This window comes from Alosa alosa, chromosome 9 (genome assembly GCF_017589495.1).
Source record: "Alosa alosa isolate M-15738 ecotype Scorff River chromosome 9, AALO_Geno_1.1, whole genome shotgun sequence".
In the NCBI taxonomy this organism is placed as follows: domain Eukaryota; kingdom Metazoa; phylum Chordata; class Actinopteri; order Clupeiformes; family Clupeidae; genus Alosa; species Alosa alosa.
Window position 1 is genome coordinate 6,424,897 of NC_063197.1, and position 72,089 is coordinate 6,496,985.

General features: G+C 41.2%; 3 protein-coding genes and 1 pseudogene across 6 annotated transcripts; all 4 read right to left on the reverse strand.

The window, feature by feature from the left end:
* Positions 1-22,989: 22,989 nt before the first annotated feature.
* Positions 22,990-32,401, reverse strand: LOC125300990 (flavin-containing monooxygenase 5-like). Of its 3 annotated transcripts, none has more exons than XM_048253218.1 (9): positions 32,318-32,401; positions 31,431-31,574; positions 31,141-31,329; positions 30,866-31,031; positions 29,682-29,824; positions 27,985-28,181; positions 27,060-27,415; positions 26,768-26,840; positions 22,990-25,380 (listed from the first exon to the last, which is right to left on the reverse strand). In XM_048253218.1, the coding sequence occupies exons 2-9, from the start codon at positions 31,560-31,562 to the stop codon at positions 24,963-24,965; spliced, it is 1,674 nt and encodes a 557-aa protein (XP_048109175.1). In that variant the 5' UTR covers positions 31,563-31,574; positions 32,318-32,401; the 3' UTR covers positions 22,990-24,962. The 3 variants fall into 3 exon arrangements, with proteins under 3 accessions (XP_048109175.1, XP_048109174.1, XP_048109176.1); XM_048253217.1 differs by lacking the exon at positions 32,318-32,401 and adding an exon at positions 31,779-32,219; XM_048253219.1 differs by lacking the exon at positions 32,318-32,401 and adding an exon at positions 31,664-31,749.
* Positions 32,402-35,911: 3,510 nt separating this feature from the next.
* On the reverse strand, positions 35,912-43,522 carry LOC125300468 (annotated as a pseudogene).
* Positions 43,523-47,444: 3,922 nt separating this feature from the next.
* On the reverse strand, positions 47,445-59,692 carry LOC125300467 (dimethylaniline monooxygenase [N-oxide-forming] 2-like). The gene is made up of 10 exons (XM_048252435.1): positions 59,482-59,692; positions 58,963-59,086; positions 58,327-58,467; positions 57,790-57,978; positions 57,460-57,625; positions 56,998-57,140; positions 51,973-52,172; positions 51,385-51,740; positions 49,002-49,074; positions 47,445-48,726 (listed from the first exon to the last, which is right to left on the reverse strand). Exons 3-10 carry the CDS (start codon positions 58,456-58,458, stop codon positions 48,297-48,299), a joined length of 1,689 nt encoding a protein of 562 aa, XP_048108392.1. The 5' UTR covers positions 58,459-58,467; positions 58,963-59,086; positions 59,482-59,692; the 3' UTR covers positions 47,445-48,296.
* A 3,709-nt stretch (positions 59,693-63,401) lies between these two features.
* On the reverse strand, positions 63,402-70,216 carry LOC125300561 (flavin-containing monooxygenase 5-like). 2 transcript variants are annotated; one of them, XM_048252573.1, is made up of 10 exons: positions 70,142-70,216; positions 68,968-69,104; positions 67,118-67,306; positions 66,741-66,906; positions 66,275-66,417; positions 65,754-65,953; positions 65,223-65,358; positions 64,705-64,924; positions 64,093-64,165; positions 63,402-63,980 (listed from the first exon to the last, which is right to left on the reverse strand). In XM_048252573.1, the coding sequence occupies exons 2-10, from the start codon at positions 69,097-69,099 to the stop codon at positions 63,575-63,577; spliced, it is 1,665 nt and encodes a 554-aa protein (XP_048108530.1). In that variant the 5' UTR covers positions 69,100-69,104; positions 70,142-70,216; the 3' UTR covers positions 63,402-63,574. The 2 variants fall into 2 exon arrangements, with proteins under 2 accessions (XP_048108530.1, XP_048108531.1); XM_048252574.1 differs by lacking the exon at positions 70,142-70,216 and adding an exon at positions 69,573-69,659.
* Between the last annotated feature and the right edge of the window lie 1,873 nt (positions 70,217-72,089).

Here is a 72,089-nt window from a genome sequence, read left to right on the forward strand (position 1 = left end):
TCTCCTGAGTCTCTCAGTTCTGGCTTTGTGACTACATAGGCGTCTTCTTGATTTCAGCGGTAGGAATAATCCATTGTTAGGATGAGAAGAGTCCTTCAGAATCTTTTGGGCTCTTAGGAGTACTCTTCTGGAATAGATATCTTGTAGAGCAGGGAGTTGAGTTCTTATAGTACGTTCAGCTGAGCGCACTACTCTCTGCAGAGTACTACAATCACTGTGGAGTTCCCATACCAGGTGATGATGCTACCAGTTAGAACACTCTCAACTGCTGAAGTGTAGAAGGCCTTCATGATGGATGTAGAAACTTTGAATTTTCTTAGCTGACGAAGGGAGTAGAGTCGTTGTCTGGACTTCTTTAGAACATTGAGTGTTAACAGTCCATGTTAAGTCTTCAGTAATGTGGAAACCAAGGTATTTAAAACTTGTGACTCTCTCTACAGGTTGCCCGCTGATCATTAGTGGGGTGTAACTGTAGTTCTGCTGCTGCCTTGTGTAATCCACTACCATTTCCTTGGTTTTATTGACATTCAGTGTGCCACCATCAACCTGATCCAAGTAGAGCTGTTCATTGTTGTTACTAATCAGGCCCAAGATTAGTCATCTGCAGACAAGACAAGTCATCTGCAAACTTGATGATGGAGGTATGACTACTGTTGGCTTTGCAGTCATGTGTGTAGATGTTGTACAGCAGCGGACTCAAAACACAGCCTTGGGGAGCACCAGTGCTGATGGTTAATGTGTCATTTAATACATTTCTCAGGCTTATTTCAGACTGGTTTGTTGCTAATTGGTGTCTATTTTTACATTTTGGCCCTTTGAATCAATGGAAATGGTTGTTGAGTCTTTAAATAGAGCCAGTGTGTTTTTGGATGTAAGTGTTCCACAATGTTAAAGTTGTACAAACACATAGTTAAGCATTATTTAGCCTAGGAAAGTGTTTTTGGTGGTCTGATTTAGAGGTCACTGAATCATATACAGTATAGACAGTATAGTATAGTAATACAACTGAATACAACAGGAAAGCCCTGCAGCACATAGTGAACACAGCTGGAAGGATTAATGGTGCTTCACTCCCCTCCCTGAAAGACATTTACACCACCCATCTCACCCGCAAGGCGACCACAATTGTGAGTGATGCAAGTCACCCCGCTCACAATTTATTTGATCTACTGCCCTCTGGGAAGAGGTACAGAAGCCTGCGCTCCCGCATCACCAGACTTCGTACACCAGGCTGTTAGGATGCTGAACTCTCTCCCCCATCTCCCCCCTTCACCCTCAGCTACATAACATCCTGGACTTTGGACCTACAATGGCTGTCTTGCACTACTCCACTTTTACACTGCACACTTTGCAATTTGTTGTTGTTGTCCTGTTGTCCTGAAAACACAACACACTTCTGCTGCACTTACATAACTTGTTACTTACATAACACTATGCCACTTGCTTACTTAGGTCAAACAGAACTACCTCAGCCATTTATTGGCCTGACTTTTGCACTATTATATTGACTGTCTATGCACAATTGCACAATTTCAACCTAATTTTGCTGCTCTTATTTCTTCATTGTATGTGCCTTCTTATTTACTTTTTATTGTTTACTGAATGTTATGTTTGTCTGTGGACCTAATTGATAAAATATGTCTTGTCCCCACCATGGGATAGTGGGAAACGTAATTTCGATCTCTTTGTATGTCTTGGCATGTGAAGAAATTGACAATAACTTTGACTTTGACTTTGATGGCCTATATCACACGAAAGTATCAGTCCATCATTTTCCAAGACTTATAGACTTTTAGTAATTGACCTCTTGCCCGGGGGTTGACTGAGAGACTGTCTGTCCAATCAGAGGGGCCTGTATGATGCCTCTTTACTTTGCACAATTTTGGCTAAAACAGTAATCAGACAGCATTCAGGACCAACAATCTGATGAATCCATTATGAGCAACCAGCCCTTGATGTTTCTCCACAGTATAACTTGCTCTGAACCAGGTGTATTGCAGTTTGTTCTGAAGTAGGCTAATGTTCTAAACTGAGGGAAAGCATTGATCTCTCAGGGGCACAGTAAGTATTATAGTATTCCATAATAGTGCAATCTGAATGGAATAATCTAATAATCTGAGAGTAGCTTTAAAGCTCGTTCAGTAAAATTAAAATATGGGTACTAAACCGTGGTGAAGTTAGTGTGATGTTGGAAATTCAACAGATATTTATTATTAATTTCGGTTCATCAGCAGTGTCGGCTGTGCTTTCACTCAGTCTTGGCAGACAATGGGACATCCCCCTGCTCCTAACTTTTTCCATACCTCCCAAGCCATGTGACCTAGTGACTCCAAACCAATGCAGAATAGTTCTCCTAGGGCTAATCAGGTACACCTAATTTTCTACCAATTGCATGCACACTCTATTTTATATTAATATTTTAAGGAAAATACATTATTTCCTATTAGGAATGGTCTCCTTTTTTCAATACAGACCTAGTAACTCCAAAACAATGCAGAATATTTCTCCTATATGGGACTAATCAGGCACATTTTTTTATACCAATTGTTTTATTGGTATCCATTCGTCTTCAGGAGACGGTGGCATAGCATCCGGCCCCTTGCAAGGTTGCCGGAGTGTCCTCTCCAGTGGAACTACGAGGCCTGGGCAGGGTGATATGGAGGATCAGCTATTCCCCAGGCAGACCCCCCCTCTCCACCTAGTTGGTGGACCCAATGGAACGACGAGAGCCGATACAGCTTGGCACCAGGGTGTGGCAGGATTTGCCAGAATGACGTTATGGTGTCAAGCTGCCTTAGGGACTCCATCTCCGGATTTTCTGTCAGGGTTTACACCCTTAAGGCCCATTTACACTCAACATTCCCGACCTGTTGAAAGGGAGTTTCATTTAGAGACGAGTGATTTAGAGACAAGTGACCGTCGCAGGAAGTGCATCATAACACGGGACACCAGACCCTCTTGCAACAGCTGTACATGTACATCAGGCTTGGAAAAAGTTAGAAAATAAGACAGAAAAACAAAAAGTTTCCCATGCTACTTCCTTATATGTGCAAAAATGTACAAAAAATCAAAAGGATACCTTCTTATTTGAGTGACTGATTAAAAAACCTAGGAACACTTTGTTGCGCCATGCGCTCGACGATTGATAACGAAAACCCTCCCAATGTGGACTGGACATCCTACTAAATTTGAATAAACTTTTGACGAGTGACGATGCGCTTTTGACTGTCATGATAGGGCCCTTAATTTGTGTGATATAATGATGACTTGTATGTATGTCTACAGTGGTTTATTAAACATCATAGTAATTTATTTCGTCACTCATCATGTTCATTTTAATGAATAGGAAGGAAATGTAAACCATAGCCAATGCAGACAAAATTCCGCTATATCTGCCGTGAGTCACTTCAGCTGTCCAGGGTCGTCTTTTCGAGATCCTCCCAGCTGGCAGATCATGTGGACAGTCAGGCACAATCAATTATTTAAAGGTGCCCTGCCACACAAAACTGTTTTTACTTGTATTTTTTAAAATATGTTAGGTCCATATGTGTTTGTGCTCTGTTGTGAATGTAAAAAATCCTCTGTCAGCTCTAGCCACTGAAAAGAAATACGCAAAGAAATCAGGCAATTGAAAAAGCTCTTCAGTTTGACGTGGAATTGATTGAGCTCATTACTATTCATGAGCTCGCCCAGTTGAGACTGTGCCCACAAAATTCGTTTAGCTCTGTGACACTTTTCGTATGCAAGGATGGATGAATGTCAACATTGTGCGCTATGCACAAATAGAACTTCAACAATGCATTTTGCTCAAGAACCCAGACTTGAGGATCAAATGGCTTCAGTTTATTTTTTGGAACAATGCCACAGGCTTTGCAAAAACATTGCTGTTGAAGCCTGGAGCAGTAGGCTACCATTGAGGCAGTCTGCGACCAGTGCCCGGTCTGTAAGTACAACGTTATTGTCAACTCAAGGAAGTGATATGTTATACAGGTTTAATGCACTCGCTAGCCTAGCAGGTTTTATTTATGCCCATTTGGACAATGCTAGCACTCGCAAGCCAAGCTATGTTCATGCCATGAAGCTAAAATTAGTTGATAAAACGGCTGTCATGTTATAAACAACTTTTTCCCGCTGTATTCTCCATAAAGTGAAGTACAGTTGTAAATTATGTACATACTTCCGGCATTTTGACGCGTTTGACGTCACTTCCTGGACTCGTCTGAGGCTGGTCTGAGGTCTCTAAATGACTTAACCCCTACTGGACCTGTCGCGTGACATTGTGACGTCAAAATGACGTAGATCTCGCTGGCGCGCCAGGATTTAAAGTGTGCGACCAGCTGTTGTGCACCACACTTTTTTTTCCAGCAGCGTGCGACAAAGCGGAAACAGGAAGCATGGACGAGTTCGAGGGCCAGCTTTCTGAGCAAGTGCACCTCTACAGGCATCTGTATGATCCTTCCATGAAGGAGCACAGAGATGTCAAAGTCCTTGCAGACTTGATGGAGAGTGTTACCTGTTACAGACGATGTTAGAGCAAACCCAGCAGCACCCGCCACCCGCCATGAACTTTGAATGCACATTTTAATGCACCTTATAACTATATATAAATCATATATTTTCTGAAAGCTTAGACCCTCAGGATGTGCTCTAACATGACATGAGACATGTCCCACCCTCCTCATTAGTATGTAGCCCATGTATAACACATTACATTACATTTACATTACATTACATTTGGCTGACGCTTTTTAACCAAAGCGACTAACAACATGGTAAACAGTAAGTTTTAGAACAATTCTCACAATTTTAGGACAGTTTAAAAAAAACATTAGAGTACAGTAAGAATAAGTGCGTCGGTGAGTGCTGTTTTTAGCAGTTTAAAACGGCTGGTGAGTGCTAGGATCAGTAAGACTTGTTGTAAGTGTTGCTATGAGAGTAGATGTTCTCTAAAGAGCTGGGTCTTCAGGAGTTTTTTGAAAGTGGAAAAGGATGTCCCTGCCCTTGTAGGAACTGGCAGTGTGTTCCACCAACGAGGAACAACAGATGAGAAAAGTTTGGATTGGCTTGAGCGCACCCGGTGGTAGAGCTAGACGTGGCTCGGCCAGAGGAGCCGCAGCGTCTGGAGGTAGTGTAAGTCTGTATGAGGGCATTCAAGTAGGTGGGAGCAGAACCGGAGACTACTTTGTAGGCAAGCGTTAGAGACTTGAATTTGATGCGGGCCGCCATAGGTAGCCAGTGTAGCTGGATGAGCAGCGGGTAACATGTGCCCTTTTGGGTTGGTTGTAGACCAGGCGCCGCTCGCGTTCTGGATCATCTGAAGTGGTTTCACTGCGCAGGCTGGGAGACCTGTCAGGAGGGCATTGCAGTAGTCGAGTCGTGAGATGACTATTGCCTGAACCAGAAGTTGGGTAGCATCTTGAGTCAAGTAAGTCCTGATTTTCCGTGATGTTGTAGAGTGCTAAACGGCATGACCGGGCGACTGAGGCAACATGATCTGAGAAGTTTAGTTGGTTGTCGAGAACAACTCCTAGATTTCTTGCAGTCCTGGTCGGTGAAACAGACAGGGAGTCAAATTTGATGTTGATGTCGTGGTGTATGGTAGGTTTAGCTGGGATGACCAGCAGTTCAGTCTTTGAGAGGTTCAGCTGGAGGTGGTGTGCCTTCATCCATGTAGCTATGTCTGAAAGGCAATCTGAGATCCGTGCTGAAACCAGGGGGTCGCCAGGTGGAAAGGACAGATAGAGCTGTGTGTCGTCTGCATAGCAGTGGTATGAGAAGCCGTCTTTAACGGATAATCTGTCCCAAGGAGGTGGTGTAGATAGCAAAGAGGAGGGGGCCCAGCACTGAGCCCTGGGGACCCCTGTGGTGAGATGGTGAGGTGCGGATAGCTGACCAAGCCATGATAATGTTAAACGAAGGCCCTGTGAGGTAGGATTCAAACCAGGAGAGAGCAGAACCGGAGATTCCCATGTCAGCGAGTATAGAGAGAAGGATACGGTGAATAACACATTGGGTATTGGTAAATCGGTATATGGCTGATACCTTTGGGTCTGTGCCATTTAGGACATGAGACATGTTCCACCCTCCTCATTAGTATGCTGCCATTCCATTACACATTGGGTATTGGTAAATCGGGTATATGGCTGATACCTTTAGGTCTGTGCCATTTAGGAAAAACTGGTTCAACCATATAAACAATACATTTTCTGAAAGCTTACACTCTCAGGATGTGATCTAACATGACATGAAACATGTCCCACCCTCCTCATTAGTATGCTGCCCATGCATAACACATTGGGTATTGGTAAATTAAGCGTATGGCTGATACATTTTGGGCTGTATCATGGAGGAAAAACTAATTAAACCACCTAAACCATACATTGTCTGAAAGCATATACCCTCAAGATGTGAAGTGACATGGGTTTTGACATTTGTCACCCTCCTCATGACATGATAGCCCAAAACGGTATTAGCCATATACACTATTTACCAATATCCAATGTATAATGCATTGGCTGCATACTAATGAGGAGGGTGGGACATGTCTCATGTCATGTATCAGTTTCCCCTTCATGGTACGGACTAAAATGTATTGAATTGCATTGAATTAGCATAGATTAGCATAGCTAATAAGCCTATTTGAAATATTTCATGCGTATGCATGCTTTTTAAACATATATATGCTGTGTTTACAGTGGTAGTATACATTTACAAAACAGTATATAATGGTTAATATGATTATAATTCATAAACTTTGTCATGTTTTCTAGTATTATCTATACGGACCTGACTTTTACCATAGACTTATCAACCGTTTGGTTGAGCATGTTTTCAAACAATTATTTGACCATGAAAATATGTATATATATTTTAATGTAAGTTAATACATGTGTTATTCCACTTCATTTTAACATAATAATGAAGAAAAAAAGTCTTACTTTTGAAAACTTGGTAGATGACTCCACAAAATATGGCCGAAATCGCAGAAATTAATTTCTTAAATCAAGTATGATAAGAAGGTGTGGCCTTCGATATTACAGGTACTGAGCAAATATTTTGTGCTTAACATGTAGTACTCAAGTGGTAGATATGGCTCCATATGTTCAAACTCAAAACAGTTGGATTTTGTTGGTAAGTCTTAAAGTGTGCTCTACCAAACGGTTGAGCAGGCAGTTAAAGGGTTTATAAATCGTGGTTTTACGTAAGTGCTGTCTGCTGTTTTTGTGGTCAAAGACGAGTGAAATTACGTGGCTGAAAAACTAGCGTGACAATGCATAAATGGCATAAACGGCATTAAAGTTATAAAAACATATAATAGAACATATAACATATTAAGCTAGATACTTACAGACATACACTCTGGGATGCTAGCTGACCCACGCAAAATGTAGGCATAGTCTCTATTAACGTTTGTCATGTGATGTATTCTAGGTTCTATCGCTTTGTTTACATCCACCTGGTAGGCAAGGGACAAGTTGAACCCAGAGCCATAGGTACCTTTATATGGCTCTGGTTGAACCTATTGAACGTTGTTGTCTGCAGCTGCCTCTCGGTAGGCTACATCTCTGTATTTCAGCAATGTCAACATTTCAGGCATCAATAAAGGTGATGATGAAACGTTATCCTATTGTTCAATATTTTATAGTCTGTCACAGGAACGTTATTTCACTAAAATTGCTCTGATTTGGTGCATTGATCTGTAACGTTATAGGAGAACCAGCATGTAGCCTAACTTTTTTCTCTGTTCAAAACTCGGTTTACACAAAGACGATAGACTTTCTTAGAAACTGTGAAATTTGCCAGATACAGATACTATTCATATGATAACTGTTGCCGTACACTCTGGAATGTTGATGGCTGACCCAGGAACAGGTGCTAATGTGTGCCAGTGGTGTAGAATAATAGACAGCCAAGTGCACATGAGGACACTATTCATATGATAACTGCTGCCATACACTCTGGAATGTTGATGGCAGGAACAGGTACTAACGTGTATAATGTGAGACATCCTGGTGCACTGGAGGATACTATTCATATGATAACTGAAAAATGTAGGCCAAAGTATTGAAACAGATTACCTCAGTATTATAAATGAGTTGAGTCTACTACGATTATGTAGGGTCAAGAACTAAATCTTAACGATTGTCTAATGATGTGTAAGAAATTAAAGACACAAGGATACCAGTATTAGTAGAAATCAATTTTATTGCAGCTGTATTACAGTATTACACACAACACAAGATCGGATCAGTTCAGGCAACCTCTGCGAATGTCTGTTTCCTGCCAGGGAACAGTCCTTGCTGTGTCTGAAAGAATGTCTTGAGGTCCTCCCTCCCTCCCGCACGGGATGCACATGCTGTAGACATTCTGGCTACCACATTCTGGTTAGTGTCATCTGCAACAACCCTCGTCCATTCACGTGGCTGAAGTTCACCTGATGGTGTTTGTGTATCTATGAAGTTTGGCGGGATGTATCTGCAAGTTGGAGTCTGCGCAGCATCTGTATGTATAAGCATGTTGTGAAGAGCAACACATGAGCAACAACTTTGTTGGGGGGGGGGCTCCATGGGTTTCTGGAAAATCCTCCAGCGTTCCAGTGTGCAGGCAAGATGTCAAAGCTGTTTCCAAAGACCCTGCGGGCCCTTGAGTGGCGGTAGTTGTATATTTTCCTTGCATCATCCAGATTGACACCTGTGTGCGATGACACAGTGGCCACCTCACTTGCTCAAAAGAGGAGATAGACTCCTATCTGCATGACATCTATAGCGATGCAGCCTGGGAAGAGGATCTTGGCGAATGCAGACACCTCATTAATCCACCTACACTAACCACTGACTTCAACACCAAAGTACCCAGTTGGATAGGAATCCAAACTATTGCCAAGGCTGCCAGAAACAGCTCAGCACCTGAACCCAATGGTGTGCCATATCTGGTGTACAAGAGGTGCCCCAAGCTCTTGTGCCGTCCGTGGAAGATCCTAAGGGTCATCCAGAGGAGGGGGAAAGTTGCCCAACAATGGAGATCTGCAGAAGGGTTGTGGGTTCCGAAGGAAGAAAAGTTAACCACCATCGAATAGTTTAGGACCATCTCACTGCTAAACGTCAATATCCTATCCCATTAGCTGTCAGACTACCTCCTAAAGAACCAGGTGTTCCCAGGTGCCTTGAACACAGTGGAGTGGTGACACAACTGGTCAGAGAGGCTTGTAAAGGGAAAGGAAACCTGGCTGTACTATGGCTGGACTTATGGCTCCATATCCCGCACGCTAGTGGAGGTGGCATTGGGGAGACATCATGTCCCAGGCAGCATCAAGATCCTCATCATGGATTATTATTACAACTTTAATCTGAGGTTCACTTCCGGCAAAGTTACATCTGAGCGGCATCGTCTGGAAAATGGGATCATCACTAGATGCACCATTTCTGTGATTCTCTTTTCCCTGGTCATGAACATGCTGGTCAAATCCGCTGAGCTGGAATGCAGAGGCCCCAAAACCAAGTCCGGAATCTGTCAGTCCCCCATTAGGGCATTCATGGACAATGTAACAATATTGGACAATTCATGGACGACAGTAACAACATTGTCAGTCCTAGGATGCAGATGGATCCTCCAGGGCTTAGAGAGGTTAATCACCTGGGCTAGGATGCGTTTCAAGTGAGGGCTGGGGTCGACAACCATCAAGGCACAACATTTCATTATTAAGAGTAGGGGAACACCCGCCTTCCCGACCAAAAGTTCAGACAGGCCTGCTGGGAACAGCGAATGACAGCTAAGGGTGGACCTGGGGAAGCAACTCAGATTCCCCTGAGACATCGTGGAGACCAGCCTTAGACCCGACATGGTTCTGTTCTCAGTAACATCCAAGCAGGTTATCTTGTTGGAGCTAACAGTGCCCTGGGAGGAGAGGATGGAGGAAACCAGTAAAAAGAAAGAGGGAGAAATATGGGGAGCTGGTGGAGGTGTGCTGGAGACGGGGGTGGCGTGCACAGTGCTTGCCCATTGAGGTTGGGGTAAGGGGTTTGCAGGAAAGTCACTCTGCAAGGCCGACAGCCTCCTGGGAATCACAGGGGCACGCAAGAGAAGAGCGATCAGTACAGCTTCAGAGGCTGCAGAGAAAGCCTCTCGATGGCTCTGGATCAGGACAGGCAAGCAATGGGCTAACGCTTCTTGGACACAAGCAGGTAACTTATCACTCCCGGTCGGGTCGACTGGGTAAGGGAATCTGAAGTTGAAAGACCCGAAACCCCCTATGACCCCAGGTACTATCACTGATGATGTGTCCAAAAGTGCATCACAAGATGTAAGTAACAACCATGCTTTGGTTTCGAGTCAATAGGTCACATGGCTTAGGCGTTTTTGAAAAAAGGAGACTGTTCCTTATAATATATTTTCCTTCACATATTAATATAAAATAGAGTGCATACAATTGGTATAAAAAAGGTGTACCTGATATATGTCCCATATAGGATAACTATTCTGCAAGGTTTGTGGCTTGGGACTGTTGTGTTTGATGTGTTTTCCTTAATATATTAATAGAAGGCCCGGCTGTGGCGCGACTACCTGGGGTACTTGCACCGTACGCCGGCGACCCAGGTTCGATTCCCGCCCAGTGGTCCCTTCCGGATCCCACCTGACTCTCTCTCCCACTCGCTTTTGGGGCTTTTTATGCCTTTTAATGAGATAGGATAGTGGAGAATGACAGGAAGCGAGTACACCTTTTTTATTAATATAAAATAGAGTGTATACAATGACTATTGATTATAATTATTGATATTGATTGACTGATTAGTCCCATATATTTTGCATTGGTTTGGAGTCACTAGATCACATGGCTAGAGAGGTATTGAAAAAAAAAATGAAATTCAGAAAGTAATTTATTGATGGTCCCTTGCTGAAAACTAAGCAGTTAGGAGCAAGGGGGTGTGCCGTGGTTGTCTGAATGAAAGCACAGCAGAAACTGCTGATGAACCAAACTTATTATTCGAATATCTGTTGAATATCAAACTAATATCACTAACTTCACCACGGCTGGAAAAACCGGGAAAAAATAGAGGGCTTTCTGTTGTACCACAATGCAATGGATATTGGACCAAAATGATATGTTAGGGCATCATGATATTAGGTAATATCTCCCAACCTCTTTATCTTTATCCTTATCAAACGTGGTGTACTTACTAGTTATAAGGGCTTGATGAACTAATGAGGTATTCAAGGTCCTGAGGTCAAAGTTCAAAATACATTTTGGTACAAGATATATACTAGCCTGACGAGCCAGACCCACATTAAAATGTAGGGTCTGGGGACTCACCATTCACAGTGCTCAGTCCAAGGGGCAGGATAATCGGTTGTCTTTCAAATCCCTCTGCACGCAATAGGATAGCGCTACAACTCATAAGTCCCATGCGTTTTCCCACCAGCGGAGCTAGTTGGCTAGTTCAAACTTTTGCCAACTTATAGAAATTATCTGGAGTAAAATGCACTTTAGATCAATTTACGGATGATTGGGAGTACATACGTTGAGTTGACATCAAAATCATGTCATTCGGATGTGTTTTGAGAAAGTTCGATTTTACCGTTTTTAGTCAAAACTTCGTTAAGCGTGGAAGTGAGAAGGGCATATTATTTACACGCTAAAAACGCTATTTTTATACCTCTTCTACAGTTCCAAACAACATTACACTTACGTGGTAGTGAATAGAGGGTCCCTAAAGCCAAACCGGAGTATCCCGAGGTCTTTATGTGGTCGGATAGAGAGTCCAGAATGAATTTCATCAAGCCAGTACCTTTCCGGAAACATGTTGCCATCTTTGCTGCCATCTTTAGGGGAAAGTCCGTAGGAGTCGATTGCCAAGTGTGCTCTGGAAATTCACAATTTCGTCGCCGTTTAAAAAAAAAAAAAAAACATAGTCCAGTCCATACAACTTCATTTCAATTTCAAAAGAAATACTGGACTATGTTTTTTTTTTTTTTTTTTTTAAACCTTCATATTACATCACAATTTATAAAGGAACAAAGTTTAAAAAGGAAACACAATATATCAGATGGATTACATGAATAATAAGTAAAGAAAAACAACATTTATACCGTAATTTCCTGTTAAATTAAATATTTCATGGCGCTATTGCACTGAATGGTCACCAGATAACGCCATTTCGCTACTTGCTTTACATCCAGATAAGGCCTGAAGTGCAGTGCCATGCCGCCATCTGGTGACCATGAAATATTTATTGTAGCCCATTATGTTTATTAGGAAAGAATAATCTTGTACTTCCTTACCAATTATTCTTCTAGTCCATCTGATATATTGTGTTTTTCTTTTTAAACTTTAAACAATTTATAAATTGGGGTGTATCACTAAGGTACGTTTTTGATATACTCTGACATTCGACAATGGGCACAGTCTTAGGAGCTAACACTTTGCATAAGATTTCTTCACATTGTATCAGCCAAATTATGTTATTCTTGCTGTATAGGCATATTATCTTGTACCAAAATGTAGTTTATTATCAAAGTGAAATGGTTTCTGGCATAAGTCAGCAGCGTTAGTTTGAGCTGAATTGAGCTCATTATTGAAGTATTGTTATGACGTGTTGAATGGAAGTCAATGGGAGCCTTAAATCGGTAATTAGCGGAGAATATTTCTCCGGATAGCCTGACAGAGGTCAATCCTTGCCGGGGGAAAAATATAGAGGGCTTTCTTTCGTGCCACAATACAATGGATATTGGGCCAAACCCAGCCCAGATAGCAATTTCCTTTGGGCCGGATCCGCATAAAAGCCATTAGATCCGCCTGTAGCGGACATACGGTATCTGACTGTGGGCCAGGTCTGCTCCTGATACAGGTTTCAGCTCTGCTAGCAATGCTGTTTTATCACCGGTTTACAGATTTGTCCCAGGTCCAATTTCCGCAACTTAACTGGAAGTCAGGAGATGCGTTTAAAATACAAAACACCGATTTGGCCCAAACCTGTGATACGGATATGAGCCGAAGGACCATTTTTTCACAGTAGACCCAGGTGGTAATGATATTAATTAAGGTGCTGATTCTGCTAAATTGACCTTTCCCTACTTAATTGTCAACTGGCTGCCAAAGAAAAAAAAAGGTATTTTGGAATGGCACAAATTTAGAAACCATGGGGGTGCACTATGTTCCCATGGCCACTTCATTTCTACAGTAAGGCTGGAAAAGAAGATATAGTTGGCTCAATATTGATCACATGCTCGTTTAATTATTTTTATTATTACCTAGCAGTGGTCAAAGTAGTCATCTGTTGTTTGTGTCAGACCAAACAGTGCTATGAGACAACCCCATAATCTTGCCACGCATGCAGAAGTCCAAGCAGTAACGTTAATCAAGGATCTTTGGTTTGCTCACTGTCAATCTTTTGACATGATTTGCCAGCCTGGACTAGGATAGCCCAACTTTTCTGCTTTTTATCTCTGTTGGTTTATTCAGAGACAACAATAAGCAAACGAGCGATTGATAACTTTACTGTAAGGTTATACTATTATTTTCCAGCAATATAGGCTAGGCTACTAGCTTAGCTTGAGCAAAACAGCCATCACAATAACTAGCCTATTTTGGTAACAGCTAACGCCAACAGGATCACTGATGATAAAAAAAACGAGTGTAATTGTGACTTAACCTATTTTCAAAAAGGAATAAATGGCTCATGTTTATTTTTTGTTGTTTCAGATTGACCATGGAGATGACTGAGGAAGACAGCTTGAATATCGATGGGAACAGTGGAATTAACACGACTTAAACTTTGTCTGGGATTGCACTTCTACAGCCAGGTTGTTGAATAAAAAAATAATAGAACACTTATGTGTAAAGTTTTTTTTACCCCCCCTTGTGTTTGTAGCCTAGCTTATGTTTATCAGTTGAGCTGTTGGGAAAACGTTACGAACTTTAGCCTGGGTGAACCTATAACGAACCTGTTAGCAAATGTGTAGCAAACAGATTTTTCAGGATAATTAGCCCTAATTACCAATCACATTTCACATGTCAAATAAAGCCGGCTGATGTCTGATAAACGGGTCCGTATTGCATATGATAAACAGATCTGGAACACAGTCAGTAACACAGACTACCATACGGAACTGGGCCAGTCTTAGCCCTTATTGGTACCAGATCCGTCAAATGGATCCAGACCAATTTTGGACCGATGTGCGTTTGGACGCCGGATCAGGTCCATTAAGCAGATCCGTACCGGACGTTGTGGTAGGTGTGGCCCAGTTCCGTCCCAGTGTATGTTTGCTATCTGGGAGAGGAAAGAAAATGTCAAAATGAGAGCTCTTCTCTTTCTCAATTGTTTCTCCTAGACAATAATGAGACCACAGTGATATAAAAATTAGATTATTGCTTTTGTCTCCCGCTTCTCAGGTTTGTCTCTGGAGCAAAAGAGTTAAGTTATCTCAGTGTAGACTCCCTTTAATATACAAATGAGATCTCATCAATATTTTAAATAATGCTCAGTGTTGTCTAATTTATACATCTCATATTTTACTCAGGCTGATCCACCAGAGATCTCTCTCTGTAAACTTATGCAATTCTCATTTCAGATCTTTTTGGTAAATCTCAGATTAGGCTCCATCAGTTCTGTAAAAGAGATCTCTTCACAAGCTTGAACCGTTCTCATTCTAGTCATCTCAGTTTAGTCCTTTTTTGATTTACAAAAGAGATCTCAGCAAAGGCTTATACAATACTCAGACTTGTTCAATTTATATATCTCATATTTTACTCAGGCTTATCCATCAGAGAGCTCTCTAAGTGAACTAATGTAATGCTCATCCAGACCTATTTGTTTTATAAATTACTCTGATCTGTAAGAGCTCTAGCTGTTGTACAACAATTCTCAAATGATTTTCATTGGCTTATTTGTTTTAATTGCACATATTTTCAAGTTCACATTTGCAAACAGTAGGCCTAACCATGTGATGTGACCACCACACATGACGATGCTCTGACAGACCTCTGAAGTTCGCCTACAAAAAAGCTACCATCTATGCCCATATAAGGAGATCACCTGTTAAATTCTCGCGCAGGGAGACGACGAAATCGGAGACGCAGACGTTTTCCTGAACGCACTTTTGTCTTCAACCTTCGAGTAGATATTATAATCAATGGTACGTGAAGGCGGCACAATTTGATTTTTGCTACCCCAGAGCAACTTGCGACTTGTTAGCAAAAAGCTTAACGTGGCTTAATGTCCTAAAACAACAATCAGTGATAACCAAATTTCTCTCATATTGTTCCTCATAATCACTAGAATCTTTAGGTTACCTGCACCTGCATGTTTCTTCAATTTCCTTCACTGACACAAATGGAAGGCTTAACGTCCCAAAAGAACGATCAATGATCATCAAATTTCTTTCTCACATTGCTCCTCATAACCATCTATAAAAATCTATCCCGAAGTTTTCTTTCTTTCTTTTTGAGCACGTCCGAATCCCAGGACATAACGCACTGTAGGCTACCTCATAATAGGCTCGCGATATAATTTAAAAGTGGACAGATAGGCCTAGGGTCATGCGTTTTTTCAAAATGATTCTAAACCTGCCCAGATCACGTCAGATTTTCTTGCGCTGCTGTTAATGCACACAATGGACACAAAACACAAAAGTCTCTTCTACGGGGCTATTTATTTCATTCACGATTAGAGTTTTTGTTGTTGTTGTTGACGGCCCATAGATCCGGGGCTATCCCCAGAGAATCCGGAGAATTTAGTGTTGCACGGTGCAGCGATACTACAAAAGTGTCGCAATAGCTATTAGCAGTTGTCACAATACCTAATTTTATTAGTATCAATACTTTTAAGAATGACCGTGTTCTTGTTTGTGTGCACAAGGCATGCTTCTAGTGCCTCCTCCCCAAGCCTGTGGCTGTGCGTCATTTCTCCTCACACACATATGCGCAGCTGTCGTGCCATAAACAGCGAGACATGGCTGCTAGTTTAGCTTAAGTGATTCTGTGGTAACACATAATAATAGGCTAATATCAAGTTGATTTGCTCACTTGCACCTCTCAACTTTGTGTTGCTAACCTACCTAGGCCTTGAGATGTACGTAGGTCTACTATTGGGTTTAATGTCATTTAGAACTAGGCAGCGCAACCTTTGCAAACTTTTACATCTGGAGAGAGCTCCTTGCTAACTAATTCTGCTAGCTCAGGTCATGTATGTCATTCGTAATTAGTGCTAAAATCATTATTGAACATGATCCCTTCTATGAACTTGATAGTTTTTTATTTACATTTATTTTATCTAATGACAGACAACAATGAATTGCATCCACATATCCTTATGCATTATGTGCAACTATTATTCACTAGCCTAAAACCTTGAGACTGAAGGCTACAGTAATTACTCACATATTTCTTAAAGTGACAAACACTCAATTACACCTAGGCCTACACACCACATAAAAATTTGCCTAGGTGTAATAGTTTAAAAATAAATATTAAGTATTCAAATGACTAAATATGTTTAGCAATTAAGCAGGTTAATAGTAATTATGCAGATTAAAAAATACTATACATTAACTGTACACTTTATATGAATTCGAAGGGATATGAAATAGAAACATATGAAATAAGCCATAATTTTCTGTGTGTGTGGAAAGAGTCAAGCAGAATCTAGGATGCCCACTGGTGTGAATGATAACACTATATTCAATATTACTGATGATGTCAAGGTGGTCTGGGCCCCCAAATGAAATACATTTTTTAAGAATTATCGAAGAAGTATCGAAATCTCAATTCTTGATGTGGTATCGGTATCGAAACAATAATTTTGGTATCGTGGCAACTACACTAGTCTAATTTCTTAGGATATGCGCAAACAATACTTTGGATTTTTGCACCGGCAGCAATGAATCAACATAATCAGTCGAAAGGAGAGGACAGCACATCATGGGGAAGTGTTGTTTTAATTGTCATTATGGATTTGATCTGGTGTTTTACAACCGCATAATGGGTGTGATGTAGGTCTTAATTTTCATGTAAGTGGTCTTAAAAAAAGTCTTATTTGGGGTGGTCAAACCTGGGGAAACCCTGTAATGGAAAGAAGATACCGAAGGCTTTTTTGCCATATTGAGTCAGCTTTACTTTCTTGTCCATAACTTGTCTAGGTTATGACACATTTTATTCTTCTTTGTCCTTTGGACAGTGCCTGGTGAGCTCGAACAACAAGGCTTTGAATCAGTTTACACCAGATTTGCCCTTCAATGAGACTGTGTGACATGTTCCAGCAATACTCATCACTTAAACCTCACTGATCACAGGAGAAATGTTCCTGTTGAAACCCACTATCAGAACTAAACAAGGCAACGCTGCATTTAGTTGTTCTGTCTATGGAGCCAGCTCCCAGATGACAAAAAAAATTGCCCAAATTACTTTTTTGACATCAGGACTCTAAACTATTTTCAGATGCCCATTTTTTACACTGAATAGGCTTAGTCCAACCAAAACAAGGTTTTGCCTAGTGGTAAGCTGGATAGGGGTTAATCCTAGCCTGACAATACAGTTTACTCACTAGATGAGGTGAGGGAATTCAACAAACTTGTTTAAGCTTGACAAATATATCAATACAATCTGTTTTTCAATTGGGCAACATATAGCAAATGTGAGTGGTAGCTATCATATCCCCCATTCAGTCTTTAAGTGATTAATAAGGTGTGTCTGATCTTTGTGCTGTATCAAAATTCCCACAGTTATGAAAGCAGACGGTCAAACAAATGTCTTACTTTGTATTTTTGAGTGGCTCACAAACTAACAATGTTCTATTTTCTGCTCTTCTCTCCCTCCTCCCTTTGGTTGGTTCCACCACCAGGATAAAAGACGCAGATTGACCAGCCCACGCTTTCATCCACCATTGTACACAGTATGGCACGCTTTGGCACAAGTTTAGTTTGTTTATGTTATTGTTTATTAGTTCATTTCTCCATGTTGTATGATTTATAGATAGACTTAAATTGTCATTGTGCAGTTGGTCCGTACAATGCAATTTGCTTGTGCAGCTTTTAAAAATAATACTCACATACACACTCACACACACACAAAAAAAAAATAAGAATACACAATTTTTAAAAAGAACATATCAAGGCATTAACATGCTTCCATTGCTTGAAGTCCATTTTAAAGTGCAACTGTGCAAGCTCCCATTGCTTAAAGTCCATTTTTAAAGTACAACTGTTTTGCTTTGTTTTATAAAATAAAAGTTTGAAATGCTATGGAGTGCCCTATTTTTTGACCCTCAAACTGATATCTCAATTGTAACTCCTACTTCTCAACAGTTTCTCATTGCAATGTCTCCTCATTTGCTCTATTATTCTCCTAAGGAGAAACAAGTTGTCAATGAGACTACACTCAAACATATAAGAGATCTCCCGTATTTTTCCTGCTTCTCAAACTAATATCTCTTATGTGACTCCATCTGCTCTATTATTTCTCCTAAGGAGAAACAAGTTGTAAGTGAGACTACACTCAAACATATAAGAGATCTCCTGTACTTCTCCTGCTTCTCAAACTAATATCTCTTATGTGACTCCTACTTGTCTTATTGCTATGTGTCTCATATTTTGCTTGTTTTATTTCTCCTAAGGCAAAATTAGGAGAAATAATTGTGACAAAAGTAATACTTAAATTATCCTTAAAAGAGAATCACCATTTTGCCTCCTTAGCAACAGAAGGGATACAAATGAGAAGCAAAAGTTTCCTCTGGGAAATTATATGTTAGGACATCATGATTTTAGGTTATATCTTCCAAGCTCTTTATCTTTATCCTTATCAAACTTGGTATAGACTACTTACTCAATATAAGGGCTTGATGAACTGGTCTTGAGGTCAAAGTTCAAGGTCACAGTCACATGAGGTCATACTCAAAATATTGGCGTGATATCTTCCAACTAGACTGAAGGATCTTCATGAATACAGTTGATAAAGTTGATACACCAATACAGTTGATAAAGCCTACATGCACTGGTTAAGTACTAAAGGTTATGGGATCAAAGGTAAAGTTCAAATTCTTTCGAAGTTATATGAGGCTATAGCAGGCAGTCAAACAAATGACAATTTACATATTACGTTGTGTCATTAGTGATTACACAACGTTTGCATTACAAAGTTTTCTCAAGTCAAGAAAATTGTTAAAGCAAATTTTATTTTCTGTATAACAAGATTATTATCAGTCTCAAAAGGTGTAGTCTTTTTCTCCAAGGGGAGTAAACAGGGGAAATGAGCCAGAGGCCCATTTTGAGCCGATTGGTGCCAACTGAATTGTTATTTTCTGATAGCTATACTGTATGTGTCTAAAACACAAACATGCATCATGAACATCTGGGACTCACAGCTGAAGCTTAGTTGAGCACTACTACAGGTAGCCATACACCTGATTGACCTATACCCAATGATGCATGGGCAGCAAAATCATGAGGAAGGTGGGAAATGTCAAAGCCCATGTTAGTTTACATCATATAGTTTAGGTGGCTTAATAAGTTTTCTCTTCAAGGTACAGCCCAACATATATCACTTGATTTATTAATACCCACTGTGTTATGCATGGGCTGCAAAGTAAAGAGGAGGGTGGGACATGTCCAAACCCATGTTAGATCTCATCTTGAGGGTATATGCTTTCTGAAAATATATCGTTTAGGTGGGTGAATCAGTTTTCCCGAAACGGCACAACCCAAAAGGTATTAGCCATACACCCGATTTACCTATACCCAATATATTATGCAGGCAAGGAAGCATTCTCGGACCGTCCTTATTTTTTACATACATTAATAATATGGCAGACTCCTGTTCATGTGAATTATTTCTGTATGCTGATGACTTGCCACTTTTAATGTCGCATAAAACACCAATCTACTCTAGAGAGCACCCTGAGTTCTGAGCTATCCTCTGTAAACAACTGGCTGACTGACAATATGCTGTTCTTACATCTTTGTAAGACAGAGGCCATCTTGTTCAGCTCAAAATACAGACTAAGTAGATGCTCTAAATTTAGGGTCATTCTGAATAATGTCTGTTTTTAGATAGGTTAACAATGATCATTTTAGCTAACTCCTTAATTTTAAATTATTTTGAATTTGCATGTACTTCCTGGTTTGAAGGCCTAACAAACCGACTAAAAGGGAGGCTGCAAACAGCACAGAATAAACAAATAAGGGTCATTCTGAATTTGGGCCGTAAGTCTGATCACAATTTGCTGAGCTCAACTGGCTCCCTGTTGAGTCTCGTGTTGTTATGTCAAGGCTGACCTTGATCCATAAAATATTGATTGGTAGTGTCCCAATATTTTTGCACTGGTGTACGGTGTTCATTTTAGGACATCCTCAGACTCAGGTGTCAGACTCAGAAAAACATCGGTCATCTTCAGACAAAACTGCCTCAGCGTCAGAAAAACCAGACTCAGGTGTCAGACTCAGAAAAACATCTGTCATTTTCAGACAAAACTCCCTCAGCTTCAGAAAAACCTCTGTCATCCTCAGATAAAACTGCTTCAAACCAAACTGCCTCAGAAAAAGTGGAGTCAGGTCTCAGAAAAAAAAAATGCTGTCAGAAAAAGTGGAGTCAGGTCTCAGAAAAAAACGCTGTCAGAAAAAAACAGTCAGAGTCGAAAAAAAGTCTCAAATGAAAAGTTATTGTGGGGACAGAAGAAGACGACGGATACAGAACGGTGAGTTTAATATTATGCTTAATACGTTATTCTGTCACTGGCAGGGTAGGAATTTCACGGCGGCCACGACGGCCGTGGTAGCCTTGCGTTGGCGTGTGAAGCCCCTTTGAAAATCATAGGTTTACAGGCCACGGTGGCCTTGGTGCCACCTTCTTTCAATATTCTGCTTTGTGTCCTACTAATAGCTATTTTTATTTAGCCTGCGGCCTGTCAAAATAATCTTAGCATTCACAGCGCAAATTAATTTAGTCTTTTACGCAGTGGAGAAAGTGACATCGCAAGAAAGTGCGCCCAAATTCACCCATTCTTCTCAGTTGAGCTACTCATGAAGTAGCCTATTCATCACACAGACATCACAAGTGATGTCACACGAAAGAGCTTTTTCTCAGCTTTTAAACGATGTTAGCCGATAATTGCTGTGTTGAACGGTTCGCGAGAAAAGTAAATAATATAATTCAATTTAATCATACATTCTACTGAAGGTTTTGCGTCCATGATCTCCCTACCCATTCATCTCGGTGGAATACTTTACGAACCCTTCTTTTAACACATGACAAACCACATCAGAATAAACAGCAGACCTTACCGAACATAAAGGTGTAAAGCAGTCCCCTGTACAGTTAGCCGTTCCAGAGTAATCCAGTTTTGAATTTGCAGTAAATTTCGACATGCATTGATGTCTCCAAAATTGGGCTTTAAGTTTTACAATGTGTTTAAATTGTTCCACACGATTTCATAACGGGCCAAATACAAAATAAATGTTACAAATATCGCCTAGATATTGGTAAATCAGAGGACAGCTGACTAAGAGTTTATGAAAGTAGCCTGATCACAAAATGCTAAGCATGCATCTAGGCTATTTGAGTTTCTTAAAGATGAGCTGTGCTTAAATTTAAATTGTTCAATACATGATTTCATAGCAGGCCAAATATAAAATAAATGTTATATATAGCCTAGATATCTGTTTTTATTAGATGATCAGATGATTTACAGTTATATGTAATATGTCATGTTTCATGTTTTTGTTATGTTTCATAGAATGATGCAGGTCTACTGCAGTGAATAGGCTAAATACAACTTTGATCATTTTTATAGCCTACTACTGTATAGTTAACTTTGGCCTTGGTGGCCTTTGTGCCCCCCACCAAATATGCCCAACTGAAGGCCAAGTGGCCTTGCCCCCAGAATGGTGAAATTCCAAGCCTGGTCACTGGCATGTTATATTTGGTGCTTGGTTAGATGTAGAAATTATAAGTAAAGGTAGAAAGTGATCCAATGGTATACACATTGTAGGAAATCCATGGATGTAACTTAGCTAACCTCACTTCGCTAGTAACATTAGCAGCTGCTGTAAGGCACATTCGAGTAAGCTACGCACTACATACAGCAAAATAATTTGTTTTTCAGAGGATTACGGTACATACAATGAGCTAGGGAAAAGTGGGTTAAACATTTTTCCACCACTTGAAAAAGTCCAGAACGACACCTGGACCATTATTTCTTACTTTTGCTAACCGTTTCCCAGTTGTACACTACCTACCAGTAAGAAACCTGCATCATTATAATCACATCATTATTCCCAAACCCCCATAAAGACAAATGTGCTATGTCATGATGTAATACCATATAATACCATTATGATAATACATGAAATAGCAGGTACCAACAACAAGGCACATTTCTCTAAATAAGTTAAGATAACATCTCATATCAAATGAATTCAACAACGCTGCAGTTATTGTCCCCTGGGGATTACATTTCAAGTACCTGTCTATCTTTTTATGTCTGTCTATTATTGTTGTGCAATGACAATGACAACTGCTAACGTTTTATAATGGTATTATATGGTATTACATCATGGCATAGCACATTTGTCTTTATTTAATACTAAATACTTTTCTGAGACCTTACTCCACTTTTTCTGACAGCGTTTTTTCTGAGACCTGACTCCACTTTTTCTGACAGCGTTTTTTCTGAGACCTGACTCCTTAGAGATGTTTTTCTGAGGCAGTTTGGTTTGAAGCAGTTTTATCTGAGGATGACGGAGGTTTTTCTTACGCTGAGGCAGTTTTGTCTGAAGATGACCGATGTTTTTCTGAGTCTGACACCTGAGTCTGAGGATGTCCTAAAATGAACACCGTACTGGTGGCAGAATATCAGATCTGTGTCCTTATAAATTTAAGACATTGTTAGGGAAAGGAACCTTTGCCTATATAGGTGCAGTTCAGTGGAACAAGTTAGACAGGCAAATTAAAGTCATTTCCAGCATTTCCAACTCTTTTAAAAAGAGAATCAAGGCCTGGTTACTAGCGAGGGTAGCATTTTTATTTATTTAAGAAAAATGTGTTTATGTTATGTCATTGATTATCACACACTCTATGAGTGTCTTGTCCTGGTGTTATGCATTTAGGACCACAACGTAAATAAGTCCTGGACTTTATTGTGTTTTTATCCTCAATTGTATCTGATGTCATTGCATATGTAAGGCATTCTTTAAACACCATGTTCTTTTCTCTACACCTAACTAACTTATTCATTTATCATGTAAACAGATCTTAGTGTTTTGTACTGACCCTAGGCAGATGGGTCAGGCTATTGAGTCGTGGATCTGCTGGAGGTTTCTTCCTACATGTATCTGGAGTTTTTTCTCGCCCCTGTTACTCATGGGCCTTCTCTGATTGTTTAACACTCTGTAAAGCGCCATGAGACATGTGCAATGTTTTGGCACTCTATAAGTGATATTAAATTGAAATTGAAAAATTCCAAGTCATAGCCGAAGCCCTGTCTGAACATACTCCCACACAAAAAGATCAGTCAAGTCCATTTGCCTCAATGTACTTGTCCAAAAATTGAAAAACTATCTTTCCCTTCGGCTCTACTTTCAAAAAGGTGTCCATTTAACCAGAACTAACCAGCTAGCTAAATAGCAGAAGCACTCGTGGATGTCATGGACCAGTTCTCAAACTTTTTCTGTCAATCCCCACTTTGGATGTGAGGAATATTTAAGCCCCACCTGACCCAATCACCCTGGCAAAATGGGAATGTTAAAATATTATCGCATTTGGTTCCACATTACATGTCCTGTTTTGGTCCGCTGGATCTGATGTTGTTTTAATTCACTAGTACGGTGCCCATTCAAACATGCTACTCCTCTAGAAAACCTGTATAGTAGCCTAATTAATTACATTACATGCCCGCAGGTGCCTGCTGTAAAAATAGGATGATAGGGAAAACATAATTTCAGCTAAGCATTCAACAATGAATACTGAATATTATATTATAATAAATTTAGCCTATAATACATTGCAATGAGCAGAATTTAGGCATGGCTGCATGTGACATTTTTTACAGATCAAAATGACATAAGCCGAACAGTTTTTTTATGTTAAGGCTATATGCTTATTGTTAAGCCTCTTGAATAACTTAATGATATAGAAGACAACATTTTGTAGAAAGATGCATCATGAGATTTGCAACAATGTGACTCAAAAACAGTCTTTGGTAGCATAAGTGACATGTCCCTCTGTCTGCCACTAGTTGTCTGTAGCTGTATGGCATTCTAAAACATCCTTAAATTCGGGACCATCAGACTATCTCTCGTTTCAATTTGGGACCTTGCAGTCGGAATTGTTGTGTGAGAGGGGGAGTGGCTACAGTAGTGCGGAGAAAGCCAATTTGTGCTTCTTGTAATGATATATTTAACAATATCTTTTGAATTTCTTATCCAAACACTGGCACTGCACTTACTCGTGCCCGTAGGAAGACACCTGTCAAGTTTGAAATCAATCGGATGAACGGTTCGACAGATATGAGGTTAACACACACACACAAACACACACAGACAGACAGACGTTCCTGCAATTTATAGATAGATATGTAGATATGATAGATATGTTTGTTTTGAATCTATGATCTTCCTTGTTAAAAAGAAAGGCATTATTAAAGACAAAAAAATCCTCATGCTCATCGTGCCCCATCTGTCATGTCTCTATTCTCCACTAGTGGGGCACCACACACTTTGAGAACCACTGGCATAGGAAAATATTTTCCTTAATAACAGAATAACATAACCAATTAAAACAATAATTTACCACATTATAAAAACGATATATTCTGAAATATGTTTGGACCTTTTATAAGCTTTATGCATCTTATTAGTATAATCCAGACATAAAAAAAGACTTAAGTACACTTACACTTATCACAAGCATTAAGACAAATGCAAGAAAAACATCACAGACCAATCAATTAGTCATACTGCATGATACATCCAACACTGACATCTTACCAAGCAGGTAGATATGTCTTCAGCTTGTCCAGTATCATCATGGGATACTGAAGATACTCCTGGTAGTTGTCTCTCTTATAGATTACCGCCACCACCAATGTGGCAGCTGACAGAAAGAACAGGTGGGTGCTAAAGGTACGCTTGGTCTCCCTGGCAGGAATGGGTCGCGTCTTCATGGGCTGAGCCACTCGCTCCCACTGAGTGTAGATTGCCTGGCGGGCTCCCTCCCATTGACCTGGTCCAAACAGCCGGTACTGATATGGTGTGCAGGGTCCAAACACAGTTCTAAGCCACAAGCCAGGGTCTCGTAGAAGCAAAGACAGGAACCTGGGCTGCACTCCCACCTTTTCAGCCAGCTCGTCCATGTAGGGGACGTAGTCCACCTGGATGGTGTGCCTACTGGACGTTACGTACCTGGAGGAGAAATGAGATCATTAAAAGAACATACACCTATATGAAAGGAAAGAGTTAATCCCAAATGAACACAGCAGTTTGCTTATTCGGTAACACTTTACTTGACAGTATCGACATAAGAGTGACATGACACTGTCATGAACACATGACACTGTCATGACACATAAAACCTAACCCTAACCTCTACCCCTAATCCTAACCATAACTCTAAACCTAACCCTAACTTGTTATGACAAAAACCGAATGTCACTTAATAACAGAAGCGTTATGTCATAAACGTTTATGACTTGCTTATGACACGTTCATGACAGTGTCATGTCATTCTTATGTCGACACTGTCAAGTAAAGTGTAACCGCTTATTCTTATTATTTTTTTAAAGGAGCGATTTGTAGGATTGTTACCGAATGTTCTGTAGGCCAAAATCAAAACACTGGTGAATGTTCTTAAGACTACCAGACGCGAGCCTCTTCTGGGTTGCCAGATGTAATGCAGACTTAGTTGACTTGCAGCTGCTTTAACGTTTCTCCAACCATGACCCAGCTACACATTACGGAAACAGTGAAAACAAAAAATACCTCTCTAACCAACGTAACATATTTAGCTGAAGTTAGCAAGGCAGATGAAGTTTAGCCTAGGCTAAAGGCTACCTGTCGTGGAGAAATATGGCCAGTTCTGCGTCAGACTTGATATTCTTCGTTTGACAAAGACGTCGCCATCTCAGGAAGCTTCTCCGATGTCCACTTAATTTGTTTCTTGTTTTAATTTTGGAAATTTGACTGCCTCTCGTAGGCTACTCGTTTATGACTACAACTGACAGCTTTTGACAGTTGGCCTTTGCTAATTTGGCAACCCAAATAGGACGCGCCAGCCCATTATTAATACGCTATTCTAGAACTAATCGTTCAAAACATAAACGAAAATTCCAAGAGATTCCGCCCCGTAACTCTTTTTTTTCCCACGGGTTTTACGGGGTTTTATGGGTTATAGTAATGTTGTCAAATAAGCCATTACTTCAATTCATCATGTTTCCTTACTCTCTGACGACATATGGTGATGATTTTTGGAATGGTTACAATTTATTTTCCATTATTTCCTACATACTGGTCCTTTAAGTTTAGAACTGTACCCTTCTGTAAGCTTTTTTTTTTTTTTTTATGAATCGTCACAATATGTTCTGATCAATTGTCAGCTGAATTTGATACTGTTGGTTCTGTAAGTTGCCATACTCATTTTTAACTTCAGTATTCAATTATGGTCATTTTACCTCTTTCATTTCCTTTTGACTTTCATTGACTTCTGCTCATGTCTCCTAATTTCAAAAGAGCTTTCAAGCCTATAATAAGTACATTTGAGGAAAGACTTTGAGGATATTTGAGGAAAGGATACCTGTTGGCCATTGCCTCTTCTTTGCACTTGATATCCTTCATCATGACACTCATCGAAGGAAGCTTATTCAACCCTTTGATACAGAAAACATGATCAACCCCAGACTCAGATTCATTATGATTTACAAAGGTAGGGGTCAAGAACTTGTAGTAACATTTGTTTTCGCAATCGTTGGACTGTTTCTAGCATACGGTGTGCAGCACGGAGAACTAACTATTGACTTGCCAGTTCTGTTACTGAATTGGAAAACAACACATTCTCATTCTCATGAAGGAAATGTTGTCATCAGTACCTTTAAAGACCCTTGTGGCCCATCGAGCCTGCATCTCTGAGATGGGCATGATGGCACCGAGAGGCTGAATCAATCCAATTACGGCCAGAGTTGGGTGCTCTAATCCTGGTGGGTAGATGTGCTTGTACAGGGTGGTCTGGTTCTCAGAGACAGAGAGCACATGAGCGGGAAGGAAGGGGAATGAGAAACTGTAGCCGGTGGCAAACACCACCAGGTCGATGTCGTGCTCCACGGAGCCATCCTCGAAGACCACGCTAGAGCTTCGGAACTCCTTTATGTTGGGCTTCACCTGCACCGTGCCAGAGAGGATGCGGTTGGGTAGGTCGTCATTGACAGTGGGGTGCTGATTGAAGAACCTTTGGAAACACAAAATGGCAACAGCGTTATCAGTGAGTAATCAGTGAACATTAGTGTTCTTGCTGAATTCATTGGCTTCCTATGGCAGCCAGAGTTCAAATCCCTCACTTTGGCCTGCAGGACACTGTCTGGATCTGCTCCTTGCTATTCCATGATCCAGCTCTACACCATACCCATACACCCTAATGTTCTATGTTCTTGTGATAGTGTTGGGACTTTCAAGAAATGTTTAAAGACTCATCTATTCACTTTGCACAATGCACACTACACAATAATGAATTGCCTTATAGTTATGGTTTGTGTGTGTATGTTTTTTGTTCATATGAAAACTCATTATTTTCCTTGTTGATATTTGATAGTTATTATTGTTGATGTTTGATAGTTATTATTGTTAATACTGTTGTTATTATTAGTATTATTATTATGTTTATTTTGTTTTTTAGTAGGTATATGATGTAGTGTTTATATACTGTAAGTCACTTTGGAAGCATGAAAAGTGTCTGTGAAATACCATAAACATAAATATGCATGTAAGTGGCGTGTGGAGACTTGAGAGAAACTGTAATACCTGTGTTTGGGCTGCAGCCCATACATAGCATGGTCAAACCGATAGTTGAGCCGATTTTCCACAATACCACAGATGAAGTCACGTGGCAGTATCTTCTGGATCAGCAATGACACTCTGTTTAAGACCAGGTCCACAGGAAGGCCGTTGTCAGCCACTCGATTCATAACCCAGGCACCACGACGAGTACTCAGGAACAACTGTACAGTGTGTGTGTGTTAGTGTGTGAGAAAGAGAGAGAGACTATTGCATTTTCTCTTGTTTCTCACCACATACAGTACGTACATTTATATGGTAAGACCAAACTGATCTGTGCATATCTTAATGGAGGTGCAAAACTATGAAAGCGATGTTCAGTGTTCACTAGGGTTGTGCGGACGATATCATCGTCCATCGTGATGGTTGACAGCAACCATCATGATGCCACGGCCCCACATGCCAGTCACTAATTCCTGCTGTAACAGGCTAAAACATAAAAAAAAAACCTTTCCCTGAAAATGAAATTGAGCCTACTTTAAAGGCCGTCAACCAAACAGTTATCACGTATTAGTCTACCGTCTTGTAAAATAAAAGACTTTAGTCTACCCTCTTATTCAAATAATTCCTGACTGTGACGTGAATGTGTAGCCTAATTGTCCTTTAGTAGCCTACATGTCTCGCAGGCCTATAGCCTACATTGGACGTAATATGTAGCCTAATGTTTTAGCAGAAAATATAGATTTATTATTGTTAGGCTACGACTAGGACATTCTAGCGCTCAAATATTTTTGCGAGGCTACAGCGAGCGCCAAATGCGTCCTTCTTCTCTGTGTTAAAATAAACCATTTCTTTCGTTAATTATAGAATCAGAAGGTAGCCTATCCGTCTTTCACTGTAAGGCTTGTATTTCATGCATTTAGCAGAAGTCCCAGACAGCAGCGGAGTGGTAATCGGGATTTGTTATTTGTAAAAGTGTTTTTACTTCACCCTCCTATAGCCTGGACTGCGCGATTGCATCCCTTTACTTTCACTTCCCGCCGCCCTCATAGTCAGCATAGACGGTAGCCTGATAACGTGGGATGCTGCATAGTACTAATATTTTATGAGTGACCACGATAGTAGTCTTAAGTAGCTTTTTTGCTGGGTCCAGCGAAGGCTGGCAATGTGTAATATTCCGCTGGTTGGTGCACACACAAGTGTTCAGATTGATTGTCTATCCGTCTTTCACAACAATTTTCTTGGATTAGATCTTCCACACAACTTCGGTAGCCTGGTCAGTATGTCTCTCTTAGCTGTCCACTTTCACCAGGCCGTTTAGCCTATATAATATACATTTTTTTTATGTAGAACATTATAAATGTATTTCTGTACAGACATACCTATAGGCTGTTTACTACACTAACCCCCACGATATCATCGTCCACCACGATGTTTTACTGTACACATCGTCAAATGCCAATTTAGGCGACATCGCCCAACCCTAGTGTTCACAGAACGATGTGTTCTGGTTCTAGGAAAATGTTTTGTTGTGATAGTGAAATAATGCTTCTGACTGAGAGTATTTACCATATAACTATTATTCAGCATTAAAAACTGTTCCAATTTAAACAAAACCCTGAAAACAAAAAAAATTGTATTTTATGGGGATCAAAGCACCATAAAGCTTTGTATTGATGGACACCAGTCTTGGATATACTGTAATTTGCACAGTGCATTGATACCTGCTTGGTCATTCTGCTGAGCTCCACGGTGATGTCCCCTCCAGAATTCCCGATGCCAACCACTACCACCCTTTTCCCGCGCCACTCCTCTGGTGCCTTGTAGTCCCGGCTGTGGAAGTACTTCCCCTTAAACGTGTCAATGCCTGGTAGAATATTCAAATCATAGTGAGTAAAGCAGACACATACATAGTGAGTAAAGCAGACAGGTAGAGGATGTCATCTGGGAAAACCCATCACATGTTGAAATAAAAAAAAAAACTTGATTTCTGCTCCATTTCAACCTTCTTCTAGATATCCCTAGCAACATCCTGGATACCATCCTCACAAAATCCTGGATGTTGTTAGGATGCTATTAGAATTATAAGTTGGTGAAATTTCACCATGTGATGGGTTTTCCCAGATCCCATCACATATTTAGGCTAGGTCAGTGTTTGGTGCTGTCATCAACAATTTTGAACCACAAGTTATGAATGATAAAAATGACTTATCAGAAATACAGATAAATGCAAGAATATGGCAAAAAAGTCCTTTCAATAGACATTCCATGGCCTCACCTTACTGCACCCTTATCTTGACTATAAATAGCCACCGCAAACATCCGCACAGAGACTATGGGTGAACTAATAACTTGTGGAAGGCAAACACATCCCTGCATGCAGACTCATGCAGGGTTAATGATTGCCCTGCCTGAAAATAAACACATCTTTCTGCATTGACTTCCACTGCAGTACTTTGCTTTCTTGTCTCCTAAAGGTACATTTCATTTTTACACAGGTAGAGTTTTGGGCACAGCATTTTCATGTAATAGCAAACAGTTATATTTGTTTATACTGGACACACCATCCAAACATCTCGTATGCACGTTATGCAACAGTGGATATCACAACATTCAACAGTCAGTTCTGGTCTGGACGCGACTGGATGGGACATTTTTTGTGATTAATCAGGTGTGAAATACGCAGAGGGAAAAAATTGAGTCAAGGGGGTAATAAAGACCTTGGGAATAACTTTGAGCACAGTGTTGCTATGGTTTTGTCTATGACTGTAGCAGGGCCTTTTTAATGTGCTAAATGTGAGGATACTGCACACTAGTTGAGAGGATACTCACTCTCCCTCCCTGTGTGTGTGTGTGTGTGTGTGTGTCTTTAATTGTATATATTCATGTTTATGAGATCCCTGGTTACCTGGGAAATCAGACAGTGGCATGCGAGGGTGACAGTGATGTCCGACGCAAACCATAATTGCATCAAAGATAAGGCTTTCTCTCTTCCCATCCCTCGCCTCTGTTTCTACCTCCCATTGGCCGGAGTGGGAGAAATCAGGCCTCTGCTTGACTTGCAGCACCCGTGTCTGTGGCAAAGAAATTCACCATTCTTAGGTAAGAAGGACTTCTTAATGACTCCTGCATTCTGGACAGAGTTCCTGGAAAAAGTTAAATACATTTGTGCGAGTAGCCAACCTGGAATTGGATGTATTGCCGGAGCTGGAAGTGGTCTGTGTACATGTTGAAGTAGTCCATGATGAGAGAGTTGTGCATGTAATTTGGGAAGTGAGCTGGGATTGGGAAGTCGCTGTAGGTCATCATTTCCTTGGAGGTGTTGATGATGACAGAGTGGTAGATACTGGCTCGGTCTGGCTCTGGGTTCTCCTGTGTGTGTGTGGGGGGGGGGGGTACACTGCAATAAGGGGTATTGTACTATGATGGTGTATAAAGGTCAGAAAATGGGAAATGAAATGCAAATAGCCTACCTTAAACCTCCACAATCCCCCAATGTCATCACTGCTTTCAAAGCACACTGGCTCCAATCCCTCATCCAAGCAGCTCTTTATGCATGTCAAGCCAGAGGCTCCAGCTCCGATCACTGCTACACGTTTGGCCATAGTGGATGATCTCTAAAGAAAAAAAAATACAATATTTATGTGTTTGTGAAATCAGCTCGGAAAACAAATGCAGGAAACGCATACATAAGTTAACTGCTTACTATGGTTGAGCAAGAAGTCTCGGACGAGTGTTTTGAGAGTGAGATTCGCCTCTTGTGTAAGTTACAAGGGAGGCTGCCTTGGTTGGGGAATATGATAGTGACGTCGGTAGCTTACCTCGGGGCACAAGAGTTCCGCACGAGTCTCCGAGAATAAAATCCGAGCATAAGAGGCTGCCATGCCATAGCCTATCATCATGTAGTTCGATAACAATCAATTTACTTTTTTACCTTTTGGCCTTCATCTCTATTCTTACTGGACAACGCCACGTAAAGCTTTTTTGCCACGAACAATTTTTGCAATAGCAATACTAATGGGGATTAGGAAGTCCTTTTAAAGTTTCAAAATGTCCAGCGAAACGTCAAGCGAGTCTTGGTGAAGTCGTTTACTTATGCTACATGACATAACGTGTCCTCAAACGTGACGTTTTCATTTACAGGGATGTGGACATATTTAAAACAAGACAACATTGTTTACATTGTCTGCAGCAAAATGAATCACAAGTCCACTAAAACGACTTTTCACTGACCGCACCCACCCCAGTTGTTATTTACAAATTTCGTTACCAGAGTAGGCTAAAAGAGTTGTTGAGGCGCTGTTATGGTTTGAGCGCCTTTACATGCAATCCTTTAGGCTAAATAAGTGCCTTAACTCACCTAGCAAGCAAGATCGGGGGGTTTTCAAAGTTCGGAGGCAAGTCAAATGCATTCGATTCAGCGACTATAGTGAGCTATATCATTGTGGGCGGAGTGGTTCTTACATGGACTTTGAGTTGCTTGATCTAAGCAAATTTGGGTTGAAGGTGGCAGTAAATAGAGCGAAAGCATATTTGGTATCATCAAGAATTCCAGGTGTCTATAATGCCAATCTTTGACTTGCCGGAAAAAAGAGGGCCTTCTTTTTTTATCACAATGCAATGGATATTGGGCAAAAATGATATGTTAGGACATCATGATATTAGGTAAGATCTCCCAAGCTGTTTATCTTTATCCTTATCAAACTTGGTATAGGCCTACATAGGCCTACTTACTCATAAGCCTATAGGCTTGATGAACGAAGTTCAAAGTACATTTTGGTACAAGATATAGCCTATACAGCAGCAAGAATAACATAATTTGCCCCCCCCAATAAGTTATAAAGGAACGACGTTTAAAAAGAAAATCACAATATATCAAATGCATTACACGAATAATTACTGAGGAAAAACAACATTTCTAGAGTAGGCTAATTTTCTGCTGTTCCGCTGCACGGTCACCAGGTGACGCCATTTCACTAAATGTTTTAGGCCTACACTCAAATAAGGCCCGAAGTGCAGTGCCGTGCCGCCATCTGGTGGCCATGAAATATTTAATATAGTCCATTATATTTTTATTTTAAAATATATTTTAATAATCCCTTCTGGATTTATTATCAAAGTGAAATGGTTGCTGGCATAAGTCAGCAGCGTTAGTTTGAGCTGAACTGAGCTCATTATTGAAGTATTGTTATGTGTTGAATGGAAGTTAATGGGAGCTGTAAATTGGTAAACAGTGGTGATGAGAGAATATTTCTCTGGATAGCGTGACTGCGGTTAATCCTTGCCGGAAAAATAATAGAGGGCTTTCTTTTGTACCACAATACATGGATACTGGGCCAAAATTATATGTTATGACATCATGATATTCATATCTCCCAAGCTCTTTATCTTTATCAAACTTGTACTTACTCATTATAAGGGCTTGATGAACTGATTAGGTATTCAAGGTCTTGAGGTCAAAGTTCAAGGTCACGGTCACATGAGGTCATACTCGAAATATTGGCGTGATATCTCCCAACCAGATTAAAGGATCTTCATAAAACTAATACAAAGCATGCACTGATTAGGTACTAAAGGTCATGGGGTGAAAGGTAAAGTTCAAATTCTTTTGAAGTTATATGAGGTTATATGAAGCTATAGCAGGCAGAGTCAAACAAATGACAATTTACATAAGTAGCCTAGGCTATGTTGTCACTACTACATTATGTTGACTACACAACGTTTGCATTACAAAGTTTTCTCAAGTCAATAAAATAATTAAAGTACATTTTATTTTCTGTATAGCAAGATTATTATATAGTCTTTTTCTCCAAGGGGAGTAAAACTAGGGAAAATGAAAACAATTGTATTACTCCATGAGCCAGAGGCCCATTTTGAGCCGATTGGTGCCAACTGAATTGTTATTTTCTGATAGCTATAATGTATGTGTCTAAAACACAAACATGCATCATGAATATCTGGGACTCACAGCTGAAGCTTAGTTGAGCACTACTACAGGTAGCCATACACCTGATTGATCTCATCTTGAGGGTATATGCTTTCTGAAAATATATCGTTTAGGTGGTTGAATCAGTTTTCCCTAAATGGCACAGCCCAAAAGGTATTAGCCATATACCTGATTTACCTATACCCAATATATTATGCATGGGCTTCAAAATCGTGAGGAGGGTGGGAAATGTCAAAACTTATCCACACTGTCTGTCGAGTTCCATGAGGTGGCAAATAGAATACGAACAGTACCAACCAGATGAGATGCTGGTATGTTGCTTAAGTCAGGTGCTCTTTGGTTTCAAGGGGAAAAGTCAATCGAAAAAAGGGGAGGACAAATGTCTCCAATCCAAGGCACTCTTTAAGTTGTTCATTTTGTTGTCATGGCTTAACTGAACAGTTGGCAACACTGTTACTGGTTATGTCAAGGCAAGCTTTTTTGTGTATGTGTACTAGACAACTTCTACAAAATGTTGTTTCCGAGATATTCAAGTTAAATGGGAGCAACTGTTTTTGATTAAATGCTTTGTGACCTTTTTCCAATTAAGCATTCCCAAAGCTGGTGCATCACTCACCTTGACAAAGCTTACAATGGACTGCAAATGCTGGAGCTAGGGCTGACATACATTTAACAACCACTCTGAATTCAAGCATCTCATCCTACTGGTTGTATTATTCCTTCAGTTTTCAAATGGCCAACATGGAGAGAAATAATGTTTTATATCTTGTGAACCCTTTCGTAAAGTCTCTTTGAAATTTCCTGTTTTCTTCAAACTCAGCCTGCAGTCTCCCAGTACTCTAAGACACAGAACACTTTCAGGAATGTTTACAAGGATAAGGATTAGAACAAAACATTTTTGCTCATTGTAGTCAAATGTAGATGTAATTTGAAGGTGTCACATATCACAACTTGTCATAATCATCTGGAAAGTGACCTTTAAAATAAAGTGATCAATGGTCAATGTTGGCAAAATCCATCTGACGCATACCAAAATACTCGGCGCTTGTATGTAGATTAAGCCTAATCCAAGACTAAAGGCTTTGTTCAATGGATATCTCCATTGAAGTTCTACGTTAAGAGCTAGGCTTAATATAGAGCACCCAGCCCTTGATGTTTCTCCACAGCATAACTTGCTCTGAACCAGTTGTATTGCAGTTTGTTTTGAAGTAATGTTCTATTGTTATCTCTCTGAGGAAGAGTCCGCACCTGACTAAACTGAGGGAAAGCATTGATCTCTCAGGGGCACAGTATTATTGTGTTCCATAATAGTGCAATCTGAACGGAATAATCGAATAATCTGAAAGTAGCCTACAAAGTTCGTTCAGTAAAATAAAAATATATACCAGGTATGTACAAGACATGATCATGTATCTAATCTGAAAATATTTAATGTCATACGGTTTTGACCTGTATGGTATTACATTCAGGACTGAAAATATGACTTGCAGTCACCTGTTGAGATAGCCTAGACGCACCCTAGCGGCAGCAAATGTAATTTGCAGCCAGGGTAGTCTAGCATCTCTCTGTTGGCTTGCGAGCTGGAAAAATGAAACTTCAATCAGGCCAATCACATTGTGTATAGAGTCGCTGACGGTTCCGCGCAAGACAACCGTTTATCCCGCCCCTTGGATTGAGCAGTGCCAATGGTAAGTTCCCAGACCCTACATCTTGAGGTGGGTCTGGCTCGTCAGGCTACTGTTAAGGAGTATGGTCACAAATATGAGATTAGAATGTTCGCAAACCGAGAAGTCCGCACTATGATGCCACAATTACCATCAGAAATAATAAAAAAGAAACTCTGAAACTGATTGTTTGTGTAAAATTCTAGAATAGTAGGAACCAGGAAATTCACTACTCAACAGGTTAACATTCGGTAAACATCGCCAAATTGACGGGATCAAAGTAGCATATATATATACACGGGTGCAGTGAACCTTGCATCGAGTTTTTTTTACACCTTTTACAGTACGTCTTTTATTTATAGTCTCATCACACATAATCACTCCAATATCATACCTCACACAACAAAAGTTAGTTTTGTTATACGTTTTCATTATTCTTACATATCCGCAAACTAATATGTCATTATTATCTGCACCATAAAATCTATGTAGCTAAAATCTTGATTAAAACTCACATGTTAAAATCATGTTTGGCCCTGTTAAGAAATCAAAGAGGGGAAAATTCAGTATTTGAAGTAGCAGTTATAAGAGAGCTTCCTGAAACTGCTCTGTTACTTATGTAACTGTAAACAATTTCTCATGTACATTACAGTAACCAGTAGGCTCACACTTGCAAATGTGAGATACACAGGGGAGCGTTGCTTCGTCTCAGGCTGGATCTCTGGTAGTTTCCGTGTGCCAAAGGGACGGATCACCCTCTCCCACTGCGTGTAGATTGCTTGTCGGGCCCCCGCCCACTGGCCCGGCCCACACAGGCGGTACTGGTATGGAGTGCAGGGCCCAAACAGAACCCTCAGACCTAGACCAGGGTCTCGGAGAAAAAGTGAAAAGAACTGTGGCTTTTCTCCCACTTCATGTGCAACATCATCCAGGTCGGGGATGTAGTCTACTTGTAAAGGATTGCGTTCAGAACAGGCAAACCTGCCATGCAAGCAACAGGTAAAAAAGTCAGACTTTCAGTCAGACTGTAACATAATAATACAGTGTTATTTAAATAAAAATAAAGAGAATGAACTGTTCCACTACCTCTGATGCATTCTCTTGGTGGTTCCTTGAATGTCTTCAAGCATTATGCTTTCTGAGGGCAGCTTGGTGAGGCCTGAGGGGAAAACAACCAAAACGGTGAAGAGACAACTGGAAATAAGTGGGAAAGAGAGATGGGGAGTGGGTTCAGGAAATGACCTCAGGTTGGACTTGAACCTGGACTTGGTCCCAGAGGGCACCTAGAACAAGATGTGGTATTGGCGCTGCCTCTTGCTCCACAGCTCCCCCTGACATTCATAATGTGTATTTCTATAACTGTATCTGCTCCGTTCAGGGGTTCCCAAACTCCCCACAAAATACCACTAGATTCTGGCCAAGGCTCCCCTTTTGCAATATGTCTTATTAAACCCATTGTCAATACTACAACAACTTTTATTTTATTTATTTATTTATTGCTTTAATTTTTTTCTTCCAACTTGCTGCGGCCCCCTCCTCGCGGCCCCCACTTTGAAAACAACTGATGTAGTTGACTCTCTCCCTGTACCTTTGAAGACTCGGGAGGCCCAGCGAGCCTGCATCTCAGCCAGGGGGATAATCGCTCTGAGTCCATGGATGAAGCCTACCACAGCCAGTGAGGGTTTCTCCAGGCTCGGGGGAAAGATGTGTTTGTACAAAGACAGGCGGTAGCCATCTTTAACCCTCAGGTCTTCAGGTAAGAAAGGGAAGTCATAGTTATAGCCTGTAGCAAACACCACCACATCCACCTGGTACAAATGTAAAAGGATATCAATGTTTCAAGGTATTCTAACCATTTTGTGGACATGAAAAGTGGTTTCAATAATAATGCCTCACCTCATCAACCACTGTTCCATCCTCAAAAATCACACTAGCCAATGAACTCCTTCACATTTGGCTTTATCATCACACGGCCAGAGATGATACGTCCAGGCAGATCATCATTCACCACTGGGATCTGAGTAAAGAATCTGAAAGGAAACAGACAAAGACAAAACATGGCGAATAAAAACGTCATGTCAAGGTAGTCATGTGTACATGTCTATAAATAATAAAACAGCCGGTAAAGCTCAATTTGCAGTGTTGTTTTATAAACATGAAAGTCTGCAAAATCAAAAACAAAATGATACAAAAATCAGCCTTTTGCACTTCATACCCATGAGGGGGCTGTAGCCCATAAAGATGGTGGTCAAAGTGCTTATTGAGCTGCTTCTCCACTGCCCTTGTGGTCCAAGTTGGCATTAGTCTGTGCAAGAGCACAGCCAGACGGTCACTACACTCACCACATCAGCGGGCATCCCACCCTCTCCGATGCGCCCCACCATCCACGCGCCATGTCTGGTGCTCAGGTACACCTGAGGGGTTCACGCAGAGCAGTTTGTAGGAGTTACATTTACTGACGCTTTTATCAAAAGCCACTTACAACAATGAAGGTATAATATATTGAAGAGGTTCATTAGGCTTACTGTATTACTAATTCTTACTGTTTCTCTGTACAAGCCAATAAGGTAAAATTGTGTACCTGACAAGTTTCGGCTACCTTGCCTCTGTAGCCTTCATCAGAGGTGTCACGTGATGTTGGTGTGACGTCGTCTGAGCTGTGTTATATGGAGTTTTCCATCCCACCTGATGTGGTGGGATGGCCGTGTCCCCTGGGGTGCTCCGGGGGGGGCGCCCTCTGCTGTCTGGTGGTTTTTCATACAGCCGGGGGCGGCCCTGCAGGACTGTGTCCCAGGTGTGGGATAGCTGGTAGGCTCCTTCATCCCGGTTCACAGTCTTTGGGGCCCGCTTCCTGATTTCAACCGCCTCTTTGATCCATCGATGGAATTTGTTGCTTTCCGTTCTGATGACCTTGGCTGCGTCCCAGTTCATAAGATGGTTTTCCCTCTTAAAGTGGTCTGAAATGGCAGATTTCAGATTTTCTTGTGTTGCTTTCATTCTTGTTGCACGGGCCCCCGGCTGTATGAAAAACCACCAGACAGCAGAGGCCCCCCCTCCATATAACACAGCTCAGACGACGTCACACCAACATCACGTGACACCTCTGATGAAGGCTACAGAGGCAAGGTAGCCGAAACTTGTCAGGTACACAATTTTACCTTATTGGCTTGTACAGTGAAACAGTAAGAAAATGAAGGTATAATCAAGGTACAATGTGACTACAACATTGTTAGAGCAGCAATAAGTACTACTTGCAAAGAATAAAGCTTTGCTCCTTTTATTCTTTATCTAATAACTTATAACTGATTCCACTAACTTGCTTTGCCACTCTGCTGGCATCTACAGCGATCACCATGACAGTCTTCCCCTGCATTCCATCTGCACTGCAGTATTCCCAGCTATGGAAATGTCTCCCCTGAAATGTCGATATTCCTAGAATGACAATAGCAGAACTCTTTTTTTAATTATTTTTTCAGCTCTTCTTAGTATTGAACTAAACCAAAATATGTACATTTGAAAGCACAAGTTGTAATTGAGTTTTGTTGTGGGAATGTTTTTGGAATACCAATTAAAAAATGTCACATGCAAACCTCCATATGCATTTCAACCCACAGATCAGTATCAGCCTGGGTAAAGAGGAATATTACTCCTAAGTATGACAAGTGACCCACTGAAGTTGAATCAAATCAGGTGTCTTAAAATGACAGGCAGGGGCCCTCAAAACAAGCAGGGGCCCTCAAAAAAATAAATTTAGTCACCCATAAATACTAGGGTGGTCCGGAGGCATATGTTTAGTTTATATCACGTTTTGTTAACGTATATACACCCCCCCCCCATGGCACCTCTGGAAACTACTCCGAGCTGTAAGTTATTATGAAGCTCACAACCTCTGGCTGAATGAAATACTTTTGAAGTCCTGGAGAGGTAGGTGTGGCTGTGTAAAATGTCCTGTACAGACCATCACAGCATCAAAGACGTGTCTCTCCACCTGACTGTCCTGCTTCTTAGTTATCAACTCCCACTGACCTGAATATGAGAAGTCAGACCTCTGCCTCACACTGCACACTGTGGTCTAAAGACACTCGCACACACACACACACACACACACGCACCAAGAGCCAAGTGAGAAAGAGACATTAACAGGTTTTACATTAAACAAAGCAACCTTATCTATTGATATTGATTTAGCGATTTACTGGATGCTTGCATGGTACAGGTTGGTCCTCTAACCTGGAAGTGAATGTGCTTCAGTAGGTCAAAGTGTTTGGCATAGAGCCGCAAGTACTGCAAGACCTGAGAGTGGTGCATGTTATTGGGAAAGTCAGCGGGGGGAGGAAAGTCGCTGTACGCCATCATCTCTTTGGAGCTGTTGACAATGACAGAGTGATAGATGTTTGCTCTGCCTGGCTCTGGCCTCTCCTGTGTACAAAAGGAAGGAGGAAGTAGGGAATCATAACTTTTAGTAATTATGTAATGGCTTATCGGTCCATCTTCAGAGTAGCCTTTTGACAAGTAAAAACCCTATCAAAGCACTATTCATCTTCACCAATTGCCTACACACATCTATGAGTCATCAATTTAAGAGGGAATAATGAATTACACATGAATGAAGTACACAATGGCACAATTCTGCACTCCCTTTGCTGGCAAAGTTCCCACTGCCTGTTGTGTTTAGCGACAGTAAGCAGGTTTGAAGGAGAAAAGCCACATAGTTTGGCCCTTTCTGTTGCAGTGGTGGGGGTGGGACACCTTTTTTCAGAGGGCTCCCGTGCTATGCCACATATTAGGATATATGATGCAGTTTTAGTTAGAGATCACTGGGATGTGAAAATATGAGTTATTATGGATTGTAGACGGGGAGTGCGGTGACCTGATTATGGTGTTTTCATGGGAGTGCTGCAATCTTTATGTTCCAAAGAAACTGAACTAAACGTTTTGAACGCTTAAAGATTTTGTCCTGAGTTGAATGTGTCCCTCTGATCAAACCACTGGCCCATGCAGTAAAATTGGTCCAGAACCGCTACTGAATCCTGTTATCGGTCAGTAACGGAGTACAGTACTTGAGTACAGTTTTGAGGGATCTTAACTTTACTCGAGTATCATTTTTGGGGAGTACTCATGACTTTAATCAAGTACATTTGAGAGGCAAATATTATACTCTTTACTCCACTACATTTCTATCCATAACCGTGAGTACCCGTTACTTCTTCTAAAAAAAAGGAAAAAAGAAAAATCTCGAAAACCCTCAATTTGTTGTTTCCCTCTCAAACGTGATTGGATTGTGCAGGCGCCACTGATTGGGACAGCCTATCAGCAATCACCTTCAGCTTTCCGCCAAAATCAACTCCATGGTTAGATTTAGATAAGAGACGAAACCATGGACAAATCAATGGATGAAGACACAGCAGGTCCATCCCGGGAATGTGCCAACCTGTGGCCCCACCTCGCTATTATTTCAATTTTCTATTTCTATTTTCTTCTATTTTAATTTTCTGAACAAGTTAATGATAGTTTTAGCTTCAAGTGTTTCCATTACAAAATAGTATTTTGTATTTGAAATACGTATTTTAAATACATGTATTAGAAATACTGCCCATCCCTGGCAACATGGTAAAAATATGAAAATGACTTGATTTTACTTTCAATTCCTTTTACATTCTCCAAGGTATTAACATTAAATTGTTTTTATAACTCCATGTAGGTTGTTTCTGTACATAAATGTAAGCACTGTGGCAGTAGTAATGCAATATGTACTCTTGTACTCTTGATACTCAAGTACTTTAGTACTTTTATTTAAGTAGACATCTGACTGTTGTACTTTTACTTGTACTTGAGTAAAATTTAGCAAAGGGTATCTGTACTTTTACTCAAGTAATGAAGCTGTGTACTCTGTCCGCCTCTGCCTGTTATGTACTTTGAACCTCCAAAGTCCTCCAATGTCATCACTGCTCTCGAAACACACAGCCTCCAGCCCCTCGTCCAGGAAACACTTGATGCAAGCCAGGCCGGAACAACCTGCTCCAATCACAACTACACGCTTGGCGTGCCAGCCGTCGTTGGAGAGGAATCCTGTCATACAAACAAAGCACTTTTAAGTCCTTTAATAGGCTTTTTGCACGTACGGCTTGTTTGTTTCCAGTGGAGCCAGGTGCGTTTGAACCTGCTGCTATTGTTAATGTAATTAGTATCTACAAATGGTGACACTCTGCTGATATACTCTTTACAGCAATACTCAAAGCATAAATGTGTTGCTGCTGATCAATGGGCTCAAAATAATCAGTATGTTACAATAAAGAAGGATTTATGTGAGTTAAAATTTTTATTATTGGGCAAACAAGATATTCAGTGTCGGAGTGAAGATGTTAGGAGCAGGATATAACAGAAGATGTTGTTACAACACAGTTAACGCTCCACTGGAAACGAAGTGGCCACAATGAGAGCCTTTCGTGCGAAGAGCCCACTGATCAACAGCAGCTTGTTGACCATTCACTGGATGGTTCATTAATCAAGTGAATTCGGCTGCCACAAGTAAATGATTGCTATTTCTTGCTTTAAAAACAAACAATTCTTTACCTCTGCAACAACAGTGTTACCTGGCTAAAATATTTATGCAAGTACAAAACTCTTTCAGCAAAATGTGAATATGGCAATACAATGGTTAGAAATCAGACAGTATCACAACAAACTTACCCCTTAGGATCCTTGGACAGAATGTGGTGAAATAAGCCCAAGGTTTAAGACTAGTGATCCTTCACATTGCCTGTCGCCTGATGCCACCAGAACCATCAAACCCCTAGAAATTGCCCTATAAAACCCCAGGCAACCAGAAAGCGACAAATGCCCCAAGCTCATGCCAATCACATTGAGAAACCCTGTGACAGGTGATCATGGGAATCACCTGTGGCTCATTCTTGATGGCCTTCTTAAAGTGTTGTGGAGACCGCCGCCGACATGAGTGTGGCACATGCCGCTTTCGCCGGTGAGCGAGGTTGTATTGAGAATAATTGGGTCTAAGTAATTAAATGTTGAAAGCGGACATATCCTGATTTAAGCCTGTGTTGCTGAAGTTTAAGTTTGCTGTGAAATAAACCCTGTTGAAACCTTACTCCTGTGGTCTCCTGCAATTGTGCTCAACCAGAATTATAACAGCAGGACTGAGCCACAAGAGAGAACAGCGGAGACTACGGATGTGAAAACCATTGTAAGCAGAATGGGAGTAGCTTTTAGTGAACAACAAAGACGTATCGTCAAGCTTTGGCAATCCTTGGACAAGCTCAATGCCTCCTTCCAGACTTTCTCCCAGTCGGTGTCCAGGATTACTACAGCACCCCCACCGGCGACACCAGCCCTTGTAGCTCCAGTCCCTCGCTCTGACCGCCATCTCCAGTCACCTCAGTGGTTTGATAGAAGCCCACAGCCCCATGACTTTCCTACAGAAGAGTCCAAGCTAACATATTAGCTTGGACTCCACCATATTGGAATACCATATAACAACCCTACTGTCAGGCAAAGCCTTGGAGTGGGCTATGGCGGTCTGGGAGAAGGATCTGCCAATCTGCCACCAGGCCGATTTCATGACCCAGCTCCAAACTATCTTTGGGCATTCTAACAACCAACGTGAGTCAGCAAAGCATCTCCTTCACCTTAAGCAGGACAGATGATCTGTGGCAGAGTATGCAATTCAGTTTCGCACTTTAAGCCATCCTTAGGGGGATCACTGCAATGAAGTCAGTCACACTGGAGTGGGAAGGGGTCCGGCAGTAGTGCGGCAGATTAGTGAAACAATCGTTCACTTTGTGATACAAGCATAAAACTTCGTAAAACAAAGAAGGTGGATGTTGCTGTTGGCAAACGGCGTGACACGAGTTAAGCTTTTTTAAATTGCCAAAAGTTTGAATTAGCCAACTAGCTCCGCTGGTGGGAAAACGCATGGGACTCATGAGTTGTAGCGCTATCCTATTGTGTGCAGAGGGAATTTGAAAGACAACCGATTATCCTGCCCCTCGGACTGAGCACTGTGAGTGGTGAGTCCCCAGATCCTACATTTTAATGTGGGTCTGGCTCGTCAGGCTAGGATTCCAGGGGAAGAGAAGAATCTCATGGATGTCAATTTGGCAAAGCAACTCAGGGGTGAGCCCATCTCCTTTCTCGGTTCAGGCCTTAGATGGTCGGCCTCTAGGTTCAGGGGATGCCGTGTCGTCCATTATCCCTTACATAAACAATGGCTGATGATGATGATGAAATCAGTGTCATCATTACACAACAGAGAACAAAACATAGTTTTTAATATGAGGAAGATCAGCCTTATTTTTTGCTCTGTGCCATCTCTTTATACTTTATAAAGGTATTGAATAAAAAGACAAAAAAACATATCACAGCATGAATTGTATTGTATCAATTCCTCCAAAGATGTAAATGGAAGCGTCAGCGTTAAATTCTGTCAGGAAGACTCAATGCTACGTCCCTCATTCATTCATTACTCCTAACCAATCAGCGGTGTACAGCCGTCTTTAAAACTTCTTCACTCACGTACCTGTTTGCTGTCTCCAGGTATCGGCTTTCGATAGTCAGTCGTATTCCGCTTCACAGCTCACTATGTCCTCCTACAACTTGCTCGACTTTCAAGTGTCTGACTCCGGCGATGATGACCCTGTTCCACGCCGCCAGTAATGGCGGAGCTCTCGGCGTCCTGCACGGGACTCCCCATGGTTAAACCATCCGTCTGAGCAGATTCTGGAGCTACTGGAGAAACAAGGGATCCCCGTCAAAAGCGGGACTCCGAGAGAAGACCTGCTCTCTATGGCCCTGAGTATTCTGGGTACTCCCTCCATATCCGACCAGGAGGATATCGCTTCCCGGAGGCCCCAGCTCAGCCGAAAAGGCAAGCCCGAAAGCCCGGCTAAGCCTCCTCCATCTCAGCCAGGAAAAAGGGCGTACAAAGCTCCGACGCGCTCCCAGCCTTCGGCCTCCCAAATCCAAACTTCGCCGGCGTCCGATCAATCCATCGTGGAAGCTATCCTGTCTCTCACATCGACAGTGAAAGGCCTCGAAGCAAGAATGGAAGCCTTCGAGAGACCATCAACTTCCACACCGGCAGCCTCTCTCAACATCTCAGCGTTTTCCCACGCGCCGCTCCCCTCCACTTCCTCCTTCTTGCCAGCGGCGTTTCGCCCTCCCGCTCACTCCGCGGGCGGACCGCTTACAAAAGCCTCCGCCCTAGCAGGTCTACATACCTTCAACCTCGCTTCAGCACTCCCAGCTCAAGATCCGGGTAGGAGGTTTGTTTCTCGCGTAGCCAGCGTTAATGAGTGTATCCCCCTTTACCCCTTTTCCCTCTACTATGCTTCTGTCGACAATGCTGCCCACTTAATCAAGATAGCAGGCCAAGGTGCATGGCTTTCGAAGGCCGATATCACAGACGCTTTCAAAGTCATGCCCATTCATCCCTCTGAATGGCCCCTTTTCGGGGTTAAGTGGGAGTCAAAATTTTTACCGCCAGCGGTTAGGCTGACATTTGGCTGTAGGAGTAGTCCACACATTTTCAACTGCTTGTCAGAAGCATTGTGTTGGATCCTGCTTAACGTTTACAAATTACCGTTCGTTCTCCATCTCCTCGATGATTTTTTGCTCATCGACTTCCCGTCCGCCAAGACTTCCGTGCTAGACACGCTTAGACAAACTTTCAGGACCATAGGCGTCCCGCTCTCTGAGGAGAAAACCGTGGGTCCTCTTACGTCACTCGAATTTCTAGGCATTATGCTGGACTCCGTCAAAATGCAAGCTTCTCTTCCAGAAGAGAAACTCCTCAGAATAAGGGCCATTACCGCTTCGTTTGTGTCTTCTAGTGCGGTTTCTAAACGCGAACTTCTTTCGCTACTAGGCCATCTAAATTTCGCCATGAGGATAATCCCTCAGGGCCGCTCATTTATTTCTCGTCTCCTAAATCTGGCTCATTCCGTCGAGAAGCTGTCTGATCTAGTCCAGGTCGACGAAGGTAGCAGGTCCGACCTCAGGTTCTGGTCCCAGCTCCTTAACAATTGGAACGGCATTTTGTTTTTCTACAACGAAGTCCCTGAATCTTCCGCTTCCCTCGATTTGTTTACGGACGCGGCTCCTTCAGTGGGCTTTGGGGGGGTCTTCCAAGGGCAATGGTTCGCAGAGAAATGGCCAGCCGAGTTCTCTGCCTTTGCCCTTGGATCTGCCTCTTCTGCTCTTCATGAGCTCTACCCCGTTGTGGTTGCGAGTGTTTTATGGGGTGGCTCTTGGTCTCGCAAACACATAACTCTTCATTGCGATAACGCGGCAGTCGTCGGCATGATAAATAAAGGAAGGTCTTCATCTGCCATTATCATGCCACTACTTAGACGTCTAACATGGCAATCTGTGATGCATAATTTCATCATTAACGCAGAACATATTCCTGGTTATTGCAATGTACTTGCTGATGCGCTGTCTCGTTCTCGTTTTCAGGAGTTCAGGCGGCGATGCCCAACAGCCAAACCGGAGCCGACACCATGCCCAGCGTTCACAGACCTAATTCTGGACTGAACGTCGATTTGGATTCTCTCCTAGCGTCAGCTAGAGTTTACATGGAAAAAGGGGTAGCCCCAAATACACTAAAAGCTTATAAATCGGCATGGTCTTGGTTCACTATTTTCTGCGGCTCACTCCAATTACCCTTGTTTCCTGTTCTTATTACTACTATTTGCGCTTTCATCGTTTACAGTTCCGAATCACGTCGTCTTAAAATTCCTACAATTAGAAGAATGTTAGCAGGGATACAATTCTATGCCAAATGCCATGACCCTAACTTTTCTAGCTTATTTTCTGTACCTTCTGTTCGCTGGCTTCTCAAAGGTCTTGCTAAATCCACTCTCTCAGTCCCTGATAAACGCCTGCCTTTAACCCCTCACTTATTACGTCTTTTGGTGTCTAAATTACGGGAAGGCTCTCTTTTCACTCCCTATATCAATTCACTCCTCGAAGCCGCGTTCCTCATGGCTTTCTATGGGTTCATGCGCCCCGGGGAATTTTGCTCTGACAGCCAGGTTTTTAACCCTTCTCAGGATCTGGCTTTCTCAGCCATCCTCTTCTCCTCCCACTTCTATAATGTATTTCTGAAACATTCTAAAACGGACACCTCAGGTTCTGGTGTCAGTTTAAGAGTTTCTAAAGTAAATAACTCTTTCTGTCCCTATACTTCCATGTCCTACTATCTTAAACTTCGCCCTCACACTTCTCCCAATTCACCACTCTTTCTTCTACCTTCTGGGTCATCTATGTCTAAGCAATGGTTCAGGATCCACTTGTCTACAGTGGTCGGTAGCTGCGGGCTCTCAACCTCCCAATATACCGGCCACTCCTTTCGCATCGGCGCTGCAACGTCAGCAGCCGCTCTAGGATTACCTGCATCCTCTATCAAGTTGCTCGGAAGATGGTCTTCGTCGGCTTACGAGTCCTATATAAGACCTCAGGATCAAGCCCTTCTAGATGCGCAAATAGCTCTCGCAAGTGTCAAATAAGGTAAACTTCCTTGCAAAGGTCTGGTGGTGGTTATTCGGCTCGGCTAAAGCATTATATTAATTACGATGGACCCGAGCCACTCTTCTTCAGTCACTACGCACAGCCGGCACTTTAGGCACAGAATAAAGCGTTAATACATTCTAGTCACTACGCACCGCCGCCCTTGGTCTAGCTTCTGCAAGCAAAACCTTGGGTAATCACGTCACAACAGTTAATTTCCTTTATCCTTCCATCACCCCACTTCACTCATCATATACATACGCAACTCGACTCGACAGTCGACTCGAATCGCATCATCAAATCGCAATCATCAATCGTTATCGAACCGAACGATCATTAAGCACTTTCCACGGGGATTTGCACCACATTGCATTACATCTTACCGTGCAAGAACCGAGCTTCCGAAAGCTCTGAGCTCGTGCAGCTCCCCGACTCGCTGCAATCGCTGCAGACCATGCTGGTTATGTCTACCCGCAAGAGAGTACACTTTTTCTATCATCTGTTCTCAGTTTCATTTCCTTTCATGAATCACTTTACTATTAACGAAGGATTTGTCTCATATTAATGTTCTCTTTGATTATGCTTTATTCCAGGAAGTGTCCCAGCCTCACGTCTACCCTCGGGTAGGCCTTTCCCATCTCTCTCTTTGGGGGTAGGCTCCTCCCCTGCCATATTCACCCGGCAGGATCCGCGAGGGTCTCCACGCTTCGGGTCCTGGACTGAGGACGGGGCCTACGCCAAAGACTCTTAATAATTCCATTTATTATCTCTAAGTTATCTTTAAGGATATAACATTGTTAACTTCAATTAAATATTGTAAACCTCATGTCATGCTTCCCGAGTCTTTCTGATAGAATTGTCATTGACATGTGAGACCCATAGTAAGCACCTAGACAAGACACATTCAAACATTACACTACTTCTCAATTTTCACTGAAATAGACGTAGAGTAAGCAGCTGGACTTTCCACACCATCCTTTATAAGAACACCATTTGATCATTTGTGAAGTTTGTGAACTTGGGCAACATCATAAAATGTAGGTCTTCATTCTTTGTGTCAGACAATAACTGATATTTAATGTGATGATTGCATATTATTGTTACTCTTTCAAGAATAATTCAGGAGATAACAAAAGTGAAAGTGTGGAATTGAATGAACGTTATGAACAGTGTGAACAGAGTCTTGTCTCTAATAAATCTTTGCTCTAAACTACGGGTGCTATCCCATCCTTCCACAGATCGTCAAGCACCCCACCAAAGGCTTCTGACAGGTTATCAAAGAGGTCTGGGAGTTTGATCTGAAATGCCAGGATGGCAAGCACCACCGTGAGTCCACTAGAGAGGGCCAACCACCAGCCCGACATTGAAGAAGGGTTTAGTCTGGGCACCGGCCTTGTCCTCATGGGTTGGGTCACCCGGTCCCACTGGGTACAGATGGCCTGCCGGGCCCCTTTCCACTGACCCGGCCCAAACAGCCGGAACTGGTATGGTGTGCATGGACCCAGCAGAACTTTCAGAGAAAGACTGGGATCCCGGAAGAGCAGGGAGAGGAAGTTGGGTCTCGCGCCTACTTCCTGTGCTAGATCATCCAGGTAAGGAATGTACTGCACCTGGACAGTAGCATGGCTGGGATAACTATAGAAGAGAGTTAAACAAGAATCAAAATATTATTATGAGTATTATTTCAGGGGCGGTGGTTAAGGAGCTGGACTAGCATGCAGTAGCCAGAAGAGTTTTGGGCTTTAGCAAGGCACTTAACCCCAAGTTGCTCCAAGGACAATGGCCTTTGTAGTACAATGAACATATGTCCATAAGTCGCTTTGGATAAAAGTGTCTGCTAAATGAATACATTTTTTAAAAATGTAAAAATGTATTTCTGACATTCATATTCTTATATGTCTGTTATCTACCTTTCAGTGTATCTCTGCATCTCAGCATCAATGACCTCATTCATTTTCCTCTCAGAAGGAACTTGGCTTAACCCTTGAAAACAATTGAAATGTGAAGTCACAAAGCATACTCACAGACACATAAAGTACACCTTTTCTCTCTCTTGTTCCTATCATGGCAAGGCAGGGGCGGAGCCAGAGGGGTGGCTCCAGGTGGCACAGGCCACCCTTGAGATTCGATTGGCCACCCCAGGTGCCACCCCCAAATCCTACGATTGGCCATTAACATGGTCTAAGGCGGGACCTTTCTTGATGCACTTGCAGCAGTTTGAAGTGTCAGACGTCAGAAATGTAAGTGGCAAACACGATTGCCACGATTGACGTTTGTTATGTCATTAAGAGTTAACTGTAGGCTATAGGCCCATACTTTTGTAAAAGCATTTAATGACAATGTCCTAATGTAATGTTAAGAAAACTTTTCATTTATGGTTCATCAAGCTTACTCATAAACACTCGTTGCATCTAGGCTACAGGTAGCGATATTCTGATGACATATATGACCATTCAACCAGTCAAGCATTTGTTGTAAAATATTGAAATTATGGGAAGTTTACATAGCTTAGGCTAAACTGTATGTTTCTTTCGTCCCCCATGCCTGTTTTATTCGTCCCGATCAGGAGGGATAAATGAAACATTGCGCACATTCCACTTTTGCTTTAAAGGCTGGCTATCTGGCATACTTTTTTCTTTTTTTTTCTTTATAAAGTTAATTTTCCATAGTAGCGTGTGACAACAAAATCATTCCTGCGTTCTGTTCCCAGAGCTTTCTCTGTCTATGATCTGCAGCGTTTCTGAAAAGATGAACCTCCTCGACAAGTAGATTGCTGGTCTCAGGGATAGATCATGGCTTCTGCCAAGTGTGCACGTGCACAGGGGCCCTGAGCCAATGGGGGCCCTCTGATTTATATAAAATAAAAAAAAACGGAACCGGATAACTGCACAATCTTACCAAATGCTATAGTTTTGCTAACATCTCCACTGTTAACGTGAAATATGTCTCCATGCAAGGTAGTGTCAAGCAGCAGTAAAGTGAAAACCTTATCATGCAGGTAGCCAACGTTCACGTCACCTGAGTCAGACAGAAAACAGGCCCTGCTTGCTCTGTTAAAGTTTGTATGCCCCTTCCAAACTGCGTTAAAAGGGTGTATTTAACAGCCAGAATTTCAATATTTTCCCGGGGGGAACCCGTAATATGATCAGCACCACCTCTCACAAAATACTATCAACGAAAGTATTTTGGTACTTTCAAAATAGAAAACTACAGTTGATTTTGATACATGGTGTGGCTATGTATTTTAAAGTTTATTTTGATAAATTTAAAATTAGGGTATATTTGATATTTTATTTTAAAATACATTGATGTATTTTTGCCCATCCCTGCCAACAGCTAGAGCGTTTTCATGAGTTTTCGATCGTCAGATATTTCATTTCCATTCATCACAGAGTTCCCAAAATCACATATAAGGTGTGTTAGAGTGTCTAGTTTCGTAATTTAGAAAAAAAGAGCTAAAAACGTAATATTACGTTTTTGGCACTCAATGCATGGGAAGGAAAAACATAATATTACATTTTTGGCACTCAATGAATTAAGGTATTTCTGTCCCTCCCAAACTGCATTAAAATGGTATGTTTAACAGCACCCCTGGACCCTCATAGGCCAATATGATCCTCAATATTAATCAAAATAGTAATAATTTAATAATATATCAATAGAATATTAAATATCAATAATAAGAAGTAAACAAATAGACAAAAAACAGGTCAAATTATTTTAACAGCTACAAAAATAGATGGTCATATACGTTATTGTGGGGGAAAATGTCTTGGATGAGTATATTTGTTTCATTTAATAGAATAGAATAGAATACATTTTAATATCCCCATGATGTAATTTGTTTTAGCACAGCATAGCCCAGTGACAGACAACTTAGATAATTAACTTAAGTATGTTTGGTTATTTGTATTTGCATTTTATTCAAATACAAAGAAATTTTATGTGAAAGTAAGGTATTTGTGTTTTTTTTTTTGTCCTTCAATTTATGAGTATGGTGTTTGGTGCTGGTTTCCCTAATGTATTTGTGCTAATTGCACATCTTGAGCCTGTTTCTGTTTATCTGGATGTTTTGCCTCATGCCACCCTTGAATTAATCAGTGCCTCACTAGTGCCACCCTTGTTAAAAATGTCTAGATTCGCCACTGTGGCAAGGTCATATTTTCAATGCAAATCTGTTGCAAACAAGCTGATGTCAATGTCAATATATTTATATAGCACAATATATTGATAATCACCGACAGTTTACCAAAGTACTGTACAAACAAACAAACAAACGCTTTGGGTGTGTACCTGCGATGGCTCTGGTGGCCCACCGAGCCTGTAGCTCCATGCATGGCATGATTGGCCCGGACGTCTGAATAAGACCCAACAGAGCCAGCGTAGGGCGCTCTAGCGAAGGGGGAAACATGTGCTTGTATAGGCGGATCTCTCCCTGGCGACCGGTAACTAGAGACGAGGGCAGAAAGGAAAACGTTGGGCTGTATCCAGTGCAGAAAACAACCGCGTCAATGTTCTCCTCTACTGACTGGTCCTCGAACACCACGGATGACCCTCGGAACTCGAGCATGTTGGACTTCATGGCCAGGGCTCCGTAAAGAATCCGCCCTGGTAGATCATCGTTTACTATGGGGCGCCTGTCAAAGAACCTGCAGTGGTGTAAAGGGGGTGTTTTTGTAAAAGCCAGCAGGATGTATGTTTGTGTCTTGACTGACGTTCTTTAGTATTAGATCTAATTGTGCAGCCTCTTTTGAGTTTTAGATCAGAAAATGATGCCATTTTCATACTGTACTAACTAAATTGTGTACAGTAACTTTCCCCATATTAAATTAGTTCCGATACTGTAAGCACTATTGCAGATGGGCTGGTCTTCTATGTTACCTGTGCTTTGGCTGCAGACTGTACAGCCTATGGTCATATTTGTTGTTGAGCCTTCTCTCAGTAACCCAGTTTAGCAGCACCTTTGGCAGTAGCCGTTGCATCAGGAGGCTCCAGCGGTTGATCATCAGCATGTCCAGTGGGAGGCCTTTATCCGACATCCGTCCCAAAATCCACCCACCTTTTCTCGTACTTAGGAAAGTCTGTGAAAACAGTTAGTAGATGGTAAAGATTTTGTGTGGATTTACAGGCAACCATCCAGGTAAAAAAGCAGTATACTTTAGTGTGTTAGAAATATGATTAAAGTATATTAAGTATAAAGCAAGTATGCTTACACTTTTTGTACTTCATGTAAAGTATGTTTAATGTGTACTTTTAGAAAGTATACTTCAAAGTAGATGTTATTAAGTTCAACTTCAGTGTACTAAAATCAAATATACTAATTGTGCAATATTCAAAGTTAAATTTATAAGCAGTCCAGTTGATCAATAACATGGCTGTTCGAATTTGAAATGGAGTGGGGGGATCTGTGCACCTTTCGAGCAAAACGTGGTGTGAACAAACATTAACGTTATATACAGTCTATGCTTGTAACTTTATTTGCAAGACAGATGGACTGTAGAGACAAGAAAATGCATACGTTTACGGTCTGTATAAGGTTACAGCTTTGTCCAAATTAAAGATACCATAAATTCTAGTCATGCCAGAGACGTTGGTCCTACAGAGCCAGAAGGATCGTCATGTGAGATAACAAGGGCTGAAGCCAGTTGGATCTAAAGTGCCAAGTAATTCGTTATCAGGTGAGTCCCAAAGCATATTGTTAAATGATTCTGATGTAGCTTACTCTTTATGACCTTCGGTAGTCTTTGGAGAAGTTAAATTGATGGCTTAGCAATCTTTCAAGAGTTTGTTTTTATCCTTGCTAGTACAAGCTAGCAATGCCAGATCACGTTAGCTAATTTAGCTAACGTTAACGTCATAAACGTCGACCCAGATCCCTATCAAGAAGAAAACTACATTAGCCTGCTTTGTGTTTGTGGGATTATTGACAAGCGTTGGCTAGCACTAACGTTAGACAAACTATGATGGAAGAAAGTGTGTTCTTTATTAAGCAACGTTTGCCTAAAGTTCACCAATGTTCTTTAATATTATGTGCGGTGTAGGCCAGTGGTTTTCAAAGTGGGGGCCGCGAGGGGGTGTCAGGGGGGCCTCAGCAAGTTGGAAGGAAAAATAAAAGAAACAAATTAAATACATTTTAAAAATGTAAAATATACCTATTACTATGAGGGTTGTTATACAATGGCATTTTAATAATTTGTATATCTGAACATTATATTTTCCATGATAATGACTGGGAGTAATAGTAAAGTGATAGCTCTCTAGCAGAAAGCCCCAAATGCAATTTTTACACACTGCTCCATCGCAAAGTGCTTGTGGCTAAAATAATTATTAGGATTAGCTATGTATTTTTACATTTGCCGTAATATTGTCGATGGGTTTAATAACACATCAAGGGGGTCCTTGGCCAGAACCTAGTAGTATTTGGGGGCCTTGTTGTGGAAAAGATTGGGAACCCCTGGTGTAGGCTACCTCACAGAAAGGAGGATGGTGCTAGGCTAGTCACACTTCACATTCATTAGGCATGTTAATGACATTGTAGCTGTTTTTTCTCTTTAATCGTGGAGACATCTTTTAAAATGAGTCTACAGGACAAATTACATGCATTTTATGAAGTAGAACGTTTTTTTCCACCATTGATATTTGAGGGGGAATTAAACCTGTTAGTGCTATGAAGTAGGCTACATGATTGATATTTATGCCTTGGTTTATGCGATAGATTTAGATTTTTTTATTCGTGTTTGACAGAGCATTCAAGTTCATTTCATGGTAGTGTTTGTAATTTACCTAGTTTTAATCTGTTTAAACTATGTTTTTACAGGTGTTCCTGGACAGTTTTGAAACCGAGATGTCTGAACGCCTCAAATAATCAGCAGAAAAGGTAAATATTCTTCATCCAGGACCTTGCCCCATTACTATTAAAGCATAACTCAAGCCAAAATGCAACCTAGGGTCTTTTTGTGAATGTACCTGAGTCAAACTTTCATTTGAAAGCATAATTTAGCATAAAGCGCCACCATTAAGCTTGACTGTATTGTCGTTTCTGGGTCAAATGCCATTTTGAATGGGAGTCGTAGGGGCAGAACATCAAAATAGTAGGCTAGTGCCCCTACGACTCCCATTTAAAATGCCATTTGACCCGAAAACGATAATACGGTTTTATTGGAAACAAAGGAATCTAAGGTAATCAAATGCAGAAAACAGGGTGGTTGCACTCATATCGGTGCCAAGGTGTGCAACGCTTTAAGGAAAGACTACCTGGCCAGGTCTACCCATACCAGCATGGCAAACAGATGGTGTCAATACCAATTTGACTCATAAAAAGTAAATGTCAAATAGGTACAGATAATCTGTATTACTCTCATCATTGCCAATGGATTTCTGTGTAAAATATTGTTTATCTTGTAAAATGTTGTCCATCTTCTTTCTGTTCACAGACAACAGAGACAAATTCTCTAATACCAAGGTCAATGCATTTGACTGCTGTCCAGCCCTGGGTTGCCACCGAAAACTTTATGCATCTTGGACTGGAAGATGGTGTGCTAGTAAGGAAGCTAGCTACCACAGCTTTTGCCACCACATCTCAGTGTTGGGAGGGAAGTTCACTCACTGCACAACTCTACCAGCTGTACCTTTCCTCCTCAGCCATGATCCGTAACCACCATGGTTTTCTTTCTGGGCCAGAAGACTTTGCAAACAAATAAGCAATAAATGATCATGCATTACAAATTTAGCCATGTTAGACTGTTAAGTTGTTGGCTTGTAGGCTGGGTGTCCAGTAAACAATTTCAAGCTTAGAGGGCAAATTCTCTCACCTAAGAGGGTAAACAACTTTTGTTTTTCATGAAATCTGCATTTTGAATTGATGGTCTACCAATGAGGCTGTAGAGTATCGCGACACAATAGTGGCAAAAAGGACTTGCGCGATCGGGTGTATTATATTATATATATTTTTTCACACACGTAGATATTAAATGCGTGCGCGCAAATTCTCTCTGCGCGTGCGCACTCAGAGGAAACTGCTCCCCTAGCATGGAAAAAAATGCTGCGAGCGAGGAGGAATCTGACCAGCGATCCAAACAGCCACTTGAAAAATCTATGCATGTGAAATAATATAATACACCCAAATGCATGTTTTATCGCGTTACCACATTCAACTTAAAAAGATATGCTCAAGAGATCCATAACTTTCAGAAAAATGTTTTACTTTTGTTATGGATGAATATTATGTTTTGTTTTCATTCTTGTCAATAAAATGTTTTTCTCATAATTAAAGTGTAATTTGTCATGTAACAGAATAGGTAGGAGAGTACTAATTTACTAATACAATTTTAAATCACACTAATATTATACTTAAATTGCATGCCTTTATAATGCTTAAAGTATCTTAAGACTATACTTTTATTAACATAACTGCAAACTTTCAAGGCACTTATTGTAGTCAGGAAGTACATTTGAAGTTAATTTATAATATTACAGAGGCGTGCTAAATGAATAGAAATGAGGATAAGAGTGTATTCAAAATACACTACTACACTACTATTAGTTATATTGTAATGCCTTTTAAGTACATTTCCAATACACTTGGGATGTTAAAAAATTGTACTGCAACTGTGTTCCGAATGCTCATAAAATCTCTTTGTATAATGTACTTAAGAACATTTAAAGTTTGAAAAAAGTTGTTCCATTTTAGCATACAATTTACACTTGAAGTGTAGTCAAATAGATTTTAAGTTGAACTTAATACATAATTGAATACTTTTAACTACACATGGATTTGACGAAAAAAGTACGCACTGTTAGCCTGACGTAGTCATACTCAATTCTAGTCAGAACTTCCCGACCTCAAACGTTGTGGGCGGGACTAAGTTCGGAATGGCACCCAGGCTAACGCACTGTACTTAGTACACTTTTAAAAAGTATATTTTTAATAGATTTTTTTTTTTCACCTGGGCAGTAATTCCTTGGATCTACATTGTGTGTTCTATATCCATAAATCAATCAATCAAAAAATACTTTAAGGATACAAAGTGAGCGGTTTATTTCCATTAATTCGCCCATGTCTCACTTTAACGTTCTGAAGCGAAAACGAGGCTAAGGTTGTAGCACTACATTCTGTTACACTGTACCGCGCACTGTACAGTAACATTAATGGTAACAATTTGTCAAGGACAAGAAGAATGGCTTGGACAACAAGCCTTGACTCTGTATCAACATTCACGATGATGAAAAGTGGGCTGATGAGGGGGATGTTGAAAAGTGGGCTGATGAGGGGAATCGGATCCCAAGACCAGTGCTTTTAAGAGGATATAGCAATTGGATACTACATCATGGAGGGCTACATCACCGATATCCAAGGTAAGATGATTGGTGTGCTATCTCAGCTAACGTCAACCGTTTAGCAACGTGAACGCTAACATTAACTTTGTAATTGATGTTATTTTGTTTTTCTATGTTTTAGGCTACATTACATGTATGCCTTACTAAATTATTGTAAAGACACTAAATATTGTTTTATATAAGGCAACATGACATTCTGCGTTGAAGTATTTGTGACAAGGTTACCCTAGCTAAGCCAAGCTTTTTTTTCAGTCAGGAGAGACGAGGCAGGCAGTGTTGTGAGAGCCAAGTCGTTTCGGTCAATGAGATTTATATGAGTTTATGTATAATGTGTGACATTATGAGTTTATGTATAATGTGTGACATTTATGAGATAACTGTTATAATGGTATAATGTGTGACATTTGAGATTATGTATAATATGACATTTATGATTTTGTGTAATGTGTGACATTTATGAGTTTGTGTAATGTGTGACATTTATGATTTTATGTGTAATGTGTGACATTTTAAGGACAGGTGTGGGCAGGGTGGAGGAGGTGAGGAGAGGAGTGTTTCAGGGCATCATGCCTTCTCTGCGGTTCTGCTAATTTCCACAGCAATGTCACATCCAGAATTCCCAATTCCAACAATCACGACTCTTTTCCCACGGAATGGTTCTGGGTCCTTGTATTCCCAACTGTGATAATATTTTCCTGGGAATGTCTTTGCTCCTGAAAAACATGGGATAACCTTTCAGCATTAGTTGATAATCATTAACAGTTTAAATGTTTTCATTTAACTGTATGACAACTGCATATTCCACGATTGCACATTCAATGTATCTAATCAATTTACATCATGCTTGTTAACTTTTGATAAATAGACAAAATATTTATCCTCTTTTTATCCTGTCAGATTTTTATTTCATTTTAAACTGTTCCTCCATCTCTGAGGCTCCTGCATTACTGATCTCAGACAGACAGCTCCTTTGAAGAGGTTCAGATGTAAAAACACTCACTGTTACAGTGTGTTTTGAAATGCCGTCCGTACCTTTGATATTATCCATTGGGGTCACTGGGTGTGTGTAGTGCCCTGAACTCACAAGCACTCCATCAAAGACATGGCTCTCCTCCAGACCGTCCCTGTTCTCAGTAACAACCTCCCATTGGCCTGAATAGGAGAGGTCAGGCCTCTGTCTCACACTGCGTACTGTGGTCTGCACACACACACACCCACACACACACCACAGATAAACTTTGTTTTTGTACTGCCATTCAAACATTTGAAGTCATCAAATAAATATATGAATTAATACCAAATAGGTATTAACTATACATAATTTAAACCTATTTTAAAAACAGATGGAGGGATGGTTGGCACCTGGAACTGAATATATTTCAGGAGATCAAAGTGTTGTGCATAGAGCTGGTAGTATTGGAGCAGCTGGGCATTGTGCAGGTAGTTGGGGTAGTCAGCAGGCATGGGAAAGTCACTGAAGCACATCATCTCCTTAGAGGTGTTGGACACCAGAGAACGGTAGATGCTGGAGTGCTCCGGCTCAGGCCTCTCCTGCAAGCCCATGAGATTGTCATTAGCCAGTGATGAACTGTAATGCAAAATGTTTAGCATTTGACCTGGAATTTGAAATGGAGAGTCCAGAACTGGGGGAAATAGTGCTAAGCTTTGCTTCCACACAGTCTCACAGAACCTCATGTGAGATGCTACTGTATGCCAAAAATTAACAAACCTGGGTCAGAATGAAGGGTTCCCCCTGGTTCTACTGTATACATTTGTGTATGAGATTATCTGATTCCTGCTATACTGTACTTAGCCCTGTGTACTCTTAGTTCATCCACCCAGTTAGGAAGTTTCCCAATGACAATTATCTTACAATGACCCTCCAAGCATCCCCCTTACCTTAAACCTCCACAGTCCTCCGATGTCATCGCTGCTCTCGAAGCACACAGGCTCTTGCCCCTCATCCAGGCAGCACTTGATGGACACAAGGCCCCCACTTCCAGCACCAATCACAGCCACCCGTCGCACCATACTGAAGGTCTGTATAAGTATGATTATAAGCTACTAGTCGAAGTGGAGAAAGATAGAGTGCAGCTGATGTGGGTGGCAAAAGTGTCACTGTATTGCCATAAATCTTTATCTATACGCAGATACTTTCTAATGAGGAGACACAGAACTCATAGCACCTCCCATAGAAATGTATGGGGTTAGTTTGTAACACAAACATGGCAGTTGTGAATACATCGTGCCAACCATGTGTTGTGTGTTGTGATCTTGCAGCTAGAGCCAGGTTGGTGGTACTAGGAGAATTTTTTTTTTTTTTGGGGGTAATGGACTTCATTCATTCATGGGGATTTTGCCTAGTGCAGATATGATGGGATTTCATTCATTTCAAAATAAAACATTGACATATAGTATTTGCATGCTAGATGTAATACATATCTTAAGTGTTATATAAGTCCTTGTTAGTGAATTTACTTGGCCTCAACAAATTCTAATCAAGACTTTACTATGTGTAAGGTGCCTGCTTGTCACCTGTCAATTCTGACGTCCGTGTTGAGAGCAGGTTGGTTCCTGATTGAGGCTGTTTCCTTGTGGAGGCTGACGGCTGTTGTTCTGCAGGTGTGTTGCAGACCTTCCTGTAGGGACTGGAGTGAACCTGTTGCATAAAACACTGCTGGTGATCAGATCCAGGTAAACTTTGAACTCTGTGCTGTCTGGGGTGGATCAAACAGGATGAGAGGGACTTGGTAAAGTAGGTCAGGTGTTGTTGATGTGTAGATAAAGAGATTAATACTTTACTTATATGTGTGTACAGCTTTCTCAGCATGCACACATGTATCAAGGGGAAGGTGTTAGTATATCGTTAAGCTTTCCAAAACATGGCAAGACATTACTGAGTATGTTAAACAGTCACTCATACAGAAAAATGTGATCATGCAAAAATATCTAAATAAAGTGGTGCACCACATATTTAACCTGAAAAGAACTCTGCTCCTTTTTTCTTGGTGTATTCACTGTGTATGCATGCTCTGTGTCCACATGTTCACTTACACTGAGCTGAAGCCAGCAGGGATGGTCCTAGGAGAAGTTGTGGTTAGTCTCTTACAAAACAGGAAGGGATCCTCCCCTGGATCACATGAAGATGTTGTGTACTGACATGTTGATTTTACAGTGGCGGATTCAGACCCAGTTTTTGTTTTTATAAGTCTGTAAGTAACTGCTAACAGTTTTTGATTTGTTTTTGTAAGTAACCGCTAACAGGGCTGAGCCAAAACCAGTGGACTAAGGTGGGGCAAAAAAGGCAATATGTGACAGTGGGTGGAGTAAAAAACAAAGGGGCTGAAACTATCTATGGCCATGTTAACCCCTGAGCTTCGCAATGGGTTATATAACCAATGCTGTTAAATATTATAGACCTTAACAAAATGTTCAGTGCAATGTTGATGACATTGCCAAGGATTGCTCAATGTAAGACCAGAGCCAAAGGATTACAGCCAAATATCATGACAGCGAATAATCACAGGCACATTCTGAAAGTCTCTCTAAATCATGAAAATATTTCCTCGGCCTACTCTTGATAAGACCAGAGTAGCTGCATCAATTTTGATTTCTTTAAATAAAAAAAGAAAACACCATGGAAGAATTGATATCAATATTCAACACCTTTTAGCGCTAAAATGGTATGCTATAGACAAAAACCAACTAAAGGGGTCATGATCTGATTAACATTACATAGTGCATATCAAGCGTTCCAGAGACTTTATTCTCCAAATTATATGTTAGCATCAGAATGAGTTTAAAGTCATTATTTTAAGAACTGCTTTGTGTTATGTTACACACACACAGACACACACAAACATACAAACACACACACAAACACTTGGATAGCCTTTTAAGTGTTTTGTACTCAACTCAGAATTATTATTTTAAGGGCAGTGAGAACAATAACCCATCAGCACTAAAGGTAAAAGAAATAGTCTGGCAAGATCAGATGTCAGGGCTTGGATGTAATAGATTGTAAGAAAGTTTTGGCACCATGGGCTTACACAATCAATAATCTTATTAAGTTGCAATCTTAAAGGGGTGTTTGGACAAAGAACTGGGTTTGTAATCACCAAAGAAACAAAGAATAAATTATTTGGTAACACTTTACTTGACGGGTGAGTTCATAACACATTCATAGCAGCTGTCATAAACTGCACATAAAGCATTCATGACTGTTTCATGAGACATGACTCTGACTCAACATTCATACCAAACCTTTCATGAATGTGGAAGACAGAAAAACGACAACTTGTCAAAATAAAAGTCCAACATCGTATTTGTGTAACCTGGATACCATTAATTCAATCTCTCCAGCCTTTGTAAATATTTCATGAATATCTTATGAAGTCTAAATCGAATGTCACTTTACTATACAAGTTGTGAAGTATTTGTAATCACTGAGTTTAACACTGGAAGGTAAACTAGCCTACATTCAACTGACCCGTATTTGTGTAACCTGGAACGGTTAGACATTCCCAGTAGTAAAAGATGAGAAATCATCTGCAAAGGTTACATCATAAAACAAATACATTTTCATGAAACAAAAATTATTTGCTTGACCATGTTCTGTCTTTTTGGCACTGGAGTAGCCCATTGACTCAGATGTGACGTGATCAGGTAAGAGGTTTGGACCAAAACGGCAATGCTGCTTTTGACTTTGGAAGTTCTCGTCGTTCTGTCTTCCACATTCATGAAAGGTTTGGTATGAATGCGAGTCATGTCTCATGAAACAGTCATGAATTCTTTATGTGCAGTTTATGACAGCTGCTATGAATGTGTTATGAAGTAAAGTGTAAGTATTAAGTAAAGTGTTACCAATTAATTACTTTTTTGATTAGATTTCTCTTAGCAAAAAGAAGTTCATGAAGTGTCCTGTTGGTCTACTTATTTTGAACTAAGTATAGGTACTACGTATAGATTACTTTTTGTGTACTGATCAGAGATACATTATACCTCACTTATACTGATAAGTATACTTAAAGGTTTAAGTATATCTAGCGTATACTTGGTACTTATACTTATACTGATGGAAAAGTCTAAGTATATATACTTGTACTTAGCCAGAGACTGTTCTCAACTGGCCACACCCCCTCTGAACTCTCCTTTCACTCACATTTACTGCTCCAATTCCCCCGATTACTGATCATGTTACCTGTGCCTCCTGATCACTGTCACCGTGCCTCCTGATCACTGTCACCTGTGCCCCTGGGCCCCTTTCCGCTCATTCTCTGTCTGGCCTCACCTCACCAGTACGGACTCGGAACTCTTGTGTCTCCAGTATTTTTCCCTTGCTTCGGTTAAGTGCTGATCTTTTGAGTTTTGACCTTTTGGATTTTGATGAACTGTTTTTGAATATTTGTCTTCTGTGTTTTTTGGATTTCCTGTTCCCGACAGCGTTTTTGTATCTTTTTGTCCTGGTGATCCTCCTGCATTTTTGTATACTTTGTTTTTTTCTACCATCTCCTGTTTGCCATTTTCCGTGAATCAAGATTAAAGCAAAGTCTCTTGATTCTAACTCACCCTTTGTCTGAGTCCTTTCATCATTTAATTTCAGTCATTTCATTCATTCACTTAACTGATTCTAATATTACCCTTCCGGTAAACTTATATTTTTACTAAGGATATACTTTAAGTATACTATCATGAACATGAGAAATTGGGCTAGAAATATATATTAGCCCAGCTCCTCCTGACACAACACTTAACCCCAAAAGTGCTCCCGGTGTTCCAGTTGGCACCCTGAATGGCAGCTTACACCATTGGTGTGTGTATTAGTCTATAAATAAGTAATATAAATGCAGTCTATTAGTAAACAGTATACTATAATGAACTAAAAGATGTGGTAGAAGTATATAACTAGTATCTTCATTAATTTACCTACAGTACAGTTCTCAGTACTTAAGAGTTTACTATTATAAACTGAAAGTGGACCAATTTAGTCTGAAGAAGTATAAATATAGTACATACCTGTCAACATTTAACTTTCCAAAAACGGGAGATTTTTTTTTTGGGGGGGGGGGGCATTGTTTATACTGGATCTGTGGTTGCATATTTAATACATGTGTTTCAACACTGCATTTCGGTCGTTGCTTTTACCTTACCATTACCTTACGCATGCCAGTTATGTGTAGCCTATCCACCAGCTGCCTGCCTGCAGCCTACAGTACTTCCAAAACTCCAAAGCTGCTTGCTGTCAGATTTGTTTCCGAGGGCACACGTTCAGTGTATCAACAACACTCAGTAACAGTTTATGTGATGTGTTAATCAATTAAATTCCCAACAATTTCACAACAGCTAGTTCTGGAGTAGGCCATTCAACTAGCCCGCTTGCTTTATGTGAGACCAGCTTCCCTTATTTGGGTTTTGGGTTGCCAGGTTTTAGCCTATGACAAAACAGTTGAAATTGAAACTAAGTGATCGTGTATGTGTAGGATGTATTTCATACACAATCTGGCAACCTGGGAGATGTCAGACTAATAGAAAAAATGAATGGATCAATGATTTTAAAATGAAGTTTGATGGCCATGCAAATTATGGGAGTTTTCCGGGAGAAATAACAAAATGGGAGGGTGCTGGGAGATGACCTTGAAATACGGGAGAACCCGGGAAAAACGGGAGTGTTGACAGGTATGTACAAGTTTACCACAAGTACATACACTTCCTAAAGTAAACTTGGGAGTTACTTCAACTGCACTTCAGTTAACTTGATAAAATTAACTTTAAGTATACTGTACATGGTTAACATGGTTCACAAAAAATAATCAGTTCAAATGACACTTACTTCCTAAAGTAAACTTGGGAGTTACTTCAACTGCACTTCAGTTAACTTGATAAAATTAACTTTAAGTATACTGTACATGGTTAACATGGTTCACAAAAAATAATCAGTTCAAATTGCACATGAACTGGGGAGGTTTTGCCAAACATACCTAAACAATTACTTTATTCTTCCAAATGCATACATTTCACATTGCATCAGAGGCCTCTTACGTAAGTAATGGAAATCTGCAAGGCAATATTATGCCTCAAACTAAATTGGTTATTGTTTTAGGCTAGCAGTGTTGTGTTGTTCATTTTTGTTTCATTCATGGCTGTAGGCTCAGATCTTCTGAGGAGTGACCATTGAGATGAGGTTGTTGAACATTGCAGGAGGGTGCTTGTGAAGGTAGTAAGCTGCTGAGGCTCCAGCCACGCTGACCAGGCTAAGTTTGAACACACGGGCAGCCAGGGACGTCTTGTTGGAGTCATCCACCGGCCGGGTCTTCAGTGGCTGGAACATGCGGTCGAACTGGGTGAAGATGGCCTGGCGGGCCCCGGACCACTTCCCTGGGCCCATGATGCGGTACTGGTATGAGCTGACTGGACCCCACAGGACCTTCTTGAACAGCGGGTAGTCGCTGAAGAAGAGCCAGAGCAGACTAGGTCTCACGCCGATCTCTCCAGCAATGTCATCCATGTAGGACACAAAGTCTACCTGAAGTGGGGACTGCTTGGAGCAGATGTAGCTGTAGTGGATGACAGAATTAAAACGTGAGTGTGAGTAGTTGTTTTTATATACTAATACTAAAACTTGTTATTCTGTATTTGAATAGAATAGGCAGGTATGAGTGCTCCTACTTTTTGTCTATGTCCTTGGTGTCATTTTCAACAGCTTTTATCATCACCTCAGGACTGGGAAGCTTCTTTAGCCCTTTAGAAAAAATATAGGAAAATTATAAAGTGAACCCCAGTGAACCCTCAGAAGCACTGAGCAAAGTAATAGCTGCATTGTTTAACAAGAGTGCAGCTCTCAAGATCACAAGATGGCGCTAAAGGGAAAATGCATCACAGGGCAGCAGCCATGCCAAAGACCACTGCCAAAGTCCTTTTAGTTTAGTTCCTCCACTCGGTGGCCTTATTGCAACGCACTTTGGGCACTTATCGGGCATCTATTTCGGGCAGAACTGTGCGTGCGCAAGGCTTCACAACACCAACCTCACTCCAGCGGCGAGATCACAATCACAACACATACTGTTATTGGAACAGTGTATTCACATGTCGACTTTTGGCCGCATAAGGGGCAGGATATGTGTAGACAACTGCCATATTGGCATTACGAACTAACCCCATGCATTTCTATAGGGGATTTTTTAGAGTGCTGTGTCTTCTCATTAGAAAGTCTCTGCCTCTGCCCACTGTCATGTGAGGAGCGTCATGATCAAAGCCAGACAGAGCTCCCTTCAGCCGTACCTTTAAAGACCCGTGTGACCCAGCGAGACTGCATCTCAGCCTGGGCCATGATGGCTCCCAGGGCATGGATGAAGCCAACCACGGCCAGGGTTGGGTGCTCCAGGCTGGGAGGGAACACGTGCTTGTACAGGCCTATCCTGTGGCCGGACTTCTTCTTGATTGATGCCGGCAGGAAGGGGAAGTCGTAGCTGTAGCCTGTGGCAAACACGATCACATCCACCTGGTTGACCGAGAGAGGCAAGGGACCAGAATATAAATATCACATTCATATGCATTTGCATTCATTTGCCGGTACATTCATTAGATTCATGTTTTTATTGGTAACATGGCATAGTGCAGCTGCATCAAGACACATTTTTTTAAAAACGCTGCAAGCAACCTGAATTTCATTGAACAAGACAATAAATTAATATCATTGCAGAAGCATGAAATTATAAAAAGTTTATTTAAAAACAATCATTTATATTCATATATATTATTTTTAACAATAAAACAACAATAAAATAAGACATGCTCACCTTCTCGACCTCAGTGTCATCCTCAAACACCAGTGTGGAACCACGGACCTCCCTCACATTGGGTTTGACCACCACGGACCCGGCCAGTATCCTTAAGGGCAGGTCGTCATTGATAACAGGGATCTGGCTGAACAGTCTGATGGAATGACAAAGTGAAATTACGACCGGATTCATATTCTTCGCCCTGTTTGTGTTACACTGGTGCTTATTGTCTTGTATACATTTTGCATGCCCATTTCAGTAGTGGGTGTTTAAAAATGTAGCTTCTTGGTGTGAAGGCATTAAGGCAATTAATTTTCTTTGCAATGTTACTTCACAGTGCAATCAGAGTATATTTTGTATCAGCGTTTTGACATACAAGGAAGTATAATGAAGTACACTCATGGACACAACAAGGTTACAGCAGCAGTGTCATTCAGTGAGAAGACTCCAGTCAGTCTATCATATCATATAAGCCCTCCACCTACAGTACAGAGTGCTGATTACTCATCCTGGCCATTGTGCTCGTTCGTACCTGTGTTTTGTTCATACCTGTGTTTTGGCTTCAGAGCATACATGGTGTGGTCATACATGAAGTTCAGCTTCTTCTCGCCGAACCAGTTCAGGAACCTCATGGGCATGATCTGGAAGAGGATGTGGACGAAACGTGTGTTGTATTTCATGTCCACAGGCAGTCCGTTGTCGGACACCTGACGGATCACCCAGGCCCCACGACGGGTGCTGATATACACCTGAGCACAAAAGGATGGAAAAGGCCGACAGTCATTAGAACCAAACTAGTGGTAGTTCATAGCAGAACCATCACAACGATCATCCTGTGTAAACAGCAAATCTTTATTTCTTAATGACTAAGCAGCAGATCATGTGCCATTGGTGGCAGCTCATACATGACATGATACAAAGATTACGATCATTTCATGTAAAGAATTCACACTGATTCCGGATCACCAGTAGTGTCAATATTCTTCCCTATGGTTGCATAATATATTTTATTACTATACTTTTATTACTATACTATTATTAAGAATTATTTAATAATGATCTAAGTTCACCTCTTCAGCCACTCGGCTAGATTCCACTGCGATGTCTCCCCCAGAATTCCCAATCCCGATCACCACAATCCTCTTCCCTGCAAGGTCCTCTGGACCTTTGTAGTCCCAGCTATGGAAGTACTTCCCTTCAAAGGACTCTATACCTGCAAAGCAAAGGAATGCATGTTGTTAGTAAAACATACTTACTCTCATACATAGAAGCTTAAAGATTATGATATCCAACAAATGATTCGAATCCAAGTGATTGGTATGCTATGAAAACCATGCTGAGATATACTCTGGCAGTGACTTGTTTTAATCAATTCTTTCCAGAAAGATCCATATAAACAGTGCACAATCAATTTCTTATCTACCGATTCACTCCAGCAAACCAAACAAACTCGAGTCTGTCAAGGGCATCGATTACGGCCCATATGTGGGTCAGACAGTCAGGTGGGGTAGAGAGAAACAGCAGGCCTCTGCTCACCTGGGAAGTCATGTAGGGGGATGTGGGGGTAGGTGTAGTGGCCGGAGCAGACCATCACCGCATCAAAGACGTGTCTCTCCTCCTCACCGTCCCTGTTCTCAGTCACCAACTCCCACTGACCTGAAAGTGAGAAGTCAGGGCTCTGTCTCACACTCTTTACTGAGGTCTAAAACACACACACACACACACACACACACACACACACACACACACACACATTCACAAAGAGAGGGAGAGAGGTATTGGTTATTCTCTTATAAGGCTTCATTCAGTATTTAGTACTATTAAGCCAAGTTTGCAGTTAACTATTTTAAATTAAGTGACCTTCTCACAGGTCCCCTCAAATGCTTTGTAGCAAAACGGTAACCTTTGCTTACCTGGAAGCGAATGCGCTGGAGGAGCTTGAAGTGCTCGGCATAGAGGCGGAAGTATTTCAGGATTTTGGAATGGTGCATGTAGTTGGGGTAGTCAGCGGGGATGGGGAAGTCGCTGTAGCACATCATCTCCTTGGAGATATTAATGGTCAGGGAGCGGTAGATGCTCGCTCTGTTAGGCTCAGACACTTCCTGTGGGGACCAGTTGTGTGTTAATTTAGTACAACAGCCAAAGGTCCCTCATGTTGAAGTATTTTAAAACAATTAGAGATGCACCGATAGATCGGCTGGTGACCGGAATCGGCCGATTTTCACGTGATCGGCCATGACCGGCGACTGGCCGGTCAGTCTGAGACATGCCGATTTTATGCCGGTCAAGTACACTCGTGCGCCGCAATTGTAACAACACCCAGCTGAGTTTGCAAAGTTTGAAGAAGCTAGCAACCAGGCCAACACTCAGCGCTGGATGTAGGGCTACAAAGTAATAGGCTACTGAGTTTTTCTATGCAGCAAACGCTGTGCTTTACCATTGGCCTACTGCGTGGAATTTACTAAGCTGTCACTTCATTAGGCTACGTAAACATCGCTCATCACCGCCCGTCACTGCCAATTGCGTGCCCACAGCTGAACCACAAGCCTGCTGAACGGAGATAAACGATTGCGACATTAAAAATAATCAAAGTTTAGCGATCATAGGCTAGGCTACATAATAAGATGTCAACAAGCAGCGACATACAGTAGCCCTAGTAGTTCTACTCCACTTAAAAAAAATACTCTTAACAATTTACTGCACGTAGACTAGGGCTATGCCTTAAAATACCCTAGTCTAGCAGATTGAGAAGTGGATGTCGTGAAAGTGAACAAATGATAGCCTATTAGAAAGGCAAACAAACGTTAAAGTTGCTTTTGACATAGTAGCCTGCAATGAAGAAAACTGATGCTCTGAATACTGAATCAGCCGTCTCTGAAAGTTTCTATAGCCTAATTGATGCATTTAACCGGAATTTGGATTTAATTTTTTCACCGCCTACCATAACTTACCAACTACCATAACTTACCAATTACACTGTAGACCATAAACTGGCTATTTATATGACCAAATGTATTTGTTCAACTTTATGAAGCAGAATTACGCACTGCTATTTGGAACGTAACACATTTTTGTTGGCAGGAGAGAGAATGACAGCGATTAACAAATTGCACTTGTTGCTGGTTACCAATAAATACTATATATATTTTTTTGCAAACAACAAAAACAGAAAGGATGGAGACAGCAAAGCTAGAGATGGGCAGGAACGAGGTCAATTGGTAGAAATGCTTGTCAAAACGTTAGGAGCTGGATGTGTGGATGAATGAAGCACAAGTGTGCTTTATGTTAAGCATGCACACTGTTTAAAGTTAGGCTACACGGTAAACTACAAGTAAACCAAAGTTAAATGTAACTTTTTTAGGGCTGGATAAAGTTGACCAAATGGATATAGGCTGTTAGGCGTGAATAAAGTAGGCTACTTTGTTGCTCCAACCCTTCCAAAGTTAATGGAGACGAATGTTGACATTTTACGTATTTTGCGTGAGAAACCCAGGAAATCTCCCTTATTTTCATTGTTCAATGTTGACAGAGCTATGGAACGAAAGAGAACGTTATATGGCGACAGAAATCAACAATCAAACAAGCCACTTTGACTTTTTGCTGTTTTCATTAATACAAAAGATGGGTGATGGCTGCCTCCTAGACAAAAAAAAGTTAGGTGACCCTCTCCTCAACAAAGAATAAAAAGACATGACCCTCCCCTATTTTCCTCCGGTGGCCCCGTTTATAAATAACGAACGGTCCCTAAACATATTTTACTTGCCTTGAACTTCCACAGTCCCCCCATGTCATCACTGCTCTCGAAGCAGGTGGGCTCCAGACCTTCATCCAGGCAGCTCTTGATGCAGGCCAGCCCAGAGGGACCTGCCCCGATCACGGCTACTCTGCGCACCATGCTGTCTGTAAGGAGAGGAACCACTAGTCAGTCAGATGGTCTCTGGCACTAGCCAACACATAGGAAATGTAAGCTTTAAAATTGTTGAATAGACAAGTAAGACGTGGCACAGGAGAAAGAAGAGTAAAAATTAACAGATACCTGATTTAATTGATACCAGATATAACAGATTAGAATATGGGTTATAGCCTACTGATCATTTAGCTGCTCTGTTAGTGGAAGTCTGATTGAACGTTTAAGGGATCCAGTCATACAGTATATGGGAGCTGATTTCATTACCTAGCCAAGATGAAGCCAAGACATGTTTTGCACACGTGTATATCAGCTGAAGGACAAAATTTCAATATTGCTGGACTATGCTGTGGTCACTTCTGGTCAAATGATTGTTTTTCTGCATGACTTGCTTTTATCTATTATCCTTAGCCAAGACATGTTTTGCACACATGTATATTTTGCACCTTGAAAGTACCTACCAAGTATCTACTTGCAAGTACATTTCTGACATTAACTGCTACACCTTGGTTAAAGCAACACCAAAGAACTTTCCCTCTGTCGCACGCACGCTATTTGTTTATCCAGCACCGGCTTTGCAAATAACGATGTCCACAGACAAGGTAGAATATATTTTGCATGACTTATAAAAGTACGATGTATTGTGACATCAGATGCAAGTCAAATTTGTAGTTTCTTATGTCTCATTCCATCGAACTACATATAGCGGATCTCCGAAAGCAAATTTGTAATTTTGTAAAACATAAAGATGTCTGTGTTGTAAACAGGCACGTTTGATATAAATATATCAAACGTGCCTGTTTACAACACAGACATCTTTATGTTTTACAAAATTACAAATTTACTTATTACAATTTAATTTGAGAAAGATAAATCTGTCATATTTCAATTAAGTGCATCATGATCACTAAAATAGGCTATGCAAATATGTTTCCCAGAATATAGGCTACTGTAAAACAACTACATTCAATAGAAAATCTGCCAACATTGAATATGTCTCCTATCCAAGTTAGTTTGATAACTGACATACCTTCCAGTTAGGGGTAGTGTTCGTCTCGACCAGAGAGGAAGAGCTCCCCTTCAGCTGGGTTTTATACCATGCCAGGCTGCAACATATTTTTAATCATTTCCAAAGAAGGCATGTGTCAAACCCTCTAGTGCAGGGGTCCCCAACCTTTTATGTACCATGGACCGATTTCTTTTTCACGGACCGGGGGGGGTTGGGGGTTCCATGTTCCATATGTTTACTTGAAAAGAACTAGCTCCAGTTATGTATGAACAGTGAAGGTAACGATCTCTTGTGAAAAACGTGAACTTGAAGAAGTGAAAATTGAACAATATGAACTATGAATATTGAACAACTTGAAGCTACATCTATAAGTGTGAACATGCTTAACAAAATATGGGAACAAAACATGGGAACTAAACGTGCATTACGAATATATTCAGTGGGAGCCCTGTTTGTTTCCCTGCAACAAGAAGCTTCCATCTGGGGGTGATGGAAGACAGTGACACCTTCAGTGTGTTTGAAATGTCCAGTCGATTGCGCAATTTGTCTAGTTGCAGTCATTGCCGAAAACCCGGCCTCGCATACATAGGCCTACGTGGTGGGAAACGTTTTCAGCGCTCGGGATCTCGGGATATTCTGCTTTGGTTTTGATCCAAAAACCCGCCAGAGAGGTTTCCTTATACACACTCTTAAGACCACCGTCATTTGCAATTTCGATCAACTGCTCTTCCTCCTGCGCTGACAAGTTAGGACTATTCGGGATATTGACAAATGGGTTGCGGACCCACTCATTGGTTTGCCGTGAATCTTTGAAGGATGGGAAGTAACGCCAAACTCATTTGAGAGCATAACAAGGTGATCAGCACCAGCTGCGAGAGAAAGGGCCCTGCCTCTCTCTCCCCAAAACCCCCACTACTTTTGGAACATATCAAATACACCCCGTCCACTTTCGTCGTCCCTACAAATCAAGCTTGGCTTTAAATCCAGCGACATTATCTGCCAGTTTAAAGACAGTCGTCATTCTCCCCTGGAGTGACAGGTTGAGGTCATTAAGCAACCCGAATATGTCACACTGGTAAGCGAGTTTTGACACCGCCCAGTCCTCATCACTAAAATGTGCAGCTAACGGTGACTTTTTTTCTGCTCTCGCAACTCAAACACTCTGGCCAGTGACCTGCTAAAGAGGCTTATTTTTTGTTGCTCATTCTAGCAGTTTAGCTAACTTCGTGTGACACTACTGTTCGCCAAGAACTGATCAAGTGAAGTGAGCTGACCTGAGGCTGCGCAGCGCTGAAGGCAATATGTAAAAGTGTTGAAGGCGGGACAGACAGACGTAAGAATATAGACCTTGCAAAATGCAAACATGCGTGCAATCAAACTGCATATAGGCCTATGGCATGTAAAAACGTGACATTATTGCGAATTAAATTTAGTTTAGTTTGCATGCATTTTATTTTTAAACTCATGTCGTAGGCTACGGCCCGGTTAGGAATGTCCTGCGGCCCGGTACCGGGCCTCGGCCCGGTGGTTGGCGACCGCTGCTCTAGTGTCTACCAAGATCACATGGTTTAGGAGGCTGAAGTTAGCACCACTTTCAGATCCCGGGGGAGTTAAGTTTCGATTCCACCTTAAATATTGCAATTTTCTACCACAAGGGGGCAGGGTTGACCGCAAATCCGCCATAACACAGGCATGTGCCTGTTGCAGATGAACAGGCATTGTTCACAGACGTTTAAAAGCCTGTATGTCGTTTTTCTGTTGACTCCATTGCCAAATGTTTTGATAAATGTTGTATTTTGTGTTCTATTAAATAATTTGGTAATTTAGGGGATTTTCTGTGCTGGATCTTTTGATACATGTTGTTATGTTTTCTATGAAATAGAAATTTGGGGATCTTTTTTGATACATGTTGTGTTATGTTTTCTATTAAATAAGTTTGTTCATTTTGGGGTTATGTAGTTCGTGGCAG

Excerpts from the sequence above, each read along its gene's own strand:
- LOC125300990 (XM_048253217.1), bottom strand. The coding sequence starts at position 31,859 with ATGATGATAGGCTATGGCATGGCAGCCTCTTATGCTCGGATTTTATTC. Across the intron at positions 29,825-30,865 it reads GCCACTGTCTGATTTCCCAG|GCATTGACACGTTTAAGGGG; the intron begins GTAACCAGGGAT and ends ATATTCTACCAG. Across the intron at positions 28,182-29,681 it reads TCAGCAGAATGACCAAGCAG|TTGTTCCTGAGTACTCGTCG; the intron begins GTATCAATGCAC and ends CACACTGTACAG.
- LOC125300467 (XM_048252435.1), bottom strand. The coding sequence starts at position 58,458 with ATGGTGCGACGGGTGGCTGTGATTGGTGCTGGAAGTGGGGGCCTTGTG. Across the intron at positions 57,979-58,326 it reads GAGGACTGTGGAGGTTTAAG|GAGAGGCCTGAGCCGGAGCA; the intron begins GTAAGGGGGATG and ends ATGGGCTTGCAG. Across the intron at positions 48,727-49,001 it reads ATGCAGAGATACACTGAAAG|TTATCCCAGCCATGCTACTG; the intron begins GTAGATAACAGA and ends TCTCTTCTATAG.
- LOC125300561 (XM_048252573.1), bottom strand. The coding sequence starts at position 69,099 with ATGGTGCGCAGAGTAGCCGTGATCGGGGCAGGTCCCTCTGGGCTGGCC. Across the intron at positions 66,907-67,117 it reads TCCAGCGCATTCGCTTCCAG|ACCTCAGTAAAGAGTGTGAG; the intron begins GTAAGCAAAGGT and ends TGTGTGTTTTAG. Across the intron at positions 65,359-65,753 it reads GCTCTGAAGCCAAAACACAG|ACTGTTCAGCCAGATCCCTG; the intron begins GTATGAACAAAA and ends TCATTCCATCAG.